Genomic DNA, 72,089 nt, shown 5'->3' with positions numbered 1-72,089 from the left:
GGAATGCGTGAGTGGTCGCTTCATAACTCACTTAAGTGAGACATAGAATCACCTTTGGTAGTAGTATATTATGTCTATATGTTTTAATGTAAGCTTGATGCTATTTATGATTTTTATTACTTAAATGTGGTTCTTATACTTTTGATATAATGTTTTAATTAAAAATATCATATTTGTCATAAATGTTCGTTTTTCATGATTTTATGTATTATTCCATACTTAGTACAAGTGTTTTTACTAATTCCATACATTTTAGTATATGGAAAAGTGTAGGTGGAAGGGGAGAAGCATCTCGAAGGAAATCTTGGAATCTAGTTATCCTTCAAATAATGTTGAAGTGTGTTTTCACTTGACTCGAGGCCATAATTGTCTTTAGAAGTCTTTTATTTCAAAAAAAATGAAATAGACTATGTATTTTCATATTCGTATTGTATGGGCCATGTCCCAAGTATTGTTGAGTCTAAGAATGGCATATGTTGCGATTTCGTGTTTTCTATGATTTATAATATGAAATATGTTTTAAGATATTTTATTTGAAAAATTTTAATTCCACACTACTTTTCATACATGTATACAATGAATGATGTCAAAGAGCTTGTACAAGACCTCCGAGAAGTCAAGTACACCAAGAGAAGATTGTGAATGCCCAAACTACAAGAGGGAGTTGTGACATAACCATAACCTCACTCTAACATTAACCCTAAACCATTAACCCAAAAGCCCAAGCAAAAAATACTATAACCCAAACATTAATCTAATCCATAGGTTATAAACGAAAAATCCTAAACCCCCAAACCTAAAACCTAAAAAAAGCCTAACCCTATACGTATCACGAACCCTAACCCTAACAGTATCTTTAACCCTAACCTAAACCCTAAACTGAAATCCCAAATTATCAAAACCCTAACATCAAACACTAAACTATAGAAATTACAACTCAAATCCTTAGCCCTAAACCTTAAAACCTAAAAAAACACCTAAATCCTAGCCCTAAACCTAACATTAAACCTAACCCAAACCCTACCTTAAACCTTAAACCAAAGCCCAAAATACCAACACCCAAATGTTAAACACTAAAAAATTGATATTAAAACTCAAAACAAAAATCATAAACCCAAAAACCATAAAAAAAAAAAGAGAAACACTAATCCTAATTCTAACCCTAAACCCTAAACCCAAAAACCCCAATCCCGTAATACAAAACTCAAAAATTAAATACGAAACCATATATTTTCACCTCAAATGCTAAAACCTAACCCATAAAACATAAAAAACAAGCCTTCACTCTAACCCTAATCCTAATCCTAATCGTAATGCAAACCCCAGACCCTATGTCCGAAAAAACCGCAAAATCGAAAATACAAAAATTAAAATATTAAACACTAAACCACATATTTTAAACTTCAAATCCTAAAACCACGAACCCTAAAACCTAAAAAACACATAAACCCTAACCCTAGCACTAAATCATAGATTTAAATCCAAATATATTAAACCACAAAATATAATACCTACAAAAGCCCTAAATCCTAACCCTAACCCAATCCCTAACATGAACCCTAACTATAACCTTATCTTTAACCTTAACCCTAAGCCCTAAACCTAAAAACCAAAGACCAAAATACCTAAACCGTAACATTAAACCCTAAACCATATATATTACAACTCAATCCTTAACTTCAAACCCTAAAACCTAAAAAACAACCTAAAACCTCATCCTAACACTAAACACTAAACCCTAAAACCTAAAAAACAACCTAAACCCTAACCTTAACCCTACCATAAACTCTAGACCCGAAGCCCAAAATACCAAAACCAAAATATTGAACACTAAAATATTGAAATAAACCTCAAATCTTAAATCCTTAACTCAAAACCCCAACAAAAACAATAACCCTAACCCTAAACCTAACCCTAAGCTTAACACTAATTCTAACCATAAACCATAAACCTAATACCCTAAGGCCAAATATAAAAATCCGTTCATTAAATACTAAACAATGGATTTTAAACATCAAATACTAAATCCTGAACCATAAAACCTAAAAAAGAACATACACCCAAAAAATAATCCTAACTTTATTTCTAACCGTGAACCCCAACCCCTAAACTCTATGTCCAAAAAAAAGTCCAAAGAAAAATCATCCTATGTCAAAAATAAAAAAATCAAATATTAAAAACTAAATTTTAGATTTTAAACCACAAACCCTAAAACCTAAAAAAAGACTTAAACCCTAAACCTAACCCAAATACTAGCCTAAACTCTATCTCTTACCCTAACCCATTATATTGAAACCCCAAGCCAAAATACAAAAACCCAAACATTATAATCTAAACCATAGATTTTAAACAAAAAAACCCAAACACCAAAATACAAAACCTTAAAAAAAAACTAAACACTAACCCTAATAGTATCCCTAATATGATCTCTAACCCTGACCCTATCCTTAACCCTAATCCTAACCCTAAAATTTAAACAAAAAAACCCAAGTAACATAAACAATAAAATTTAACACCAAATCATAGATATTACAACACAAATCTTTAACCCGAAACAATAAATCCTAAGATACAACCTTAACCCTAACTTTAACCCTAACATTAATCCTAACCCTAACCATACCATAAAACATAAACCCCAAGCCCAAAATACCAAAACCCAAACATTAAACTCTAAATAATTGATATTTCGTTTTCAATCCTAACCCTAAACCCAAATACTAAAATAAATCCAAAAATCTAACCCTTACCCTAACCATAATCTCAATCCTAACTCTAAACCATATACCTGAAACTCTAAGCCAAAATACCAAAACCCAAACATTAAATACTAAACCATAGATTTTAAACCTGAAATGCTAAACCTTAAATTTTTAAACCATAAAAAAACAAACACCCTAAACATAACCCAACTTTATCCCTAACCATAAATCGTAAACAATAAACGAAAAGCACAAAAAAATCCAAAAAAAACACAAGTCTAAAATGTGAAAACTAAAACATCAAACACTAAACATAAATTTTAAACCTCAAATCCTAAACCAAAACCTCTAAAACCTTAAGCAAACATAACCGTTAATCTAACCCTAAACCATTAACCTGAAACCCCAAGACCAAAATACCAAAACTCAAACATTAAACACTAAACCATCGATTTTAAGCCTAAAATCCTAAACTTTAAAACCTAAATCATAAGAAAACCCTAAACCTATCCCAAGCGTGAACCCTAACCCAAACCCTATCCTTAACCCTAACCCTAAACTCTAAATTAAAATCCAAAAATACCAAAACTCTAACATTAAATAGTAAACCATAGATATTACAACTCCAATCTTAACCCCTAACCCTAAAATCAAACAAACAACCTGAACCCTAACCCTGACCCTAACATTAAGCCAAACCCTAACCCTACCACAAACCCTAAATTCAAACCCCAAAATACTAAGTCAACAAAATCAACAGTAAACCATTGATAGTAAACCTTAAATACTAAACTGTAAAACAAAAAATTAGAAAAATCATAAATCCCTAACCCTAATCCTTACCCTGAACCATAATCCAAAACCCCAAGCCAAAAATACAATCCAAACTCTCGTCAAGAAAATTCTCTCTCTAAAATTTTCCAGATTACTGTCACAAATTACCATTTCGATAATAATTCGTGTGATTTGAGTGAATAATGGAGAAGGATAATCAATTCAAGCCGCTGAATATAAGGCAATTGAATTGCACTTTTAATCAGCAACCATTACATTTAGAATGGGGCTCTGAATCAACCTACTTTCTGTCTCCAACGGGGGACAAAGATGTATATGTGGATTCGGTATAATATTCTGGTTAAAAGGCCAATATTAATCGGGATCGTGAGGATGTTTATCTTAATCAAGGTTAAAAACCTACCTCTTCACTGCATCGCAATGAAACCTATGTTAATCACGATCTTCAACTTACTGATTCAGCGTATGAAGCTCAAAATCAAGGGAAGGGATAAATTCGCCAATAAATTTTGGTCCAAAAGCTTCATATTCAGTTGCGCAATGTTCAAAATCAATGTAAAGTATACATTTGCCAAAAAGTATAGAGGAAAATTGTTGTGTCTTGGATAAGAATCAATCTAAAAAATGTGGGTGGGGTTTATTCCCCATTTCTTGAGGATCAATCTGCAAAAAAAAAAACAAATGGAAACTAACAATACAGGAAAATTTTTTGACCAAGAGCAATTAAGGGAAGGATGTCAAGCTCATACAAGTTTCAACAAGTCAATTCATCCCAACAAATATCTTGGTGAATAAACAAAAGGTCACAAAGTAGGTCATCTTGTTGGTCAAGAAACATTCTATCAGTCAAAAACACAAGGACTAACTACTTCTCCTTAACGTTGATATACTCTATCTACATTTACTACTAACGTCTACCGTGAATTGAATATTAATGCTAGAAATCAAAAAGAATTTGATGTGCATGATAACTGGTTGAATGAAACTAATTATCAAACACACTTTCCTTAAATTTCTATAAATTTTTTATTGAAATGTGACTAAAGATGCTACTGATAGTATGGACTAGAATCATATTAGTGTTGCTAACTTTCCAAAGAATTTTCAAACTCTAGAACTTGCGCCTTTTACTGTTGTACAAACGTATAGTGATAGGCTTAGATTCAATCAGTAAAAAAAATTAATTTGTATTAATCTAATTAAGCCTTAAATCACTACTAAACAAGGACTTCAAGTTCTTCTCTATGTGAAGGATGAAAATGTGAATGATTTGGCTCCTTATTGTAAGTTCACTTTAATTGGTAAATTCGTAAACACAATTCCTAGAGTGAAACTGATTAGGAAGAAGTTTATCCATCAATCTCAATTATTATGGGGAGTTAAAATTGCTCGTTAAAATTCAAGACATGTTTATATTGATCTTGATAATGATCTAGATTACAATATGGTGTGGACCAAAGAAAATATAACTATAGATAGACAATTTATAAAGATACGGGCTTGGATACACAATTTTTATCCATCTAAAAAAATCCTCTTGTTCAAATGTGGATTTCTTTTCACGAGTTACCATGGAATTTCTATAATAAAGAATTCATCACTAGGTTGCTATATCCTATATAAAGAGTCGTTTATTTATATTCAACTTCTATTAATAAAACTAGGGGTAGTCAAGCTCATGTTAATGTTCAAGTAGATCTTATCGAAGAAAACCCCCCTCACATTTGGATGGGATATATCAGGGAGGATATAACTAATGGGAGTTGGCAGACAACTGAATATGACAACATTCCTTATTATTTCTTTTATTGTAATTATCAAGGACATAAGGAAATTAATTGTATAACTAAACAAAGGTATAAACATAACAAAAGAAGGAAAGAGATGGAAAAAAGTAAAACAAAAAAATCAATGTTACTAAAGAATTGTAGATACTTGAATATAATCCAACAGGAAGAATAGAGGATGATAGTAATGATCATACTCTCTAAAGATAACAACAAGAAAGAAATGTTCATCAAGAAGAACCATGGTAGATGCGATGGAGGAAAAATTCTAATCAACAACAACTGAAAAATACACAAAACTGTATAAAAATTATTCCTACATAAAATACATATATAGATTTGGAAGTGCAGGAACACCCATTAGTTCATGAAGAATTGGAGAGACATACTTTTCAGATTCAAGTTAATCTGAAAAACAACACAAACAGCAGAGACATGGAGTGATGGAAAGAGGGAATACTATCAGGGAACAGCTTGCAGAACAACAGCTGGGGGAAACTCTGGCTATCAGAAGGGATATTGAACTTACAACTGATAAAAACATAGTACAAGCAGTTGATACAATTTATTAAGGTATTGATTAAATGAGTCAACCCCCTACATCTATTACATAATGTACTATTGAAAATATTGGTGTAACTCATAGGGGTGAGGTTTGAACTTGTTAGGAGAAAAGTTACAGTGAGGTCAAGTTATCCAAAGGGAAAGGGAAGATGGATCAGGTGGATAAGATTGTTTGACTACACACTAATATCAAAGATAATGAACCTCCTGATAAAACTAATATTAATAAATAACAATTGATGTTAAATAAATAGAGAAGACAGGCAACTAAGAAAAAATAACATAAAGAAAAAGGTCATGATTTTGTAGTAATTGAAAAGGATGATGACTTTGATTAGTATGGGGCACACAATTAAGAGGAAGAGTATGATGAAGATACTCAATCCATAGAGAGGTGATGAGTCAATCCAAGAAAATAAAACACATCAACAACCTCAAAGTGTACCTATATTACACAGTAACAATCCTGAAGAGGTTCAGGAAGTTTTTTTAAAGTATGGCTTGTATCCTAGGGGTAGAAAAGAAACTAGGAAAAAGGAAAATGAGACTGTTAAAAGACCATACACTAGGGCTAGGAGTAGAAGTATTTAATTATTAGAGCAATATGTTTGAATTATAGCAGTATAAATAGTCTAGGTGCTATAGAAAAGCTACAAAACCTTTAAAAACATTACGTAACGACCTGTTTAGTCGTTTTGAGCAGTAGATTTTATTTCTTGAAAAACTGGCTGAGACGACGGATACCACGACAGACCGTCATGGGCACGACGGACCATTGAGGGTGTCTCGTTCCAAAAAACATAGAATTCTGAAATTTGGGTACTGAGATCAACTCTCTGAAATTCGCAACGAAATGATAGGACGGAGCGTCGTAGGCACGACGGACCGTCACAGGGTCTTAACTAAAAATTGAATCTCTTAACTCTGTGACGACTCAGCAAGACGGACCGTCGTAGGTACGACGGCCCGTCACAGACTGCGTGACCCTGACTGGGTCGGATTCCTATTAAATATTTTAAGGGGCGTTTTGAACTATTCCTGCTTATAATTATAAAGTTAGTGGTTTAATGTTAATAATTTAATTACTTGGGGGTTAAAAGAGAGAACCTTGAAACAAGTGGTGGGGTATTTTATCATCTTTTATACTTAATTATATGATAATTAGGGTAAGAGAAAAAGATTTTGAATAAGAAAAAGAAAATCAACAGAGAGAGAGGGAGAAACGATCGATTGAGAGAGAGGAAGAACGCAGCTTTGGGAGAGTAGATTGCTTGATCACAATTCTTTGGTGGAGGTAGGTTATGATTTATGCTATTCATAGTAAACTCTTAATAGCGAATGATATGTGTTGTTTAGTGTTGTAAACCCTTCTATATCCTTAATTGAATACTTGCATGAATGTGATTATAGAATTGTGATAAAGTAAGCATGATGAAGTTATTGAATCCTAAATCTTGAAAATAAACCCTAATATATATTCTTAACGATGATGCCTTGGTAAATGAGAAGGCTTAATGAACGAAAGTAGTGAGATTAGGGGATCGGGTGTCACGTTCCGACACCAGGATTGTATATGGATCGGAGTGCCACGTTCTGGCACAAGGATAGAATATGGATCGGGTGTCACGTTCTGACTCTAGGAGAGTATGATGAGGATCAGAGTGTCACGTTCCGACACTAGGGTAGTATATGGATCGGAGTGTCATGTTCTGACACAAGGATAGTATATGGATCGGAGTGCCACGTTCCGGTAGTAGGATAGAATATGGATCGGGTGTCACATTCCGACACCAGCATAGTATGATGAGGATCGGAGTGTCACGTGCCGACACCAGGATAGTATATGGAGCGGAGTGTCACGTACCGACACGAGAGAAATAAAGATAATGAATATTGAAAGATGTTAATATACTCAATTTAATGAACCTAATTCCCAAATGAGTATGAAGGGGAGGCACGAGTCCTCATTGATGTGCTTGGTGTTGTGACCAAGGGTTATGGTAATGGTAAATGCCGCATGTTGAGTATTGTAGTTGATTTTATGATATTATCTGATATATACTGTTTTCTATTTTGAGTTGGCCGATTATATCTACTCAGTACTTATGTTGTACTGACCCCTACTTCTATGTGTCTTTCTTTGTTATTTGTGGAGTACAGCAAACATACCGTCGTCTTCAACCGCAACTGTAGCCAGTCTTCATTACACTGGATTTCAAGGTGAGCTAACGCTTCTAGCTTGGACTGGATCTTCTTCTTCATGTCTTGATGCCTTGAAGTTCTGGCATGGACTAGCTCTTTATTTATTCTAGCTTTCTAGATACTCTTAGATTTGGTAATTTTAGGATAGATGTTCTTGCGTTGAGGACTTCCAGATTTTGGGAATAATAAGTATTGAGTTTTAGAAGTTATTTATTGATTTCGTTAATGAGTTTTAAGTCTTCCGCATTGTATTCTTTTTATTATGGTTAAAATGTTGGGGTTTAGATTGGTTGGTTCGCTCACATAGGAGGATAAATATGGGTGCCACTCACGACACGTTTTAGGTCGTGACAAACTTGGTATCAGAGCCTTAGGTTTGTTTGTCTCATCACACAAGAACGAGTCTACTAGAGTCTTAAGGAACGGTAGGGGGTCGCCTTTACTTTTCTTTGAGAGGCTATAAGACTTTAGGAAAATTCCATTATTTCTTTCTTTCATGCTATTACTTGGATCCAATTGGTATCTGGGTAATACAAATTGGTATCTTACCATCTTCACTCTATTTCGCAGATGGTTAGAACTAGAGCAACAACCGCGCCAACACAAGCACCGGAAGGACAGGGTGTGTTTGAGCAAGTCACTGGGGCTGTAGCTCGAAGAGGAGCAATGACAAGGGGTCATGGATGAGGTCATGGGAAGACGTCCTATAGTGGAAGAGGACAAGCACACAGCCCATCTGGTACTAGGGCGGTGACTCCTCCACCGACTAAGGAAGTAGTAAGAGTGGGTGAGGAAGGGGAAAATGAGGAAGTGCAGAATGCGGAATTGCCACCCCAACCTACCCTAGAGATGATTAATCAGGTTCATGCTTACCTTAGTGGGTTATCTGATCAGGTCCAGACACCTCCAGTGTTTTCTACACCAGCACCTCAGGTTCCGGAAGTACGACAGGCCGCTGCTGAGGCTCCCCGCATGGATGCCTCATTGGGAATAGGCACGTTTTCTCGGTTGACTACAACACCTATAATGACAAGTGATCAGCATGAACTTTTCAGTGAGTTCTTGAAATTGAAACCCCCAGTCTTCAAGGGTGCTGAATCTGAGGATGCTTATGATTTTCTGGTTTATTGTCATGAGCTACTACACAAGATGCGTATAGTAGAATGATTTGGCGTTGAGTTTCTGACTTATCAGTTTCAAGGGAACGCAAAAATGTGGTGGCGGTCACATGTTGAGTGTCAACCAACAGAGGCCCCACCTATGACTTGGGCATCATTCTCTAGCTTGTTTATGGAGAAGTGTATACCCCGTACTTTGAGGGATAGGAGGAGAGATGAGTTTCTAAGCCTAGAGCAAGGCAGGATGTCGGTTACTGCTTATGAGGCTAGGTTTCGTGCACTATCAAGATATGCCACCCAGCTTTGCTTCAGTCCACAAGAGTGGATTCGCTGTTTTGTGAAGGGGTTGAGGTCAGAGATGTGGATTTCAGCCTTACAGGTAGCGGCTACAGCCAAATCTTTTCAGGAAGTGGTAGACTCCGTGATAGAGGTGGAGGGAGTGAAGCCAGATGACATCACCATGGCATCGACATCAAAATTGTTTCATAAGGGAGGTGAGTTTAATGTTTCTTACTCCAGAGGACAGGGTTCAGGAGGTTACCCAGTCCGACCTATTCAGTCTTCACTACAGACTGTAGTTGGAGGTCCACCGCAGACCGGCCAATATTTCTCTGAGTTTGGAGGTTATTCCGATACTTCTTCATTCTCACAGAGGTCGATTCTTGAATCCAGAGAGTGTTATGGATGTGGAGAGACTGGACATATTAAGAGGTATTGTACAAAACAAAGTTACAGACCTCCAATAGTCAGAGGTAGAGGTGGTCATGGAAGAGGCAGTCATTCTGTAGGACGTAGTGGTCAATGTAATGGTGGTCACCAAAAAAGCCTGGGTGATGGGCAAACTGGAGCCACTACAGCACAACATGGTAGGGGCAACGGACAGACCGATGATAGGGCCCATTGTTATGCTTTCCCTTGGAGATCTGAAGCGGAGACATCTGATGCTGTCATCACAGGTAATCTTTTGATTTGTATTTGCATGGCTTCTGTATTGTTTGATCCTGGATCCACAATCTCATATGTATCTTCTTCATTTTCTACTGGTCTTAATTTAGATTTTGAAATGCTTGACATGCCTATTCGAGTTTCTACTCCGGTGGATGAGTCTGTGATAGTTGAAAAGGTGTATAGGTCTTGTCTTGTAATGTTTGTGGGGAGCAATACTCATGTAGACTTGGTTATCTTAGAAATGGTTGATTTCGATGTAATTCTGGGTATGACTTAGCTTTCTCCATATTTTGCAATCTTGAATTGTAATGCTAAAACTGTGACGTTAGCCAAACCTGGGATAGATCCGTTAGTGTGGGAGGGTGACTACACTTCCAATCCGGTTCATATCATCTCCTCTCTTCGTGCTAAGAGAATGGTTAGTAAGGGTTGTTTAGCTTTCTTGGCACACCTCACGGATGATACTACCCAAGTACCTTCAATTGAGTAGGTTTCGGTAGTCTGTGGGTTTTTGGATGTGTTTCCTGCAGACCTTCCAGGTATGCCACCGGATAGAGATATTGACTTCTACATCGATCTTGAACCGGGTACTCTCCCCATTTCTATACCCCCTTATAGAATGGCTCCCGCAGAGTTAAGGGAGTTAAAGGCCCAATTGCAAGTGTTGTTGAGCAAAGGCTTCATTTGACCAAGTGCATCCCCTTGGGGTGCTCCGGGTTTGTTTGTGAAGAAGAAGGATGGAAGTTTTAGGTTGTGCATAGACTACCGGCAGTTGATCAAGGTAACTATTAAGAATAAGTATCCCATTCCACGCATTGATGACTTGTTCTATCAGTTACAAGGTGCTTGTGTCTTCTCTAAGATTGACTTGAGATCCGGTTATCATCAATTGAAAATACAGGCAACGGATGTGCCAAAGACTGCTTTTCGAACCAGGTATGAGCATTAAAAATTTGTAGTAATGTCTTTTGGTCTTACAAATGCCCCTACTGCTTTTATGATCTTGATGAATGGGATTTTTAAGCCATATCTGGATCTCTTTGTGATCGTATTTATTGATGATATACTGATATACTCCAAGAGTAAGAAGAAACATGAGGAGCATTTGAGAATTGTGTTGGAAGTGTTAAGGGAGAAAAGGCTTTATGCCAAATTCTCCAAGTGTGAGTTCTGGCTAGATTCAATATCCTTTTTTGGGGCACGTGGTTTCTAAGGATGGAGTGATGGTTGATCCTTCTAAGATTGAAACAGTGAGAAATTGGGTAAGACCTACAAATGTGTCAGAAATAAGGAGCTTTTTTGGTTTAGCCAGCTACTACCGTCGATTTGTCAAGGGATTCTCTTCTACTGCTTCCCAATTGACGAACTTGACTAAGCAGAATGTTCCATTTGTATGGTCAGATGAATGTGAAGAAAGCTTTCAGAAACTCAAGACCTTGCTGACTACTGCACCTATCATTACCTTGCCAGTAGATGGTAAGAACTTCATTGCTTATTGTGATGCATCCTATTCTTGTTTGGGTGCAGTGCTAATGCAAGAGAAGAATGTAATTTCTTATGCTTCGAGGCAATTAAACGTGCATGAACGTAACTATCCCACCCACGATTTGGAATTGGCCACAGTTGTGTTTGCATTAAAACAATGGAGACATTATCTATATGGGGTCAAGTGTGAAGTCTTACGGATCATCGTAGCCAACAATATGTCTTTACTCGGAGGGATTTGAATTTGAGACAGAGGAGGTGGATGGAACTATTGAAGGATTATGATGTTACCATCTTGTATCACCCACGAAAGGCTAATGTTGTGGCAGACGCCTTAAGTAGAAAAGCAGGGAGCATGGGTAGTTTAGCCCACTTACAAGTTTCTAGACGCCCGTTGGCTAGAGAGGTTCAGACTCTGGCTAATGACTTTATGAGGTTAGAAGTAAATGAGAAGGGAGGATTTTTTGCCTGTGTGGAGGCGAGATCTTCTCTTCTTGAGAAGATCAAGGGAAAACAGTTTGATGATGAGAAACTAAGCCGAATTCTGGATATGGTGTTGCGAGGAGAGGCTAAAGAAGCAATAATGGATGAGGAAGGCATTTTGATAATTAAGGGAAGGGTATGTGTGCCCCGTGTTGATGATTTGATCCACACTATTCTTACGGAGGCTCATTGTTCCGGATATCCATGTGCAACCAAGATGTACCGTGACCTAAAGCAACACTTTTGGTGGAGTCGAATGAAGTGCGACATTGTTGATTTTTTTGCCAAATGTCCAAATTGTCTGCAAGTAAAGTATGAACACCAGAGGACAGGAAGAACACTTCAGAGAATGCCCATTCATGAATGGAAGTGGGAGAGAATTGCAATGGACTTCGTGGTTGGTCTTCCAAAGGCATTGGGGAAGTTTGATTCTATTTGGGTAATTGTGGACAGAATAACTAAGTCTGCTCACTTCATCCCGGTCAAGGTGACCTACAATGCAGAGAAGTTAGCCAGACTCTACATCTCAGAAATTGTTCGATTGCATGGAATTTCACATTCAATCATATCAGATAACGGTACGCAGTTTACTTCTAAGTTTTGAAGAATATTGCATGATGAAGTAGGTACAAGGTTGGACCTTAATACTGCATTTCACCCTCAGACCGATGGTCAGTCTGAGCGAACAATTCAGGTGTTGGAGTATATGCTTCGTGCATGTGTGATAGAATCTGGTGGTCATTGGGATAACTTCTTACCCTTAGTGGAGTTTTCAAACAATAATATCTATCACTCAAGTATTGATATGGCTCCTTTCAAAGCATTGTATGGGAGGAGATGTAGGTCTCCCATTAATTGGTTTGATGCATTTGAGGTTAGACCTTGGGGTACTAATATTTTGAGGGATTCATTAGAGAAGGTGAAATCTATTCAAGAAAAGCTTTTAGCGGCTCAAAGCAGGCAAAAGGAATATGCAGATCAAAAGGTTAGAGACTTGGAGTTCATGGAGGGTGAGTAGGTCTTGCTGAAGGTTTCTCACATGAAAGGGGTGATGAGGTTTGGAAAAAGAGGTAAGCTAAGCCCGAGGTATATTGGACCATTTTAAGTACTTAAGCGAGAAGGGGAGGTGGCTTATGAATTAGCTTTTCCCCCACGACTGTCCGGAGTGCACCTGGTATTTCATGTGTCTATGCTGAAAAGATACCATGATGATGGAAACTACATCATTCGTTGGGATTCAGTTCTGCTTGATGAGAATTTGTCTTATGAGGAGGATCCTGTTGCTATTCTAGATAGAGAAGTCCGCAAGTTGAGGTCAAGAGAGATTGCATCCATCAAGGTTCAATGGAAGAATCGACCAGTTGAAGAATCCACTTTGGAGAAGGAGGCTGATATGCAAGAAAGATACCCACACTTGTTTACAGATTCACGTACTTCTTTTCGCCCTTTTTTCTTTTCTTGTGATCGTTCGAGGACGAACGATGGGTAAATTGGTATCTATTGTAACGACCTATTTAGTCATTTTGAGCAGCAGATTTTATTTCTGGAAAAACTGGCTGAGACGACGGATCCCACGACGGACCTTCATAGGCACGATGGACCATCGAGGGTGTCTCGTTCCAAAACACTTAAAATTCTGAAATTTGGGTACTGAGATCGACTCTCTGAACTTAGCGATGAAATGACAGGACGGACCGTCGTAGGCACCACAGACCGTCACAGGGTCTTAACTAAAAATTGAGTCTGTGAACTTTGTGGCGACTAAGCAGGACGGACCATTGCAGGCACTACACCCCGTCACAGACTGCGTGACCCTGACTGGGTCGGATTCCTGTTAAATATTTGAAGGGGCGTTTTGAAATTTACCTGCTTATAAATATAAAGTTATTGGTATAATGTTAATAATTTAATTACTTGGGGGTTAAAAGAGAGAAAATTGAAACAAGTAGTGAGGTATGTTATCATCTTTTATACTTAATTATATGCTAATTAGGGTATGAGAAAATGAGTTTGAATAAGAAAAAGATAAAGAACAAAGAGAGAGGGAGAAACGATAGATTGAGAGAGAGGAAGAACGCAACTTTGGGAGAGTAGATTGTTTGATCACAATTCTTCGGTGGAGGTAGGTTATGGTTTATGCTATACCTAGTAAACTCTTAATAGCGAATGATATGTATTGTTTAGTGTTGTCAACCCTTCTATATGCTTAATTGTATACTTGCATGAATGTGATTATATAATTGTGATAAAGTAAGCATGATGAAGTTATTGAATCCTAAATCTTGAAAAGAAACCCTAATCTACTTTGTTAACGATGATGCCTTGGTAAACGAGAAGGCTTAATGAACGAAAGTAGTGAGATTAGGGGATCGGGTGTCACGTTCCGACACCAGGATAGTATATCGATCGGAGTGTCACGTTCCGGCACCAGGATAGAATATGGATCGGGTGTCACGTTCCGACACCAGGATAGTATAATGAGGATAGGAGTGTCACGTTCCTACACCAGGGTAGTATATGGATCGGAGTGTCATGTTCAGACACCAGGATAGTATATGGATCGGAGTGCCACGTTCCGGCACCATGAGAGAATATGGATCGGGTGTCACGTTCTGACACCAGGATAGTATGATGAGGATCAGAGTGTCGCGTTCCAACACCAGGATAGTATATTCAGTGGAGTGTCACGAACCGACACTATATAAATAAAGATAATGAATCTTGAAAGATGTTAATATACTCAATTTAATGAACCTAATTCCCAAATGATTATGATGGGGAGGCGTGAGTCCTCATTGATGTGCTTGGTGTTATCACCAAGGGTTATGGTAATGGTAAATGTCGCATGTTGAGTATTGTAGTTGATTTTATGATATTATCTGATATATACTGTTTTCTATTTTGAGTTGGCCGATGATATCTACTCAGTACTTGTGTTGTACTGACCCCTACTTGTATGTTTCTTTCTTTGTTATTTGCGGAGTACAGCAAATGTACCGTCGTCTTCAACTTAACCGCAACTCTAGCCAGTCTTCATTACACCGGATTTCAGGGTGAGCTAATGCTTCTAGCTTGGACTGGATCTTCTTCTTCATGTCTTAATGCCTTGAAGTTCCGGCATGGACTAGCTCTTTATTTATTCTACCTTTCTAGATACTCTTAGATTTAGTAATTTGAGGATAGATGTTCTTGTGATGATGACTTCCAAATTTTGGGAATAATAAGTATTGAGTTTTAGAAGTTATTTATTGATTTCATTAATGAGTTTTAACTCTTCCGCATTGTATTCTATTTATTATGGTTAAAATGTTGGGGTTTAGATTTATTGGTTCACTCACATAGGAGGATAAATGTGGGTGCCACTCACGACACGTTTTGGGTCGTGACACATTATAATTTGACTATGATTGTTGTGTTGAACCCTTTGTCAACCAGTAACATATTAGGTTCTTTATGAATCAATTACATATGGATCATTCTCATTGCAATGTTCATAGTAAAATTTGGTTGTTTTGGACTTGTGACGTAACTTGTAAAGTGGTGGAAGTACATGATCAACACATTACTTGTGAATTCAATCATTTAGATTGTACATATATGTTTCTTGTCACTTATGTTTATGCTAAATGTAAAGACTACTTTAGGAGACCTTTATGGGATAAATTATTATTGTATTATGATTCCAATTTACCTTGGTGTGTGCTTTGTGATTTTAATGCTATTTCATCTAATAATTAAAAATGAGGTTGTAGGGAATATAGCATAAACAAGATTTTTGAATTTATTACTATTATTGAAGCATGTGGATTAGCGGATATAGGATACCATGACCAGCCTTTTAGTTTGTGTTATCAAAGAGAGGAGGGCGATAGAATTTGGAAAAGATTAGATAGAGCAATGGTAAATGATAAGTGGTTCCATGAAATTCCTGAAACTACTATCAATCATTTATCATTAATGGGTTGTAATCACTGTCCTTTACTTCGAGAAATGAGTATTTGATTAGAACATTTAATAAAATACTTTAAATTTGTTAATTTTTCAACTGAAAATTCGTCCGTTTATCCATTGAGGAAATTTGCTTATAAATAAAAGCAACTGGCAATCCAAAGTGGATTTTCCATACTAAAATGATAAGACTATCTTATACCTTAAGTCTTTGATCAAAGAAATAATTTGGAGATATTTTTGCAAAAATAAAAGATTATGAGGAATTAGTAAAAAAATGTTTAAGATAACCTGCTTAATACTAAAACTAAAGACAATAGGGCTAAATTGCATAGTGTTAATGTATAATATATAAGGTATCAAAAAATTGAACATTCCCTCTTACAACCAAAAAGGCGGATTCATTGGTTAAAACAGGGTGACAAAAACAGTAAGTACATTCTTGTTGTTTTAAGAGGGAAAAAGAGAAGAATGCTTATGAAATTTTTTTAATAGATTTGGGGGATTGAATACAATGAGATGAAGAAATTGCAAGAGAAAAATGTAATTATTTTCAACACATATACAGTGGAAATAAAAAATATAATCAATGAGGAGAGTTAACAATGCATTCCAAAACTGATTACTCATGAACAAAATTTAATCTTGGAAAGCATGCCTAAAATTTAATAATTAAGAAAAGTTGTGTTTGAAATGAATCCTAATTCAACCCCTGGTTCGCATGTTATAGCAGGAAAATTTTGTCAAACCTATTTTAAAATAATTAAGTTTTATTTACTTGTTGTAGGTCAATCTTTCATTAGTGGTCAAGAAATTACTAAAAACATGACTCACTCTTCCTTGATTTTTCTTCCTAAAACAGAAAATCGTAATAAACTTAAAGACAATAGACATATTCGTCTTAGAAATTTTCTCTAATAAAATTATCTTTAAAATTATGAGTACAAGGTTAGCTTCTATATTACACAATCTTATTTCCCTTAATCAATATTTTTTGTAAGAGGTAGGAGTATTTATGATAAAATAGTGTTGGCTCAAGAGATCATTTATGGCAATAAACAACCTATTGAAGGTGCTAATCTGGTCATTATGTTTGATATGGTAAAAGCATATGATAGAGAGTCTTGGTCTTATACTTGTCTTGTTTTTTAGAAGAATGGGTTTTGTGGAGATATTCATAGATAGAGTTTGGACAATCATGTGTAATAATCTGTATTCTATAGGAATAAATGCTAAAAGACATGGTTTTTTCCATTCTACTAGAGGACTTAAGCAGGGTGATCCTTTATCTCAACCCTTATTCATTTTCGTTGCTGAAGATTTATCTAGACAACTCAATATTTTCAATAAGAATGTGCTATACAAAGGTTTCATATGGATGTTAAGGGGCCTCAAATTAATCATTTAAGGTTAGCGGATGATATCAGCATTTTTACTTCTACTTTTATAATATCTTTACAACTTATAATGAAGACAAAATATAATTACGAAAATATTTCTGATCAATTGCTTAGTAAAAATTAACGTTTTTTTCATGGTGACTAAATATACTGATGATGATACAGTTGCTATTATTAAAGAGGAGAGTGTTTTAAGTAGGAAAGATAGTCTTATTAAGTATTTAGGAGGTCCTTTATACATAGGGATACAAAGGATTATTTACTATTCAGAACTAGTGGATAAAGTTACTACGAGAATCACTAGTTGGCAATCTAAGATTTTATGTAATAATCTTAGTTAAACATGTCTTAAAATCTATGTCTATTGATACTAAGGCTGCAATATCACCTGCTAAGACAACATGGAAATACATAAAAAATGTAATTGTTGACATGTTTTGGGGGATTGTTAGGGAAAAGAAAAAGTATAATTGGATATCATGGGAAACTCTAGTATACCCTACTAATGAAGGCGGTATTGGGATAAGATTATTGGAAGATATTTGTATGTCTTTCCAATATAAACAATGGTGGAAATTAAGAACAAATCACTCTCTGTGGGGTATATTTTCGTAGTCCAAATACATTCAAACAACTAACATAGATTAAAAAATATTGAAAATCGTCAATCACTTGCTTAGAGGTATCTTACTGAAAATAGGGAAGCTGTAGAATCTCATATTAGTTTGATTATCGATTCCGGGACTTGTAGTATTTGGTGGCATAATTGGGATGAGTCTTTATCTAAATATTGCTACAATAACTTTAGTTTTAATAACAACAAGGTCTCTTAGTTTTTAGAATTTCGTCATTGGAAAGAAAGGGAGATTAAATAGGATTTTCCTCCCTTATTAATTCGTATAATACTTAGTACCAATATATAGTACCAGGAAGGCAGGACTGACACTACTAACTGGATACCAGCTTAAAATAGTTACTTCTCTATATCTTGCGCCTGGGAAAGCATAAGGAAAAAACTGATTAAATATCCAATTAGTAAAATATATTGGCATAAAAAGTTACCCTTCAAAATCATCTTCTTTATTTGGAGAGATTTAAGGGGAAAATTACCTACTAATGAAAAAATGACTTCTTTTGGAAAGGATGCTGCAGATTGTTATTTTTTCGTAGATTAGAGAACGATGAAATCAACAAAATTTTAGTGAATGGACAATTTGTTAAATATGTTTGGCATAAACATTACACATTCGTGGGCACAAAGCACAACAGTACTGATTTGAGGAGTTTGCTGATGCAGTGGTGAAGCCGTCGACATTAGAATGAGGTACAATAAATTGTTTTTGAGGTGTTACCCAATATTATTTGTTGGCAGTTGTCGAAAATGAGGTGTGCAATGAAGTATGGAGGTAAAAAGTCAAGTATACATAGATTATATTTTGTAATATCAAGAGAAATCAAACAGAAATTAGTAGTATCCTATCCTAATATCTAATGGCCTCAAAATTGGGAAGTATTGATCAACTTTATTGAAAAATGCAAGCAACAAAACAAGATCATAATTGTACAATGGCAAAAACCACCAATTGGTACATACAAGCTGAATATGGATGGTATTGCTATTCACAATCAAGGTAGAATTTTAGGGGGAGGTACTCTAACGGAACATCAAGGTAAACTAGTCTATGCATTTTCCATTGCTTTGGGTTTTGGTACGAAATAATAGTGCCGAGATTAAGCAAGAATTGCAAGGCATTTATTGTTGTGAACAACATGGATATAAACCTGTTATTATAGGGTTATTGTAATTATTAAGCAAATGGATCATTAATACAATTACCATTCTTAGGAGAAGTAGGCAGGATGTAAATACAATACAACAAATTGCAGGTAAACTTGATTTTTTCAAATGCAGTCATATATATCGAGAGGACAACGTAACAGCAGATCCACTATCAAAATGGAGTCATAGACATGATATTATAGAACAATTTTACACTCAAAATCAACTTGTGGGATTAATCAAAAGAATCTACATTTTTTTAAAAGCATGGTATGAAATATTTTAGATGAAAGAAGCATAAAAATATTAAAGAGCTCCTAGAAGAACTCACTGGTAGATTGTTTGTAATAGTTTAAATTCAAATGTATGTTATAAAATTTATGTATTCTAATTCTATATATAAAAATAGTTTACGATAGTTAGATATTACATATCCGATTGTAAGGGGAGAGTCTCCATTGTTTGTTGTATTCTAGAATTTGTTTAGAATATACACATATTGTAAGGGTAAATGAAATAACCTTAGTAAGTTTGAACATTTTGACCCATCAATGATATGAAGGTACGGTCAATCCCCCATTCGTGTACAATTTTATTTTTGAACTGATAAGGCCTGTGGTGTTGCTCAACCCCTAAACTACCACAAGGGTTATTGGATTTTTTGAAAAAACACAAAAATAATAAAACTCTAACATTAAAATACTAAACCATAGATTTTAAACCTCAAATGCTAAATCTAAACAATAAAACCTAAAAAACAAACTTACACCCTAACCCTAATCCTAATCCTAATCATAACACTTAATACTAAGTAAAAAAAACACCTAACTATAAAAAACAAAAACCCAAACATTTAACACCAAGCCATAGATTTAAAACCTCAAATCCTAAATTAGAACCCTAACTCTAACCTTAACCCAAATCCGAACCCTAACCTTAAACCTAACCCTAACTAAATACTATTAACCCTAAACCCCAGGACCAACATACCAAAACCCAAAAATTGAAAACTAGACCTTGGATTTTAAACTAACAATCCTAAACCCCAGACTCTAAAACCAAAAAAAAATAACCCTAAACCCAAACCCTAACTCTATCTATAGACTAAGTTTTAACCCTAACCCTAACGCTATTTTTAATCCTAACCCTAAACCCTAAAACAAAATCCCAAAATAAAATTACCCTAACATTATTCAAAAACCATATATATTATAACTCAAAGCCTTAACCCCAAACCCTAAAATAAAAAAAAACTTAAACCCTAACCCTAACATTAATTCTAATCCTAACCCACCCTTAACCCTAAACCCCAAACCTAAAGTACCAAAAGCAACACATTAAACACTAAACCATTGATATGAAACCTCAATCAAAATCCCTAAACACTAAAACCTAAAAACCCCAAAACCCTAATACTAACCATAACCCTCAATTAAAAACCCAAAATGCATAACTCAAAGACCAAAACCCAAACACTAAATACTAAACAATATATTTGAAACCTCAAAAGCTAACCCTAAACTACAAAACCTAAAAAAAACCTACACCCTTACCCTAATCCTAACTCTAACCCTAACACTAAACCCAAAATCCTATGTCCAAAAAAATCCCCAAATACAAAATACCAAAACCAAAACAATTAACACTATGTCATTGATTTTAAACCTAAAATTCTAATCCACAAACCCTAAAACCTATATAAAAAACCTAAACCCTTACCCTTACCCTAACCCTATACTTTACCCTAACCCTAACCCTTAACCATTATCCCGAAACATCAAAATCCAAACATTCAACACTAAACCATAAATGTTAAGCAAAAAATCCTAAAGTTCAAAACATAAAACTAAACCTAATAATAATAAACCTCAAGTCCTAAACCCTAAACCAAAAAACCAAAAAACAAAAAAAAATAAACCTAACCAAGACCTTAACCCTAAAACATAAATCCCAATGTCTATGCCATGTTCAAATAAAAAAAATGTCTAAGCCATTAATATGAAAACTCAAATATCAAAAACTAAACAACAGATTTTAAACCTCAAAATGGAAAACCCTGACGATAAAACCTCAAAAGTACCTACACCTTAACCCTAATCCTAACCCTAACCCTAACCCTAACCCTAACCCTAACCCTAAACCCTAAACTCTAAACCATAAGCTCAAAAAACCCCTAACATCAAAATATGAAAACCCAAACATTTAACACTAAACCATGATTATGAACCTCAAATCCTAAAATAAAAACCCTAAAACCTAAAAAACCTAAAATCTAACCCTAACCTTATCCATAACGCTAACCTAAAGCATTAACCCAAAATTCCAAAACAAATATACCAAAACCCAAACATTAAACACTATACCATAGATTTTAAATCAAAAATTCTAAACCCCAAAACCTAAAACCAGAATATACCCTAAACCCTAACCATAACCTTATCCCTAAAATCAACTGTAACCCTAAACCCAAACAATAAACCTAAATCTCAAAATACCATCGCTTTCTCATTTCCCAAATTTTTTCTCTCTCTGTAAATTCTCTCGAGCGTTCTGCATGAATTAGCCATCTCAGCTAATTTTAAAGAAATTTTTTAACTTTGTGATGACCGGAGCATCGGAATATGGGTGATTGATGCCACTGAATCAAAATGGAATGCTGCTAAATCCTAATATTCAAGTCACAAGTCATGAATGAACTGAAGAATCATCTTACACTTCCTAGAAGTTGAGGGAAGAAGAAATCAATACTGCCACAACGGAGGAGGATTTGGATGAATCACAATACATTTACGAAGCGACTCAAAAAAGTGGAGGCAAAGAGAGTTAAATCGCATCGATTGATTTGCAGGTGAATAAAATAAATGACTGGGTCGAAGTAGCACAATACATAGAATAATGAGGCGAAAGACTTGTCTCAAGATAGAGATCCAAATCAATCACAATCAGAGGGTATTCGATAAGGAATTGGTACTGGGTAATCATCCCTATTTTTTCATCTGCATAATACACAAAATTTGGGGGAACTGAGAAAAAAAATATCGAATACAAAAATGCGAGGAAAATTGATGAATCACACACAAGAAACCTTGAGAACAAGAAAATCAACTAGGCCAACAACAAAGAATTGTAAAGAAAATGTTAGAATAAAATCGCATTTAAAAAACAACCAAAAGGGGTTCAAACAAAGAAAAAGATGGAAATATGGATCATCAACGAACGGTCATTCCCCCCCTCCCCCCCCTCTTTTCAAGTCCTTAGAGGGAGGCAACACAGGATCTCAATCGAGCTAAGGATGTACAAAATAAAGGTTGAAAAGATTCAATACATTCTACATTGAATAGACATGTTGTGAGTCTTATTCTATGCATCATAATAGAACAGAGAATATTCAAGGTAATATCAATCTTACTACAATTACTGATAGAAGGATGAAGAAAAATAATAGGAATGGTAATTAATCTAGTATGCAACAAGAAGTAGATTATCGATCGAATTTTCCTAAAATTTTTAGTAACTTTGATAGACCTACTTCTAAGTTTCCTACTAGAAAAACTAATAAAACTTCAAGAAATCATAATAATTTTCCTAAGAAAGATCATGTTCAAGAATCGGCTCCATACACAGTAATACAAATCTATGCTGATAGATTGAGATGTACACAGTCAAAAAGAGGAGTTAGAATTAAGTTGACTGATCCAGAAATTACCACTAAACATGGTTTACCTGCTGTGTTGTATGTGAAAGATGAAGTAATTAATTAATTTGCTTATGCTTGTAAATTCACTCTAATGGGAATGTTTTTTATACTATTCCTAGAGTTTAATTAATTAAGAAGAATTTCAATCTTCAAACACAATTATTGTGTGGTGTAAACATAGCACATTTTAAATCTCATCATGTGTTTATTGATCTTGATAATGAACTTGATTACAACATGATTTGGACAAAACAACGTATGACTATAGAGGGTCAAGTTATGAGGATTCAAGCATGGACTCCTACTTTTTAACTGGATGAAGAAACTCCTTTAGTACCATTCTAGATTTCTCTTCCCAAATTGCCTTGGCATTGTTATAATAAGGAGTTTATCACTAGCCATTTATCTCCCATGGTTAGAGTGTTGTATTTAGATTTAGATTCAATGAACAAAGTCATGGGAAGTCAAGCTCGTGTTAAGGTCAAAGCAAATCTTACTAAAGATAGACCTCCCCATATTTGGATGGGTTATATTGGGGAGTATATTACTGATGCCAGATGGCAAAAGATGGTGAATTATGATATCCCTGACTATTGTTTTTACTGCAAAAACAACAAGGTCAAAATAAAGTGAATAAATTTTTAAACTAAGTGATAAAGATAGTTAAAAAGAATGATTTGGATAAAAATAAAACCAAAACAGACACTACTCACAATGTTCAAAAATAGTTGCAGGTTTATGGAAACAGGTAAACAGGCATAAGGGAAGAAGATATACATCAACATGGGTATCAAGGTGAGAAAATTTTTAAAATATGAAACAAAAAGAATGGCACACTTAGAGGAGAAGGAATAATAATAAACAACAAGTAGGCCACAATATAGAAAGAGCAGTTATTAAACAACAACAAGAACAAACCGGTTTAACTTCCATACCTATAAAAAACACATATATTGACATGGAAGTGCAGGAAATGTAAAAGATGTAGAGAAAAGGGAGAGTTACACAGATCAAAGAAAAGAGCGAAGACATAAGGTTACTTTAGCTGGAAAAAAACAAGGATACAAAAATAAAGAATAGACACAAGTTGAAGAAACAAGGATTAATTGGGATCAAAGAACCATACAACAAAAGAATGACAAACAGGTAAAGAGTTACCAATAAGATACTAAAATTAGACAAGGTATTGATTCAATGCTCCCCATACCTACACCCATAAATACTGGAAATGTAATATGTGTTTGTGTAATTGTTGGCAATATGGAAGCGGAAGAACAGGAGATACCCACAAATATACAGGAAGGAACTTCCAAAGGGTGGGGGGAAAGGACTGATAATAGACATAAAGATATCCCTATCTGAGATCGCAAACATTCTGTAAAACAAATTGAACCAGATACAGGGCAACAGAATGAAATGTTTAATAACAAATCTTGAAGTAGGTTAAGTAAAAAGAAAACATGTCATATTAAAAAGAAACAACAACAACAAAGTGGAGCAAAAAAAGGTAAAGAAACTACTGAACATGATGATTTTGAGGCTAATAATTTTGAGGATGAATAGGATCTTCATAATCAATCTATGGATGAGTCCGAGGAAGAAGAAATACAAATCAGGAATCCACACGAAATTAAATTTGGTTCTAATTTAGAGAATATATGGCTAGAAGAAGTTTAGGAAATTACAAAAAAGTAAGGATTGTCCCCTAGAGATAGGAAGCAAGATTAAAAAGCATCGCAACATCTTCCAAGTACTTGAGAAACCTCTAGAAGGACCATAACTAGATCTTAATCCAAAGGTTTTAATTGTTAAAGATATATTGCTGGAATTCCAAGAGTATTAATACCAAATACTTTTTGAAAAGACATCAAACATAAAAAAAAAATGCATCAACTATCTTAGATTGTTATTTTAGAAACTTTTGCAAACAAATCTCAGCTTATCACTGTGAGGATTCAACTACAAATCAATCATGGAATCAACAACTCTAATGGTAAAATATGGGTGTTTTGGTCTAATGTACTAACTGTCAACATTTTTGAGATCAATGAACAACATATCACTGGGGAAGTTAGTATGGCAGATTTCACTAAGAAGTTCTTATTGTCTTTTATATATGCTAAATGTAAAGACCATTTGAGAAGACCTTTATGCGAAAAGTTACTTCACTTATCTAATATGGATATCCCATGGTGTACAATTGGTGATTTCAATGTCATAAATTCTATAGAAGAAAAAATAAGGAGAATTCCTTATAACATAAACAAGAGCTTTGAGTTGATTGGTGTGATAGAATCTTGTGGTTTAACTAATTTAAGTTATAAAGGGATTCCTTTATGTTGGTGTAATCAAATGGAAGAACATGCAAGAGTTTGGAAGATATTATATAGGGCTTTTGTTAATGATAAATGGCTAGAAAACATGACTCAAGCTACTATTTAACATCTATGTACGGTTGGTTCAGATCACTTCCCTCTTTTGTTGCAAGTAGATCAGAAAGATGTGCAACATACTAAATATTTAAAATTCTTAAATTGTTGGGTAGATAATCAATGTTTTGTGGATATTGGAAAAGGTGCTGGGATATTAGGGTCACTGTTAGTCCTTTCTGGCAATTGCATCAGAAATTGAAGAGGTTAAGAGAAACCCTTAACACATTGTCAAAGAAAGAGTATGGTGATATTTTTGCTAAAGTCAATGAATTCAAAGAATCCATTAAGAAGGCTGAAGAGGAATTTCTAAGTCATAAAACATATACAGATAAAAAAGAATTACAGAGATTGAATGCAAATTATATTAGATACTTGACATTGGAAGATTTTATTCTAATATAGAAGATTCAAATATAATGGTTTAACGAAGGAGATACTAATTCAAAATATTTTAATGAATTAATGAGGGGAAGGAGAAGAAGATTATTACTTCATAAAATTTCCAATAGTAATGATAGCTGGATTCAGGGGGATGAACTGATTGCACAGGAAGCTTGTGAATACTATCATAATATATTTACCGGTAAGAATAACAAAAATAATGAAAGGATTTTACAACACATACCTTCATTAATTACTCTAGAACGGAATCAGAGGCTTCAGGATATGCCTAATATGGAAGAACTAAAACGATTAGTTTTTGCAATGTATCAAAATTCAGCTCCTCGTCCGGATGGTATGAGGGGTAAATTTTATCAAGCTTCTTGAAATATCATTAAAAATTATCTATTAGCTGTAGTTCAGTATTTCTTTTGTAGTCAGGTGATGCCTAAATTCATGTCACATGATTGTGTGGTTTTAATTCCAAAAATAGAACAACTTAACAGGTTTACTGATCTTAGACCTATAAGCTTAAGCAATTTTATTAATAAAATTATTTCCAAATTACTAAGCATGACATTCGCTAATATTCTTGCTCTAATAATATTTGACCACTAGTCAGGTTTTTTAAAAAAAAAAGTATTGCAGATCATATTATGCTAGCACAGGAAATTATTCATGATATAAAGAAAACTCATGTAGGTCACAATGTTGTTATTATATTGGATATGAAAAAGGCTTATGACAAAGTGTCTTGTCCATTTATTGTTTAGTTTTAAGGAGATTTGGATTTGGTGAAATATTCATTTTTTTAGTTTGGAGAATTATGAGTAACAATTTGTATTCAGTTATTGTTAATGGTCATAGACAGGGCTTCTTTCTCTCAACAAGAGGACTTAAGCAAGGTGATTCATTATCCCCGCTTTAGTTATTTTAGGAGCTGATGTTCTAACTAGAATGCTTATTAATATATATAATAATCCTTGTTAGAAAGGATTTCATATGGAACCTAAAGGTCCTCAGATTAACCATTTCAGCTTTGCAGATGATGTGATTATATTTACCTCCACTAATAGAGAATCTATGTAATTTGTTAGGGATACTCTAGGGGAGTATGAACATTCTTCTCAACAGCTTATTAATATGAAGAAGAGTTATTTTATTGTTCTAGATAAAACTTCTCAAGATATTATACATATTATTCATGAAGTCACTAGTTTCTCTCAGAAAGATATTCCTATTACATATCTTGGTAACCCCCTTTATGTTAGGAGAGTAAAGATTATCTACTACACCCATCTAGAGGAACAAATTTCCAAAAAGATCTCCGGTTGAAAGACAAAAATTCTCATTTTTGGGGGAAAAATCACCTTGATCAAACATGTTCAGCACTTTATCTCCATTCTTACTATGGCTGCAATATCTCCTCCGAGTACTATTATTAAATATATTTAGTCTATTATTTCAATATTATTCTGGAGAAGAGATCATGATAAAAAGAAGTACCATTGGGCATCAATGGATACATTAAGTTTCCCATATAAAGAAGGGGGAGTAGGGATTAAAGTCTTAAATATGTATGTACTTCCCCTCAATAAAAACAATGGTGGCTATTCAGATCTAAATCATCTATATGGAGTCAATTTCATCAATCCAAATATTGTAAAAGAGCCAACCCAGTTTCAAAGAAGTTTGACACTGGTCAATCCTTGGTCTAGAAATACATGATAAATAATTAACACAAAATGAAAAAAATATTCGTTGGAAAATAAAGTCTGGAAGTTGTTCATTTTGGTGGGATTATTAGTTATGAGTTGGAGCTCTGGCTAAGTATACTAATACTATTTCAAGTCTCAATAATGATACTATTGATAACTTTCTTGTGAATGGTAAATGCAATGAAATGAAATTGAAACAACAAGTTCCAGCTTTAATGATTCCAGTGATTTTGTACAGTAAGTTTCAATACCAATATGTAATTAAGGATATAGCAATCTGGAAATCATTTGATTCTTGCAAATTCACATGTACTGCAGCCTGAGATGTTTATATATAGAGGTTATATAAATGATTAACTCTCTTATTTGGCATAAAAATGTGCCTTTTAAAATGACATTTCTACGATGGAGAGCACTAATGTGTAAATTACCAACCAATGAAAATTTGGCAAATTTTGAAGTTTAAGCTTTGAGGTGTTACTGTTGTAGAAAACAAGCCTTGGATGATATAGATAATATATTCTGGCAAGAGCACTGTGCAACACATATATGAATTTTTTTCCCAGTTCTTTGGGAATCACAACACAACAGTCCTCTTTGAGTAATTATTTAGTACAATGGTGCGATAATAAAGGGAAAAATGATGCTCATAAAACTATTATCAATATTTTACCTATTGTGGTATGTTGGAATTTGTGGAAGAATAGGTGTGTAGCTAAATATGGTGGAAAGACTTTCAGCACTTCAAAAGTCAACTATCTCATTCTTAACGATATCTTACTTATCCTTTACACTATATTTCCTCATATAAATGGCCTGTTAAATGGACCGAATTGGTGGAAATTATGGAAACATCCAAACATGAGGTAAAGGTTAATGTAGTAATTTGGAAAACACCTCCTACAACTAAATGTTAGGTTAACATAGATGGTAGTGCTCTAACTAATGTCGGAAAAATTATAGTGGGTGGAATTCTTAGAAAAGAATATAGTGACATCGTATATGCATTTGTTATACCTCTTTGGTAAGGTACCAACAATCATGAAGAGATACAAGCTGCTTCATATGGATTACAATGGTGTAGTCAGAATGGGTAAAAGAATAACATTCTTGAGGTTGATTTAGAATTATTAAACAAGTGGCCATTATATAGAGATCAGCCTCATTGGAAAATACAAAGGTTTGTACAAGAACTACAAAACCTTACTAACCAGTGTATTTTCTTTTCAATTGTGCATATTTTCATGGAAGCTAAATGTACAACAGACACATTATTCAAACATAGTCATAGCGAAGATATCATACAATATTATTATACCTATAATAAATTACAACATGCTGCAAAAGGTTGTTATATTTTGGAGAAAGTAGTACAAAAATTCAGAAGCAGGAGGTTGAGAAGGACTTAAAAACTTACTTGACTGATTTACAATATATTATTTACCTTCTATCATATATTATGTTATATATAGATATAGATATGCGTAATACCTAGAATAGGATTACTTTTAAAATCTGTATCTTGTATGGTATAATTGTAGTTGAAGGTACAAGATAGAAGGAATTAATCAAGAACAAATCAACACCAAGTAATAGTTATATAGTTCTACAACTACAAAGGTAGCAAATCAAGGTGAAAAGATAGCATAGTCGAGGAAAATCTGTACTAAAAAAGTCACATACCCAAGAGGACAAATGGAATTAAAGCTTGTTCATGGACTATGTCTAGAATAGTTATTTGAGTAGGTTTATTATTTTTCATATTACTTGTAAAGGGAGAGTCTCCTAATTTATGTTTTCTTAGAAAATTTGTATTAGGAGAGGATTCCTCTCTAGATGCTTTGTTTTTCTATAGATTACATATAAATATATGAGGTTGAGTTGACTTACCTTAGTAGGTAAGTCAACTCTATACCAACCATAGGATAGCAGGTAAGGTTTATTCCCCCATCCATGTAATTCTTTGTTATTATAAATGATAAGTCCTGGGGGTATTTCTAAACCCCTGACCTACCACAATGGTCCTTTATATATATATAAAAAAGCCCAAAATACAAAAAGCTTAACATTAAGTACTAAACCATAGATATTACAACTCAAATCCTTAACCCTAAGCCCTTAAACCTAAATAACATTCTAAACCCTAACCCAAACGCAAACCCTAAGATTAAACACTAAACATTATAACCTAAAAATAACTAAACCCTAACCCTAGCCGTATAATAAACCCTATACCCCAATCCCAAAATACAAAACATTAAGCACTAAAACATAGATACTAATCATTAAATCCTAAATCCTAAACCCAACAAAGTAAAAAAAAATCTAACCCTAAACCTTACCCTAACCTTAAGCTTAACCCTAACCCTAACATTTTACCATAAACCCAAAATTCTAAGCCAAAATTACGAAAATCCAAACATAAAATCCTAAACCATATGTTTTAAACCTCAAATGATAAATCCTGAACCATAAAACTAAAAACACCTACACCTTAACCCTAATCCTAACCCTAACCATAACCCTAAACCTTATACTCAAAACCCTATGTCCAAATAAAAACCTGGGGATAAGAGATCCAAATTACATAAAGTACAATATGGCATATTTAGATATATGATAGAGTTGCTAACAATAGTTATTCCTAATTAAATAGCCACCTAACTTGGATAGGCTGATTAGTTTAATTAATCATTGACAGCACTAGTTTAAGGTGATTAAGGTATGTTGGAAAAATTCGGCAATAGATAAGTGAAAACTAAATACTGATTGTTGTCCTATGAATAATCCAGGGAAAATAAGGGGGAGTGGAATTTTATGGGATCATCATGGTAAATTGATTTATGTTTTTTCTACTCCTATTTGTTTTGGTTCTAATTTTTTTAAGAGATTAAGGTAGCATTGTATGGCATCAGCTGGTGTGAGCAACATGGATACAAACATCTTATTTTGGAGGTATGTTCAAAGCTATTGTGTAAGTGGATTAACAACATAAGTTGCACCCCATAGAGAAGTATATAAGCTATCCAAGAAATAATACTAATAGGCACCAAACTGGAAGATTTCACTGAAGATATGTTTATAGGAAGCTAATGTTGCTACTGAATTTGTATCCACATGGAGTCATAAACATGATACAATATAAAATTTCTAAATTACACAGCAACTTCTTGAAGTCAGAGGAGGCAATTTTTTTTAAAAAAAATTAGAATGCAGAATTTCAGGAGAAGAAAACTCAGAGACTTTGAGATCAATGTTTTTATATGATTAAAATGTTCATGTGTGTAATTATTTCATTACTTTGAAACTTGTGCAAACATACTATGAATTATATTTGTTTGTCGTGTACAGGTATAGAAGGTTTAGTATAAGGCTAGTTTTTTTAGATTTCTCTTTGTTAGAGGAGAGTCTCCCTTATTTATTGTATTTTATAAATTATTGAAGAGTACAAACACAATGTAAAGGGTTAATTGACTAACCTTATTAGGTAGGTAATATTTACCCATCATAGGTTAGAGGTAAGGTATAGCCCCCCTCTTTCTACATTTTACTTGTCAAACGATAAGGCCTAGGGTGTTGCTCAGCCCCTGACCCACCATAAGGGTCGTTCAAACTAAAAAAATCTAATACGAAAATATGAAAACCTAAACATTAAACAAAAACAATAGATTTTAAACCTCAAACCCTAAAACCTTAAAAAAATAAACCCTAACTATAACCCTAAGCCAAACTATAATTCTAACCCTAACCTTATATCATTAACATGAGACACCAAGCCCAAAATACAAAAAACCAAACATTAAACACTAAACCATAGATTTGTAACAAAAAATCCTAAACCCTAAAACGAAAAACCAAAGAAACCCAAAGCCATCGTAATAAGCAGCAAGGAAGTGGGAATGGTACATATGTAAATATCAATACTGTTAAATAACTATGGCTTTTTAGATATAGTTATTTGAAGAGGTTATTCTCTTTTAAACTTTCCATATAAAGGGAGAGTTTACCTAATTCATTTATTCTTAAACACTTTGTATTATGAGAAGAGTCCTGTTTAGGTGCTTTGTTTTACATAAATTATAACCCAATGTATGAGGTTGAACTGACTAACCCTAGTAGGTAACTCAACTATATACCCAACATAGGACGGGAGGTAAGTTTTATGCCCTCCTCCATGTAACTCTTTGATTATAACAAATGATAAGGCTTGGGGGTGTTGCTCAGTCCCTAACCCACCACAAGGGTTGTTTCCATTACAAAAAAAAACGTAAACCCTAACCTTACCCCTTTCCCAAACACGAACCCTAACAATAACCCTATCCTTGATCCTTATCTTAAATCCTTAGTTCTAAAACCAAAGCCCAAAATAAATCCTAACACTACACACTAAACCATAGAAATTAAAAGCCAAATCCATAACCCCAAACCCTAAAACCTAAAAACAACCTAAACCCTTACCCTAACCCTAACATTAACCCTAACCCTATCTCTACCATACACCCTAATCCCCAATACCAAAATACATAAACCCAAACAATAAAAACTAAACAATTGATATTAAACCCCAAATCCTAAACCCTAAAGCTGAAAACCGAAAAAAAACAAAAACTCTAACCGTAATAGAAACCCTGACACTAACCCTAAACTATAAACCTTAAACCATAAGTCCCAAATGTAAAACTTCAAACATTAAATACTAAACCATAGATTTTAAAACTCAAATACTAAACCTGAACCATAAAACCTAAAAAGAAACCTACACTCTTACCCTAATCTAACCCTAAATACTAATCCCTAACCCCTATGTCAAAACAAAAGTACAAAGAAAAAACCCCTCAGTCAAAAATACAAAAACCCAAAATTTAAATACTAAATCGTAGATTTTAAACCTCAAATCAATACCAAAAACCGTAAAAACTACAAAAAAAACTACACCATAAATCTAACCCTAATACTAGCCTTGACCCTAACCCTAACCCTAAACAATTAACCTGAAACCCCAAGCCCAAAATACTACAACTCAAACACTAAACACTAAACCATATATTTTAAAGCAACAATACTAAACCCTGAAACCGGACAAAATGGCAGTCAAAAGAACAATGTTACAAGCAAAGCATATGACACGAATAACACTAAGCAAGGAAGGACTTACACGAACACCTCTACTGGTACAACTTATAGAGTTAAGCAGAAGGATAATTGTTAACAAGTGAACAAGGAAAAGAACATTGATGACGAAAAAATCTGAGAGGAATCTACGGAAGCAAGCTTACCCTCTAAGCTGCCACACAACAAGGCCTTAGTTCGTGAACATGATACTATTGAAGTGGAGCATTCAACAAACTCTTAATTTTCATTTAATCCTAATGCTAAAGATGTTCAAGGGTATGGCCATCAACAAACCTTAAAGGAACAAGCAAGGGAGGCAAATCAAGCAAGTAACTATACTAACTACAACAATAATCCAATTATGTTAGTTTTAATGTTCACAAGATCCATGAGCATGAAAATGCCATGAGAAAATCAGATGGTAGGTATAGTGTCTAGGAGAAGGGAGGAGGTAAGCACCCAAAATGTGTACCAACAGGAAAATGATAACTATGAGAAGGACAATACAAAAGAAAACATGGAGGGTAGAACTAGTAGCCAAGGTAAGGGGGCAAAAAGGTTAAGGTGACAAGAAATAATGGGGTTAAAACAAGAACAATGAGGAAAGGTATCACAAACAGAATTAGTAGGAAAATAAGTAGGACAATAGTAGGCAAAACCTCTACCATAGAGAGTTCCCTAAGATCTCTAGTAACATCGAGAAAAGAGGTCCTTATGTTGAAAATGCGAACAAAAATGTTTCTAACGTCAATACCGATTTTTCCAACAATAATAAGAGTATCCCAGCATTCAAATAGGATCAGGCTCAGGAACCTGCTCCTTATACTGTGGTCCAATCTTTTGCATCAAGACTAAGGCATATACATGTTGCTCAAGCTCCAATTGTTGTGCAGAGAACTACTCCTAGACAAATTATAAAGCAGGGGTAGCCTACTGTGATCTTAAATATATTACTATATGCATAAATTGACTGTATATTGCAACTATACTTTAGTTTGGAAGTTTAGTACTACCATGCCTGGGGTGGAGCTTCTAAAGAAGAGTTAATACAAAAAACTCAATTAAGTTGGGTGGTAAACATAGCACACAACAATGCAAAACATATGCTTATTGATTTATAAAATGAGTTAGATTATAACACAATTTGGAGTAAGCAAAGAATGTCTATTGCAGGAAAATTGATGAGGATACAAGCTTGGACACCTTTTTAAACACCTGAAGAGGAAACCCCTATTGTGCCAGTCTATTTTTCTACCTTGATTACAATGGCGTTTCTAGAAAAAACCTTTCCTTACTCCCTTGTTGGAATCAGTTTGAAAGGATTTATATCTAGACACTACTTCTATTAAAAGGTCAAGGCCTGGAATGGACAAAGATAAGAAGAAAATAGACTTGACAAAGACTAGACCTAGACATGTTCCGGTAGGATTAGATCCTGAGGATGACACCATTGCAATCTGGCAGTTTGGAATATGAGAATGTTCCCCTATACTCTTAGTATTGTAGACATCAGGGGATGGATATTAACGAATGTAAATCAAAAATGAGGGATGAGGAGTATTGATAGAGAAAGTAAAAAGAAAGTGAGAAGAAAACTAAAACAAAAGATACCACCTTAGAAAAAGAACAAGAAGATAGACAGACCAAAATCAAGGAGACTAGATAACAACAACAACAACAATGTTAAGGCAATCACAAACAGAGGAAAATTGAATAAAAAAAGAGGCAGAATGGCAAACTCAATGAAGGAAAAATATAAGGCAACAGGAACATGCAACTCAATAGATTATGGAAACATATTTCTACAAAAAATAAAACAAAAGACAACCAATAGACAGGTATAGCTACAAACTCTCAACAATTATCGTGTACTAATTTGAAATTGCAGGCAGATCACAATATATAGGGAGATGACTTAGGCAGCAAAGATCAAATGAAGGTAGAAGAAACAAACAAGAATATAAAGGAAAACACTGCAGGTAAGCAAGGCATGCCAAGGAAAAAAAAGTCAATAACAGAAATGTAGACTCCCCATGTATCATTGCTTTAAAACCTACCTCTAGTAAGGATTATGTAATTGATGGATTATCTGGAGATGGTGAAGGAGGGATTGATGAAGTATGTCAGGAGAGATAAATAAACATGCAGTAAGGGGTTACCAAAGGGGGGAATTTGCCTCTTACTTTGCATGAGGGGGTACACATTGACCACAATAGACACTTTTGAGCCTCAACCATTCCTAAAAGCAAGCAGCAACAGGTGAAACAAAAGCTACCTCAACAATAGACTTCCAAACAGCAGCAAGAAAAGTATACTGTAAGCAAGGAGAATCAACATAGATATAAGGATCACATAGGAAATCATAATTCAGTCTCAAAGTCAAAGTAAAAGGACACCAATCCAAATACAGATAAGTAGGAAAATACCTCTAAAATTAAGAATAAACCAAGTAAATAGAAAAGGGATTCTGGCAAAAAAAGGATAAATAAAGAGTAGAAGACTGAGGGTAATAAGGAACAGGAAAGAGGGGAGGAAGTAGAACCCCCAGATAAGAAACAGTTAGAATGCAAACTTAAAACTGCTCCTGATATTGATTATTATGAGGTTTGTAATTGGAGGATGAGGTGTATGGAGATAATAAATCAATGGATGATCAAGAAGATGATGACCAGACAAGTGAGGCACTCATTAAAGCCTTTAGTCCTCGGAACTATCAATATATTGAGCATGAAATTCAACAAGCTACTCAGACTCAAGAATTATCACCGAGGGGATTACAACATAGTAAATTTAATTTCAAAAATAAAGACATCACAATTCTCACTGCAGGCAGACCAAATACTTGGTTATTTTCCTCAAGAACATCCCAATGATTAGTAAAATTATATGGAATTTGAGAACTAACACTCAAGGGGTTGTGGAATAACTTAGGAATCTAAGGAAAATTTACCAATTTTCTATCATAGCAGCTCTGGATCATTTTTAAGATAGTATGAATAGCAAAAAACTTTAAAATTCAATTGGCTATGGAAAGTGTTTTTACCAATTTCAATGGCCAAATTTGGATTTTCTAGAATAAGAAAATTTAAGGTGTTATTACAGATGAGGATGAAAAGCAAATCACTTGTGATTTCAAGCATAATATCGTTCATAATGAGTTCACAATCACCTTTATTTATGCCAAATATAAGGTTCACCTTAGAAGACCTCTATGGGAAGAATTTATTCAACATGACAATGGTAATGATAAACCATGGTGCACTTTTGGTGATTTTAATGTTATCACAGCAAGGGATGAAAAAATTGGAGGAAAGTCATATAACATGATGAAAATCTTTTAATTCATCTCTTTAATTGAAGCTTGTGGACTTATAGACCTAAACTTCAGTGTACAGAGATTTATGTTGTGTAATCAGAGAGGCATTGACTAGTGAATCTTGAAGAGGTTGGGAAAGGGCCTTAGTTAATGACAATTGTCTTGAACACATTCCTCAAACTACCATCACTCACCTACAATCTATATGTTCAGATCATTTTCCTTTGCTCATAGAACTTACTTCAAAAGATAAGGATTATACCAAGTTCTTTAAGTTTTAAAATTGTTGGGTATATAACCCTAACTTTATGAAGACTATGAAATCATGTTGGGTAAAGGAAATGGAAGATAATGTAATGTAAAAATTTCATCACAAACTCAAAAGGCTGGCAAAAACTTTAATCAAATGGTCGAAGAAAGAATTTGGAGATATTTTTTCACAAGTCAAGGAGTATAAAGAATAGGTAAGAAAGGCTGAAGAAAAAATTATCATGAATCCTTCAAAATGAAACAGAACTATCCTCCATGAACTCAATGCCAAGTATATTAAGTTTCTAAAGCTTGAGGATTCAACCATTAGGCAAAAAAACTAGCTTCAATGGTTCAGAGAAGGCGATACAAACTCCAAATATTTCCATTTCATGATAAGAGGAAGATGATGAAAACACTTTATTTAAGGAATCATTAATGAAGATCGAGAGTCGTTGCAAGGAAATGATACACTTGGGTATGCAACATGTGATTATTTATAGAAAATCGTCATTGGTGAGGATAAAACCATAAAGGAGAATATGTTAGGATGTATTGCATGAATGTTAAGTCAGCATCAATGTGAAAAGATTATTAATATGCAAACTATGCAGTAATTTAAAGAGGTTGATTTTTCAATGAGTCCCACATCTGCTGCTGATCAAGATGGTATGAATGGCACATTATTTCAAAAGTGTTGGAGCATCATCAAGCATGACCTTCATGAAGTCATTAATTCCTTCTTCACTTGTCATCCAAATACTTCTCCCATTCCTGCATTGTTTTATTACCTAAGCAGAATAACCCTAAAAAGTTGTCAGAATATAGGTCTATAAGTCTGAGCAACTTAACCAGTAAGGTTTTTTCTTAATTGGTGAGTAAAAGACTAAGTTCTCTGCTGCCAAGCTTTATTTCTCTCAACAAATAAGGATTTGTTAATGTGAAAAATAAATTTGAGAATATTATGCAAGGACAAGAGATTATACATCATATTAGGAAACCTATCATAGGAAGTAATGTCATTATGAAATTGGATATGGCTAAAGCCTATGATAGTGTTTCTTGGGCTTATATTTATCTAGTCATAAGGTAGATGGGATTTGATGAAAAGTTCATAGACACGGTGTGGAGAATTACGGATAATAACTGTTATTCCATTATCATTAATGGTGCGAGATATGGTTTCTGTCACTTCACAAAAGTGCTCAAGCAAGGAGACCCTTTATCACCTGCCCTATTTATTTTAGGTGTAGAGGTATTGTCAAGAACTCTCAATCAACTCAACAACAATCCATAATTTCATGGTTTGTATATGGAAAATAACAGGCCAATAGTGAACCACTTATGTTTTACTGATGATATCATTTTATTCTCTTCAGGAAGGGATAAAACTCTGAAACTAATTACGCAAACCTTGAAAGATTATGAATACATGTCTGGTAAGATGGTTATTGGAGACAATTGCCAATTCATAGTCCATCATAATGCATTTGACAACACAAGATATAGAAACAAAAGAATAACATGATTCAAACAGAAGCAAGGACCTCTTACCTATGGAGGATTACCATTCTTTGTGGGTTGACCTAGAAGCAAGGACCTCCCCATTCACATTCTCTCTACAACAACACCACCCTCTGCACTTCTTAAACAGATCCAAATGCTTATGGAAAAGTTCTTTGCGGGAAGGAGGAATGACACTAACAAGTATCATTGGGCCTCATGGAAAAATATGAGTTTTCCATATGATGAAGGACGGTTCGGTATGAGGAACATTCAAGATGTTTCTACGGATTTCCAATACAAATAATGGTGGAGATTTTGGACCAAACACAACATGTAGGGGGAATTAATGAAAGCAAGATACTGCCAAAGATAAAATTCAAATTGCAAAAAAGGGGACAGGAGAACGAATTGTCTGGAAATACATGCTACAAATAAGGGACAAGTTCGAGAAACACATACAATGGAAGCATAATTTTTGATCCTGCTCCTTTTTCTGGGATAATTGGCAATGTATTGGCCACCTAGGTCAGCTTTTCACCAACACTAATAGATTCAATAATAGTACAGTGGCAGAATTTTAGTGTAATGGAAGGTAGAATGGAGCAAACTCATGCAACAAGCCCCTAGAAGCCATGTAGCTAGTATTCTTGCTGTTGAGATGCCCGCTCAAATACATCTATCGTATTACGCAATATGGACACTCAATAATGATGGAATATTCACATGTTCATAAACATGGAATGAAATGAGGGAGAAAAGAGCAAAAACTCTTATCAATTCTTTTCTTTGGCATAAGAACAATCCTTTCAAAGCTTCATTCCTTGTTTGGAGATATTTTAAAGGAAAACTCCCCACATATGAAAAGTTCACTATTTTTAGAAAATAATTTTTGAACTGTTTTTGTGGTTCTAAAAGAAAAGGCAGCGATACAATCGAGCACATCTTTAACAAAGGACATTTTGCAGCTTATGTCTACAAAAGCTTGGCTGCAATAGTCATAATTACTCTAAATCAAATATCCCTTCAACATCTTCTCATACAATGGTGGAACACAAAGCACAAGAATGTGACAGACAAATTACTCTTACAGGCCACTCCTATCATAATTTGTTGGAACTTATTGAAGAGAAGATATGCAAACAAATATGGAGGAAAAATCCCTAACATGAGTAGAGTCAAGCATGCAATTTACATGGATACTTACAGTATACTGAATCTAACCTTTCCTCAAATAAGTTGGCCTGCATCATGCAAAGGTCTCTTTTAGAAATAGGGAGCTTGTATTCATGAAACAAAAGTAAGGATGATAGCATGACACATACCTCTAGACCAATCGATTGAAATCAATACAGAAAGAAGTGCAATTGACAATTAAGGAAAGATAGGAGCATGGGGTATCATATATAATCAACAAGTACAGATGATAATGGCATTTTCAATCCCACTTGGAGTTGGTACAAATAATCAAGCAAAATAGGAGCTGCAATTTTTGGCCTGACTTGGGGGCTAGAGATGGACTCCTACTTTTAAACCGGATGAAGAAACTTTTTTAGTACCAATTTGGATTTCTCTTCCAGAAATTACTTTGTCATTGCAATAATAATGAGTTTATTGCCATTTTACTATTGCGATTGGTAGAGTTTTGTATTTAGATTTACTTTCAACAAACAAAAGTAGGGGAACTCAAGCTCATGTTAAGGTCAAAGTAGGTCTTACAAAAGATAGACCTCCCCATATTTGGATGGGTTATATTGGGAGTATATTACGGATGACAGATGGCAAAAAATTGTGCATGATAACATCCATAATTATTTTTTTACTATAAACATCAAGGTCACAAAGAAAGTCATTGTATATTTAAAAAAAAGAGACGAAGATGGTAAAAAAGAAATATTTTGATTAAAAAAAACGAAAAAAAAACACTTCTCACAATGTTCAAAAATATTTGCAGGCTTATTGAGACAGGGAAATAGGCATAAGGGAAGAACATATGCATCATTATGGGTATCAAGGTGAGAAAAATTTATAAAATATGAAACAACAACAATGTCAGACTCAGAGGACAAGGACTAATAATTAACAACAAGCAGGCCACAATATATCAAGTAGCTTGTGAACGCATTAAAGATATCTTTACTGGTGAAGAAAATCTTATCAATGAAAATACTTTGGAATGTATCCCAAGGATGATTAGTCAAGACCAAAATACTAAGCTTACCAATATTCCTAGTATAGATGAACTTAAAGAGGTGGTCTTTTCTATGAATCCTAATTATGTAGATATACATGATGGTATGAATAGGTATTTCCTTCAAAAGTTTTGGCATATTATCAAGAATGATCTAATGGGGGTTGAACAGGTCTTTTTAAGTGGACATATGATTCCTAAATACTTCTCCTATTCTTGATTTTTGCTTCTCCCTAAAGTTCACAATCCAAAAAAGATGACTCAGTATAGTCCAATAAGTTTGAGCAACCTCACTAGCAAGATCATATCTAAGCTAATGACCAATACACTTAGTCCTATCCTCCCTGCTTAATCTCTCGTAACCAATCCGGGTTTTTAAGGGTAAAAGTATTTCAGAGAACATCATGTTACCAAAAAAATCATTCACCAAATCAAAAAAACCCAATATTGATAGCAATTCCTTGATTAAACTAGACATGGCTAAAAGTTATGACAGGGTTTCTTGGTCATATATTTGCCTAGTTCTAAGAAAGATGGGGTTTTGTTGAGGTTTTTATTTATATGGTGTGGAGAATCATGGATAAGTACTGGTACTCATTCGTTGTTTATGGTAAGAGGTATGGTTTCATTTACTAAAGTAGAGGTCTTAAGAAAGGTAATCTTCTTTCCCCTGCCCTATTAATGTTAGGAGCAGAGGTACTTTCAAGATCTCTAAACAGGCTTCACAACCATCCCGATTATCATGGTTTCTACATGGAAATAAGAGGGCCTCTACTTAATCATTTGAGTTTTGCTGATGACATAATTTTATTCAAATCTGGAAAATGCAAGACTCTAAAACTCCTAATGGATACTTTAAAGGAGTATGAAGATACTTTTGGACAACTCATCAATGGGGACAAAATACACGTTATGCTACACTCTAATGATTTCAATAGCACTAGAGATAGAATTATGAGGCTGACAGATTTCAAACAAAAGAAAGGCCCTATTAATTAGCTAGGTTGCCCTTTATTTTTTAGCAGACCTAGGAATATATATTTCATTGAATTTTTTAACAAGGTGGTTTGCAGAAATAGAGGTTGGAAAACCAAACAACTAACTTATGGAGGCAAGACAATTCTTAAAAAACATGTTCTATAGGCTCTCCCTATCAACCTTCTATCTGTCGAGAAACCTCCAGCCACAAAAATCAAGAAAATTCAAGGACATATAGCTGACTTTTTCTGGGGATGGAAGAGTGATAGAAAGAAGTATCAGTGGGCTTCATGGAAAAATCTATGTTACCCTATGTTTAAGGGGGGGATAAGAAAGTGACACTGACAAGATATTTGCAAATCCTTTAAATTAAAACAGTGGTGGATCTTTAGAACAGAACAAACTCTGTGGGGAGGTTTTTTGAGACAAAAATATTGTGAACAATCAAATCATGTAATATAAAAAGGGATATTGGAGATTCATTGTCTTGGAAACATGTGCTAATGAATAGACAGCACGTTGAGCAGCACATCCATAGGAAACTTCAAGCTGGAAATCGTTCCTTTTTGTGAGATAAGTGGGTGAATTCAAGAAAGATGGGAAGTGGAGTTGGAGCACACTGATAGAGAAGGACCCTACCAGCCAGTTCCCCAACAATTTGGCTGTAGAGTTCTCTCCACAACATCATCTTCCTGACTAAGGTGTTTGGAATCTCAATAACCATGGCTGCTTCAGTTTCTCTTCAGCATGGGAGGAAATAAGATAAAAAAGAGCTAAGAATTTATTTCATCCAATGATATGGAATAAAAACATACCCATTAAATCTTGTTTTCTTGAATGGAGAATCCCAAGAGGAAAACTCCCTACTAATGAAACATTGACTACTTTTGGCATTGAGCCATCACATTGTTTTTGTTGTCTTCATAGAGCCGGTATGAACAACATAAAACACACATTCAATTAAGGAAATTTTGCACTCAAAGTTTTGAATTTTTTTTACAGGCAAGGCAGGCGTACAGGTGCACCACTCTCCACTGCAGCACCTGCTACAACAATAGTGGACTATCAACTTCAAAAATGCAGCCCACAAGCCGCTGCTACAAGCTGCTCCAGTTTTTCATCTGCTTGAATCTGCGGAAGAACAGTTGTTCCAACAATAATGGAGGTAAAACATCCAACATCAGCATGGTGAAGTATGCAGTCTACAAAGAAAACTTCAAATGCTGAACAGCGCATTTTCACATCTCCAAAGGCCTGCAAAGTGTACTTATTTACTACAAAAGAGTGAGAGGTGCATTCACGGCACCAAAGTGAGCATGCTATCATGGAATAAATCACAAGACAAGTGGATTAAGATAAATACAGATGAATGTGCACTCACCGACCCGGGAAAACATGGGGCTGGAGGTATTCTGAGGGACAAAGAAGTAAAGATGCTAATGGCCTTCACAACACCTCTTGGAGAGGCAACAAACAATAGAGCTAAATTTAAGCTTCTATATTTGGTTTTACTTTCAACTTGATCTTGGCTACAGGATCATTTTATAGGAAATTGATTCTCACTTAATGATCCATTGGATCTTAAAGAAAGCAGCCCCACAATAGAGTATCATCACTCGAATTGGAAGGTTGAAACATGTTATCACTCTAACTAACAATTTAAAATGCATTCATGTATATAGAGGAGCAAACTGTGTAGCACATGCATTGTAAAAATTGAGTCACAAAACACCCACTCCTCAGGTACATTTCAAAAGTCATCAAGTACCAAAAGAAGCAAAGGCCTTCTATCAACTTGAATTATTGGAGATGCCTAACATTTGAAGGAAGAACAGAAAGTAGATATTTTAGCCTCCTTGAAATTAGTTCATCTTTTCAAATTACCTATAATTCAAAATTATAGATGCTTTGAATAGATTAGTTTTAGTCTTCCTTTGATTATGTAAAGGGAGAGTCTCACTTATTTATGCTTCCTATATACTATATAATCAGAGAAGTCCTCTCCTTAGGTTATTAGTATTTTGGTTTCATCTTCTATTGTAAGGGGAGGAGTTCACTTTCTTTTAGAAAGATCACTGTAAACCATTGTAGGTTAAAGGTTAGGTTGTTGCCCCCCACCTTGTATTTTTTTATAACTGATAAGGCCTGGGCTGCTCAGCCCATACCCCTCCAAGGGTAATTCAACCAAAAAAATAGCAAAAAATACCAAAACACAAAGATTAAACACTAAACAATAGATTTTAAACAAAAAATCCTTAAAAAAACTTAAACCCTAACCTTAACCTTATCCCTAACCCAAACCCTAACCCTAACCCTATAGTTAACCCTAAGCCTAAACTCTAACCCCAACCCTATCCTTAACACTCACACTAACCCTATCCCTAAAACCTAAACCCAATGACCAAATAACAGAACCCTAACACTAAACACTAAGCTGTAGATATTACAATTCAAATCCTTAACCCCAAACCCTAAAAGAAAAAAACTAAACCCTAACCCTAACTTTATCCCTACAATAAAATCTAAATCCCAAGCCCAAAATACTAAATCACAAAAGTTAAACATTAAAACATTGATATTAAATCGCAAATCTAAAAATCTAAACACAAAAATCTAAAAAAAATTAAAAATGTAACCCTAAACCTAACCTTAATACTAAACAATAAACATGAAATCCTAATCCAAAAATACATAAACACAAATATTAAATGCTAAACGATAGATTTTTAAACACAAATGTTAATCCTTGAACTATAAAAAAATTAAAAATCACCTACACCCTAACCCTAATCCTAACCCTAACCTTAACCCTAAATCCTAAACCCTAAACCCGAAGTCCAAAAAAACTCTAAATTAAATATACGAAAACCGATAAATTAAACACTAAAATATACATTTTGAACCTCAAATTCTAAACCACAAACCCTAAAACATAATAAAAAACTAAACCCTAACCCTAAACCTAACAATAACCATAACCGTAACCCTAATCCTAACAGTAAAAAATTAACTCAAAACCCCAACCCAAAAATACCACAACCTAAACAATATAACTAAACCATAGATTTTAAACTAAAAATCCTAAACCTTAAAACCTAAAACCTAAAAGAAACCGTAAACCCTAACCCTAACCCTATCCCTAATACGAACCCTATACTTAACCCTAAACCTAAACCCTAAACCCTAAACACAAAGATAAAAATATAAAAACGCTAACATTAAACACTTAACCATAGATATTACAACTCAAATCCTTAACCCCAAAGCCTAAAACTAAGAAACAAACTAAAACCTAACCTAACCCTAACCTTAACCCAAACCATACCATAAACCCTCAACCCTAAGCCTAAAATACAAAAACCCTAACATTAAACATTAAACCGTTATTATTAGACCTCAAATCCAATATCCTAAACCCAAAAAATATAAGAAGCACAAAACCCTAACCCTAACCCTAACTTTAACCCTAACCCTAACCCTAAACCCTACAACCTAAGCCAATATTACCATACAGGCCTGACACAAAATATTTTCTCTCTAACTCATGATCTCTCATCTGTCTACAACGGCTAGAGAACATTCAGACATGCACACCACTACAAAGCCTTGACAAGGGCAACAAATCCCACGGTAATACGCGCCAAGATTGACCTCCAAACTCTTTGAAATCAAGAATAAAGGATTATGGCAATGAATATTTCGCATCAACATACATCATATATACAAAAATCAACTAATTCTACCATCGTAATCAGTAAAAATTGAGAGGCAGCTCTTGAAGAATCTGCGAGTGCATCGGTTGAGTTGCACACTTAAATTCAATCACCTTTAAGACACCTTCGGTAGGATTCCAGCATTGGTGTTTTTTCGCCCAGTGATGGCGACCATCTTACTGGATTTTTAGGTGAAAGGGACGGTGGAATCGCTAGCGAGGATAAATCCAGCGAAAATAGAAGTCAAAACATCCGAATCCATGGAAGCTTGTCGGACAACACTTTTTCTCAAGCTAAAAACACTCGTCTAACAGGACTCTATTATCATCTCTAAGGAGTAATCAACATTAATAATACTTCTATAACTGCCAAAGATTCTACAGTCAAACCTCTGAAGGAAAAACATGATAATAATGAAGAACACTCTGTTTTAAATCGTAATAATTTAAAAAGCATCCCCTAGTTGATTCTCAACCAAACGGGGCAACAACAATATGGGAAGGGAGAAAATTCCAAGCCAGCGAGAAGTCGATTGCACAACAGGATACTAAAATGAATATTAGGAGGCCACACACAAAAACTTTATCAAATGACACACAACCTTTGAGTTTTTCTTTTTGTATGGCAGGTAGCTCATCACATCTAACTCCTAATACTGTGTCAGGTTATTCACATGACACAAAAGAATGAATAACAATGTTAAGGAACCTGACAATGGGCATCTACAACACCAACAACAGCCAAGTCACAAATTTGAGCAAGTAGGCATCGAAATGCAGAATGGGAAGAATGGACAACACAATGTCAAATGAGACAAGCAAGCTACTAAACAGATTGAAGGGGGAGAAGGAATGCAAAATGAAAAGATTAAGAACCACTAAATTCAAGCTAGAGATAATCCACAAATCCAACAAACATATGACATAAGAACATACCAAACAATTTCCCCAAGATATCTAACAACTTCAAAAGGTATGAGCCTAATTCCCAGACTGACAAAATTATGAAGCAAGACAATAATGATGGTCAAGACACTGCTAGAAATACGTAGCTGCAGGGTCAAAATTCTAGCAATAATTCTAAGCTGGATAAAATCTCTGAGCCTTCTCTTTATACAATTGTTCAATCATTTGCTTCTAGATTAAGATATAATAAATCTACGGATGAAATCCCTGTAGTTTTGAACGATCCTATACAATCAACTAGGCAAGGATTTTTTGTTGTGCTTCTCGATGAGGATTATTATTATGTGAGGTAGGTTGAGGTGTGTAAGTACACACTTGTGGGAAAATTCACCAATACTATGATTAAAATGTAGTTAGTTCGCAAAAGCTTCATCATCCAAACTCAACTCACAGGGAGTGTGAAGATCACACAATCAAATGCTAGGAATGTTTATATCGACCTTGACAATGAGTTTCATTACCAAACTATTTGGACTAAGCTTAGGATGAACATTGAAGGCCAAGTGATGAGGATATAGACATGGACCCCATAATTCACCACTGAAGAGGACAGTCCGATTGTCCCAATCTGGGTGGCTATTCCTGGTTCGCCTTGGCATTGCTATAACATAGTAATGTTAACAACTATTCTAGGTTAAATTTGGAAGGAGTTATTCTTAGACTCACCTTGCTCTTAAAGAACTTCAGCAGTCTTAGAGTCAATGTTCAGGAGGATCTTACTGAAACTAGAACTTCCTATGTTTGGTTGGGTTTCAAAAATGCTTACCCCAATAAAGGAAGATTGTTGAAAGTTTAATATGAGGGAATCCCCAACTACAACAAGTACTGCAAGCATCAGGGGCATATGGAAGATGAGTTCACAAAAAAAAGGAGGGATGAAGATATCAAGAAAAGGAAGGAATGGGAAAATAGAAGAAAATCCAAGGACGATCAGGAACAGGGGGGCCAGTAACAGACTCAAGGAAAGGACAAAGGTAACCCTAATTTCATTAAAAGAACTCAGAATCAACAAAACAAAAGTCAGAAGGAAGAGCTCAAAAAGGCTGTTATACACAGTTACTCCCATAATAAGAAAGTAAACCAAAAAACAAAGAAGAAATATTCCTAATTCAAAGGACCAAGATCACCAAGAAGAAATTTAGGAGGAATAGTGGCACAAAAAGAAAAAGAGGAAACAAAAAAATCAAGGTCAAACCACCTCCAAGAGAGTTTGGAGACCATCTCACCTCCAAAGCAAAGAAGTAGTAACAGCCACCAAGAGGAGCACGATACAATAGGTATAACTAAATTTCAAAATCAAAATATTTTCTCTAACCATGAACTGCAGGAAAATCTAGAGAGAAACCAAAAAGGAGAACGAAACACCAGGAAGGCTGCTGATCAGGTTGACTAACCAAAAAATGGTACTGCTAAGGACCCAGCTGTAAGGAACAACCTCACCACTAATAACTTACAGAACAAACAAGTTGATACATCCAAAAAAAATAAAAGCACAGGTATTGACGCAATGCTCCCAAGTACCAATTCCACAAATTTATTAATGTTTATGATGGTTTTACTAAAGGATTTGTTGGAGGCATTGATGGGGGATGTTAGGAGAAAACCTCTAACCTACAGGATGGGGTTACTAAAGGGGGGAGTTTGCCTCATGTTCTACATGAGGGGTTGGTTGACGTTAGGTCTTACTTTAGAGCCTATGAAATTTCTCAGAACAGGCAGGAACAAGGAGAGAAAAAGCAGGTCAAAGAGCATTTTGCAAATAATAAAGAAAAACAACAAACTGAAAAAGAGGAAGAGAAAGATAAAGGGAAAGATGCTGCTTCTTGTACTCCGGAAACCACTCCGAAGAGCAATGACAAGCCCACCAAAAATAAATGGGATGCTTCTACAAGGAGACAGAATATGCTTCAGACCAATGAGAGTTATCAAGTACAAGAAAAGAGGGAGGAATCATGCAACAAATTTGTTATGGTTGATGATATGTTGTGGATAATTCTGAGGATGAAATAGATGAAGATAATCACTTGTTAAAAGAGGTTGATGAGACTACTGAGGCCCTTATTAAGGCCTTTAGTCCTCATAATGATCAAATCTTTGAGGATCATATCCAACAGGTAGCACAAAACAATGTTTATCTCCAAGGGGTTTCCATCAAGAAGCAAGATGTCAATACTGTCATAGCTGGCATACCTAATACTAGTCTTTTTTCCTCTATATCTTCCAAATAATATTTACAATCGTATGTAATGTGAGAGGAATCAGCACTCAAGGGGTGTTGGAGAGACATAAAATACTCATAAATCTTCAACAATTATTTGTTATCACTATTTTGGAGACTTTCTCTAATAGTGTTCATTATCAAAGCTTTAAGGTCCATTTAAACATGGATAATTTTGTTAGTAATTGTAACGGTAAAATTTGGGTTTTTTGGAGCAGTGATATTGAATGTACTATTCTTGACCTAGGCAGTGAACAACAAATCACTTGCAACATGAAACACAACGAATTACAATATCAATTAACTAGTACCTTTGTCTATGCTAAATGCAAACATCACCTCAAGAGATTTCATTGGGACAAAATGATTCAACAAGCGTCTTTGAATGAGAACCCTTGGTGTACCATTGGAGATTTCAATGTTATAACTTCTGTGGAGGAAGAACTTGGAGAGGAGCATTACAATATGGGGAAGAGTATGGACTTTATTGAAGTCATTGAAGCCTGTGGCCTTTTGGACTTTTGTTTTATTGGTCATAAATTCACATGGTCTAACAAGAGGGGTATCAATCATAGAATTTGGAAGAGGCTTGACAGGGCTATGGCAAATTATTCTTGGTTTGTAAAGATACCTCAAACCACTATGAATCACTTGCCATCTACTGGATCTGATCGTTGTCCTTTACTCATGGAAATGGTTTCCACAACAACTGATCACACCAGGTACTTCAGATTTCTCAACTGTTGGGTGGATAGCCCTCATTTTCTGGAAATGTTAAAACATGTTCGTAGAAAGAAGTAGCAGGTACTGGCATGTCGAGATTTCACCAAAAAATGAAAAGGCTGTCAAATAGTCCTAGTGTTTGGTCTAATAAATACATTGGTGATATTTTCCAAAAGGTTAGGATATTTGAGGAACAAGTGCATAAAGCTGAAGAAAACTGAATAACTAACCAAAGTGACTAAAATAGAAGCATTCTTCATAAAATTAATACAAAGTACATCAAATTTCTTAAACTGGAAGATGATATAATAAACAAAAAACCCAACTCCAATGGTTTAAATAAGATGAAATTAATTCTAAATACTCCTGTAGACAATAAAATACGCGTTGAGAAAATAATAATCAAGAACGGAAAATTATAGCAACAATCGATTTTATTATTTCAAATGCGAGTGTTACATCTCTATAATTCCTCTGAAGTAACCTTTTCAAATATAAGTTTTAGGGCTTTAAAGCTTGTTCTTTAATCTATGATTAACTTGAAATTGAACTTTATCTTGATCTTGACTTTTATTTGAACTCAAGGGCTTTGAGCTTGTACTTGAATTCAATGGTCTTGATCTTGATCGTTCTTGAACTTAAATGCTTGAGTTCTTAAACTTGTAGCTTTGTAGAGAATTAAATGGTGTTTATACCACAAAGTTTCTCTAGCTTCTTGTTAAGAATTTTCTCTCCCTTTTCTGAATTATGAGGAACCCTATTTATAGTTTAGAATAGAGGATTTGCAATTGGAATAGGATTGCATTCAGCCAATCAGATTAAAGTTACATGGCATTTGGGCTTTATGGAGGGGGCTTGTCATCTTTGACACATGTCATGATTCTATTGGTTTTATTATTTGACTTGGCATGCCCCATCATCTGCACACGTGGCGCCAAGATGGGCTCTAGAATGAGATGAGATTGGCTTTAACAAATTTGGTTCATCCAATGTAGCCCAAATCAATTAATTTGGAGTTCAATTAATTAAATATTTATTGGACTTAAATTTTTAACTCAATTATATCAATCCACAAAATTTATTTGGATTAATATATTAATTAATTCAATATAATCCGAATCATTTTATAAATTTATATTTAATAAATTTTAAATGATTACAAATGCCCCCTGCATCAAGTCTTGTCGAGATATTTTATCTTTTAGAGACTAGGCTTGAAGTATTAACTGGTTACTAAATTCACCTTAGTTAAAAAATGAATTATAATTGAATTAATAATTGTAATCCTACTCAATTTCATATTCATATATATATGTTTTATTGCCCAAGCGAAAAAGAAATTGTAATTGAACTAGGAATTGTAATCCTACTCAATTTCGTATTCATATTGTGTTTTATTGCCTAAGCCTAAAAGAAATTGTAATTGAACTAGGAATTGTAATCCTACTCAATTTCATATTCATATTATGTTTTAGTTCCCAAGACAAAAAGAAATTGTAATTGAACTAGGAATTGTAATCCTACTCAATTTCATATTCATATTTTTTTTTATTGTCCAAGCCAAAAAGAAATTGTAATTGAACTAGGAGAAGGATTCTATCCCACCACATGACATAAATAAAATAGATACATTGTCTCCATAATTTTATCTTCAATTACAGATTTTTAGCCTACGACGAAAAGGGCATACTCAAGGTAATTTTCCTTCTTTTTTATTTATTTTCGTCTCTTTTTTACAGCTTGACATATTTGTCGTAGAAAATTCATATCTCATTGTAGAAAAAGAATCCATGAACCGTTTGTTTTTTCAGAAACTAGACTTTTAGATTGCCAACATACCCGAAATTAAAAATTTAATACCTTCAGAATCTTTTTAGATTATTTTTTGAAGTTAGCTCTAGATTTTGTCATGCTAAAAATTCGTCACTTTTTTTTACAGCCTGACATGTTCGACGTAGAAAATTCATATCTTATTGTAGAAATGATTTTTCAGAAACTAGAATTTTTGATCTCTAACATATCCAAAATTCAAAATTTAATACCTTCAGAATCTATCTAGATGATTTTTTGAAGTTAGCTATAGATTCTGCCATGCTAAAAATTTTATGATTTGTGTGACTTACTAAAAATCTCGTGTATTGATGTTGGAACAGCGAAATAACAACACACTTGGTGATTCCTTATCTAGACATAAAGTTCTACAACACATCCAAGATTAAAGATTTAATACCTTTCGAGTCTCAAACATCTTGACGGGTAACAATCTCTCCTTCTCATGTATTTCCTTTTTCCTTTCTTCTTTTTTTTTGTAGATCAGCAAAAGGAATATTATATTTTATTGAGGATACATAATGGAAGGATTTATCACATAAAAATGTGCTTAACGACAATGCCTTAAAAAATAAATATATAAAACTCTCAATGTGTTCCATGGCCCCGAATGCTTAACCAACTTGATGCCTTACTAGAAAACCGTGTAACGCTCCCGGCTTGAAGATAACCTCAAGGTTTTACAATGTCCCTAATGCTTAACCATTAATCTTTACTAAAATACCGTGTAACGCTCCCGCCTTGAAGATAACCTCAAGGTGTTACAAGGTCCTGAATGGTTTACCATGAAGCTTTACTAGAAACCGTGTAACGCTCCCGTCTTGAAGAAAACCTCAAGGTGTTACAAGGTCCCGAATGGTTAACCACCGTGTAACGCTCCCGCCTTGAAGATAACCTCAAGGTGTTACAAGGTCCCAAATGCTTAACCATGAAGCTTTACTAAAATACCGTATAACACTCCCGCCTTGAAGATAACCTCAAGGTGTTACAAGGTCCTGAACGCCTGACCAACTTGAATCTTTAATAGGATACCATGTAACGCTCCCACCTTGAAGATAACCTCAAGGTTTTACAAGGTCCTGAATGTTTTACCATGCAGCTTTACTAATATATTGTGTAACGCTCCCGCCTTGAAGATAACCTCAAGGTGTTACAAGGTCCAGAACGCTTGACCAACTTGAAGCTTTAATAGGATACAATGTAATGTTCCCGCTTTGAAGATAACCTCAAGCTGTTACAAGGTCCTGAATGTTTGACCATGAATCTTTACTAGAATAACGTGTAACACTCCCGCCTTGAAGATCACCTCAAGGTGTTACAAGGTCCCGAATGCTTGACCAACTTGAAGCTTTAATAGGATACCATGTAACGCTCCCAGACTTGTGCGAAGTAAAGATTGGTCTTCTTACCGTAAGAACTTGATCTCTAACTTGACAGCACCTCAAGGGAACCTTCTTATTAAAAGCACGAGATCGACGAGCTTGATAAAATTCGAGGTTTTGTTGGGCTACTAACATCTTTTCATCAAGTGCTTCTAACTCAGCAAGACGCAGTCGAGCATTTTCTTCCTCAGTGAGCCCTTCTTGAATTGTAAGTCTTAAGGAGGGTATTTGACGCTCGAGTGGCAGGACTTCTTCAACTCCAAAATCAAGTGAATATGGTGTTGCTTGAGTTGGTGTGCGATATGTTGTCCTATATGCCAACAAAGCTTCTTCCATTCTTTCATGCCAATCCCGTTTGTATTTGGAGACAACTTTCTTGAGCATGTTGCATATATTTTTATTGAATGCTTCAGCAAGACCATTTGCGGCAATATGGTACATAGAAGATTTACGCTGCTTAAAGTCGAAAAGATCACAAATCTTGTTCATTAACTTGTTATCAAATTGTTTGCCACTGTATATTATTATATTGCGAGGGATCCCAAAGCGATAGATAATATATACTCGGATAAAATTTGCAACATTCTCTTTCTTCACCTCTTTATGAGCGACAGCTTCAGCCCATTTTGAAAAGTAATCAGTTGCAGCCAAGATGTACAAGTGTCCACCAGAAGACATTGGTAATGGTCCTACAATATCACATCCCCAAGCGTCAAATGGCCAAGATGCGATGGTTGGGTGCAATACTTCTGCTGGCTGATTTAAAAATTCGCATGAAATTGACAAGCATCGCATTTCCTGGCATAATATAAGCAATCTTTCACCATGGTTGGCAAGTAATAACCAATCCTCTTTAAGTGAAAATGAAGTTTTGGTCCTGATTGATGTGATCCACATACTCCTGAGTGTGCTTTTTGCAGGGCTTGAATCGTTTCTTCCTCTCCCAAACATCGTATTAACATACCCTCAGATGATCTTATATATACTGTATCCTTTTAGTAAAGGAATTGAGGTGCACGACGACGTATATCAGTTCTTCTTCTTGGATTTTCTTGAAGTATCCCATAACATAGGTAGTCCGTGATGGGTTGTCTCCAATCTTCCTTCGCAGCTTCAACAATGGTGACGATATGATCAAGCTTATTTTCAATATATTCTTCCTCATTTGATGGTGGTAATATCCTTTTTTGATAGACAGTTACTTGCGTTTGATCAGGAAGGGTTAGCGTTGATGCTAGAGTATCCAATTCATCAGCTTTCTTATTCTCTGTTCGACGCACATGTTGAAGGGTTACATCCCTAAGCCATCTTATCAACTTCTGAGCATAATCATGATAAGGTCGCAATTCAAGCTTTTTTACCTCATAACTTTCTAAGAGTTGATTAATCACCAATTGAGAGTCACCAAAGACCTATAAATGTAATTGTTTCATGTCAACAACCATTTCAAGTCCAAGTATCAGTGCTTGATATTCAGTGACATTATTGGAGAAAAATTGTTTTAGAGTAAAAGAGAATGGTAGAATCTCTTCTTGTGAAATGATGAACACCACGCCAGCACCAGCTCCGCCGCGATGTGCAGCCCTGTCAAATTAAATTTTCCAAGGAGGTTGAACTTCAATTAACATGGCATCTTCATCAGGAAACTCATCAGTTAACTCCTAATCATATGGTATAGGATAGTCTGCTATGAAATCCGCTAGTGCTTGTCCCTTCACGGATTTTTGAGGGATGTACACAATCTCAAATTGCTGGAATTGGAGGTACTATCTTGCTAGTTGGTCACTAAGGACAGGTTTTGACATAACAAACTTGATGGGATTTGCTCTAGATATAAGGCGGACAACATGAGCTTGAAAATAATGCTTCATCTTTTGAATTGAGATGACTAGTGTCAAGCATAACTTTTCAATTGGCGAATAATTTAGCTCATTTTCCGTCATCGTTCTACTTAAGTAATAAAGAACATTTTCTTTGCCTTCACTATTCTCTTTAGCTAATAGGGCTCCTACAGACCTTTCTTGTGCTGCAATGTAGAGTATCAATGGTTTTCCAGGTATAGGGGCTACCAAAACCGGAGGTTTTTATAGATATGATCTGATATTTTTAAAGGCTTCGCTACATGTTTGGTCCAAATTAAAAGGAGCACCTTTCTTCATGAGATGACTGAATGGTTGACATCTCCCTGCTAGAATTGAGATAAACCTTCTCAAGTAGGCTAACTTTCCTTCGAGTCTTTTTAACTCCTTGATATCTCGAGGTTCAGGCATCTTTGTTATTGCATCGACTTTGGCTTGATCAATTTCAATACCTCGATGTCTCACAATAAAGCCAAGGAACTTGCCAGAAGTAACTCCGAATGTACATTTCAATGGATTCATCCGTAATTGATATCTTCGGAGTAACTCAAACACCATCCTTAAGTCTTTCAAATGATCACCCCTTTTCCTCGACTTCACTACCAAATCATCAACATAACATTCAACATTTTTATGGAGCAAGTAGTCAAAGATATTTTGCATAGCCCTTTGATATGTGGCGCCAACATTCTTTAAACCAAATGGCATAACTTTGTAGCAATAAATACCTTTTTGCATGCGAAATACAGTGAGTTCTTCATCTTTTTGTGACATGCGGATTTGATTATATCCAAAAGAACCATCCTTGAACGACATTGCCTCATAAGCAGTGGTGACATCAATCATCAACTCTTGAATGGGAAGAGGAAACTCATCTTTAGGACATGCATTATTAAGATCTCTAAAGTCAATGCAAACTCGAATTTGACCATTCTTCTTCCTCACAGAAACAATACTTGAAATCCATGTAGGATATTTGACCTCACGAATGAAGTCTGCCTCAATGAGTTTGTTAACTTCATTTTCAATCAATGGAATCATGTCTGGTCTAAAACGTTTTTGAGGTTGTTTAACTGGACGAGAACCATTTTTGATTGCCAATTGATGGACCGCTACTCTAGGATTAAATCCAGGAATTTCTTTGTAACTCCAAGCGAATATATCTCTATAATCTATGATTATATTCATGTAAGTGACTTCTTCATCAGTTTCTACAAACGCACTCAAGTAAGTTGGCTTCAGATCTTCATCATTTCCAAGGTTAATTTCCTTCAAAGGATCTATTGTGATCTTTACTCCTTATTCATGTTCTGGAGGAGCATCTTTAGCATCTTCCTCTTCCACTGGATCATTGTCATTGACTGATATATGACAACACGAGACAATATCTTCTACCTCTTCCACAATCTTCTTTTGAGGCAAAGAATCGTACTCATTTTGGATTGTAACATGGTTTGAGGAACCTACACTTTCTTCATCTTTCTCGCGCACTTTGGTGTAAACCACAGTATGAAACTTTGCCTTGAGTTCCTCTTTACAGTAAACCATAAGTTCCAGTAGTCGCCTCATCTTAGAAGGAATCAAACTTGTGAAATCTTTTCGAATCAAATGTGAAGCAGGCGTTGTAACATTTAAATAACTTCTTAGGTTCTTGTTATTCTTCTTTAGAGAACCTAACCTCTCAAACACAGAATTTCTTGTTGTCACTTCGCCAAGTCGATCAAAAACAGAAGGCCTTTTATTGGGAGTAGTGACATCATCTTCAAAAGTAATATGATTATTACTGGCCCTTCTTATAGAAATGAGAATTGGCGGTGGTTGGCTATAACCTAGGCCTTCACGTGCTTTCCTAGTTGTATCTTCTAATGGGGGTTTCCCTAGTTCTGATGGATCTCTAGGGTTGTATCCTGCCTGCACAAATAACTTGTAGGCATTGGGATCTAAACCTTCTCTTGTGCGCTTTGTAAGAAGATGATTCATAAGTTTAATCACACTTCTCCCTTGTGGTAGAGTTCTTGGAACCAGATTGCTCAAGTTGAACCAATGTCTTCTTTATCTTGTCAGCAACACTACTTCTTTCTTCAAGAGCATTTGTGGAGGAACTTGCTCCTTTTAGAGTCGAAGACCTAAAAACAGGAGTTGAAGTGTTTGTTGTCCTAATGTAGCAGCCTTGCTTATCGTGACAACTCCAAAACTTCCAAAGGTAACACCAAGGATGTCTTCAACTTCAGTAGAGAACTTGGAGCTAGTGACCTTAGAGGCGGTTGATTGAGAGTTTTTTTTCATGGAAGTCATCTTGATATTCTTTGACTTTTGGAAAGTTGAGATGAGAGGTAAAGATTGTCCCACTGGGCGTGGCAGAATTTGTAGACAATAAAATTCTCGTCGAGAAAACAATAATCAAGAACGGAAAATTATAGCAATAATCGATTTTATTATTTCAAATGCGAGTGTTACAATCTCTATAATTCCTCTGAATTTGCCTTTTCAAATATAAATTCGAGGTCTTTAAAGCTTGTTCTTGAATCTATTATTAACTTGAGCTTTAACTTTATCTTGATGTTGACTTTTATTTGCACTCAAGGACTTCGAGCTTGTTCTTGAATTCGGTGGTCTTGATCTTGATCGTTCTTGAACTTGAATGCTTGAATTCTTAAACTTGTAGCTTAATAGAGAATTAAATGGCGTTTATACCACAGAGTTTCTCCAGCTTTTTGTTTAGAACATTCTCTCCCTTTTCTGAATTATGAGGAACCCTATTTATAGATTTAGAATAGAGGAGTTGCGATTGAAATAGGATTCCATTCAGCCAATCAGATTAAAGTTACATGGCATTTGGGATTATGGAGCTGGCTTGTCATCTTTGACACATGTCATGATTCTGTTGGTTTTCTTATTTGACCTTGCATGACACATCATCTGCACACATGGCGCCAAGATGCCCTCTAGAATGAGATGAGATTGGGTTTAACAAATTGGGTTCATCCAATGTAGCCCAAATCAATTAATTTAGACTTTAATTAAATCCATATTTATTGGACTTAAATATTTAACTCAATTATATCAACCCAAAATATTTATTTGGATTAACATATTAATGAATTCAATATAATCCGAATCATTTTATAAATATATATTTAATAAATTTTAAATGATTACAACTTCTACTAAGTAATAAGGGGAAGAAAAAGGAAACTTTTACTTCACAAAGTTGCCAATGAAAATGGATATGGATACAAGGCGATGACAACATTGCTCAGGTAGCTTGTGAACACTTCAAAGGAATATTTACTGGTGAATAAAAGATTATCAATGAGCATACCTTCAAATTCATTCGAAAGATTATTAATCAAGAAAAAATGCTCAGCTTACCATTGTTCTTAGTATTGATGAACTTTAATAGGGTTTTTACTCTTTGAATCCTAATTCAGCAGATCATGCCTTCTTTAGTTGACAAATGATTCCTAAGTACTTCTCTCGTTCTTGTATTGTGCTGCTCCCTAAAGTGAATAATCCAAACATGCTAATTGATTTTAGTCCTATAAGTTTAAGTAAATTCACTTGCAATACAATTTCTAAGATAATGAGCAACAAACTTAGGCCTATCCACACTTACATAATCTCTACTAATCAATCAGTGTTTGTTAAAAGTAGAAGTATTTATAAGAACATCATGCTTTCTCAAGAAATCATTCACCAAATTAAAAAACACAATATTGGTAGCAATGTCAACATTAAATTAGACATGGCAAAAGCATATGACAGGGTCTGTTGGTCTTATATTTTCCAAGTGCTGAGGAAAATGGGATTTGATGAGGTGTTTATTTGTATGGTGTAAAGAATAATGGCTAATAATTGGTACTCAATCATCGTCAGTGGTAAGAGATATGGTTTCTTTCAATCCACTAGAGATCTCAAGCAAGGTGATCCACTTTCTCCAGACCTATTTATTTTTGGTGCTGAGTTACTATGAAGATCTCTATATAGGCTGCACAACAATTCAGATTATCATGGTTTCTTCATGGAAAGGAGATGGCCTTAGGTGAATCATTTGAGATTTGATGATGACATAATTTTATTCACATCTGGAAGATGCAAGACTCTAATACTCCTAATGGAAACTTTAAAGGAGTATGAAGATACTTCTGGGCAACTCACCAATGGATACAAAAGCCACTTTATGCTACACTCTAATGATTTCAATAGAACTAGAGATAGAATAAAGAGGCTGACAAGTTTCAACCAAAAGCAAGGCCCTACTAATTACCTAGGCTGCCCTTTATTTGTTGGTAGGCCTATGAAAATTTATTTCTTTGATCTTGTTAACAAGGTTGTCCGCATGATTACAGGTTGGCAAACCAAACAATTATGCGATGGAGGCAAGGCAATTCTTACCAAACATGTCCTTGAGGCTCTTTCTATCCATCTTCTATCGGTAGTAACACGTCCAATTACAATACTCAGGCAAATCCAAGGGCTTAAAGCTGACTTTTTCTGGGGATGGAAAAAAGTTAGAAAGAAGTAGCACTGGGCTTCATTGAATAAGCTAAGTTACCCTTATGATGAAGGGGGGTAGAAATGAGAAACTTGCAAGATATTGGCAAAACCTTTAAATTCAAATAGTGGTGGATCTTACGAATAAAACAAACACCGTGGGGAGAATTTTTGAGAGCAAAATATTGTCAATGATCAAACCCAGTATGAAAAAAAGGGGATAGTGGAGATTCAGTGACCTTGAAAAAGATGCTTATGAACAGACAACATGTTGAGCAACACATCAATTAGAAGCTTCAAGCTAGTAATTGTTTATTTTAGTGGGATAACTACCTAGGCAGTGGACAACTGGCTCAGTTTACCACCAATAGCAAAAAATTTAATAATTCAACTGTGGCTAAATATTGGTAAGAAGGGAAGTGGAGTTGTAGCAAACTGTTACAGCATGCTCCTGCTAGTAAATTCTTTAACATCCTAGAAGGAGAGATCTCTCCACAGCAGCAGCTACCTAATAAACCAGTGTGGAAGCTCAATAACCATGTCAGTCTAGATGTTCTTAAAGATGGTCATAAATAAGAAATAATAGAGCCATGAATCAATTTAACAGGATACTTTGACATAAAAACATTTTCTTTAAATCTTCTTTTGTTTTATGGAGAACCCTAAGGGGTAAACTCCCTACAAATGAAAGATTGACTAACTTTGGGATTTAGCCATCACATTGATTTTGTTGTCTTGATAGAGCAGGTATGGAAATCATAGAACATACATTCAATTCAAGGAAATTTGCAGCGAAGGTATGGAGCTCTTTTGCAGTTAGTGAAGGCCTACAGCCAGACCACTCTTCACTATAGCACCTTCTACATCAATGGTGGACATCCAAGATTAGATATGCACCCCACAAACTGCTGCTTCAAGCTACACCAATATTCATCTGCTAGAATCTATGGAAGAACAGGTGTCCCTGCAAGTATGGAGGTAAAGCAACAAACATCAGTAGAGTTAAATATGCAATCTACACGGACAACTATCAGATGTTGAATTCTACATTTCCTCAAGTTAATTTTCCGGCCAAGTGGACAAATTTAATGCAAAATAGTTAAAAGTTTGTGAAAGACATCAAAGTGAGCATGGTGAAGTGAATTAAACCTGCAGACCAGTGGATCAAAGTGAACACTGATGGCAGTGCAGTCACAAACCCTGGAAGGCTGGGGGCTAGTGGAATCTTGGGAGACAAACAAGGCAAAGTGGTGATGGCTTTCGAAACACAACTTGGAGAAGGAACTAACAACAAAGATGAAATAGAGGCAGCAAACTTTGGTTTAACTGTGGCACTTGAGCTTGGATGCAACAACATTCTTTTTGAACTTGATTCTCAAGTAGTAGTGCAATGGGTCGTAAAGAAGAAAGTCCCTCAATGAAGCATCATCACTAAACTTGGAAGACTGCAACATCTTATCAATCAAGTACACAACATCAAATGCATTCATGTATTCAGAGAGGAAAATTGCGTAGTGGATGCATTGTCAAAACATAGTCACAATATTGCCAATCCTTTGGTATATTTCCACATCCACCAACTGCCAAAAGAAGCAAAGACCTAATATCAACTCGACTTATTAGAGATGCCTAGCTTTAGAAGAATGAAGACAAAGAGAATATTTTAACCTCCTTGAGGTTGTTTATCTTTTCAACTTAGCTATAATTAAAATTATACCTACATTTAATAGGTTAGTTTATTTTATAGTCTTTCTTGTACAGCGAGAGTCTCCCTAGTTTATGCTTCCTAGATACATTGTACTGAGAGGACTACTCTTCTTAGGTGCTTAGTATATTGGTTTCATCTTTTGTGTAAGGGGAGGAGTTGACTTCCTTTTGGGAAGTTGACTCTACACCATCTTAGTTGGAGATTAGGTTTATGTCCCCCTCTTTCTATTTTGCTTTTTTTATTAAAAATAAGGCCTGGGGGTGTTGCTCATCCCTTAACCCTCGAAGGGTAATAATTCAACAAAAAAAAGCAAATAATACAAAAATCCCAAAAATAAATACTAAACGATATATTACAAACCTCAAATACTAAACCATAAACCTTAAAACCAAAAAAACCTACATCCTAACCCTAATACTAACCTTAACCCTAACCCTAATAGTAAGAAAAACCAAAAAGTACAAAAAAAACCCTAGTCCATATAATAAATCCCAAAATCAAATCCTCACCAACAAATCCTAAAACCTAAAAAAACCTAATCCTAGACCTCACCATAAGTTAACCCTAACTGTAACCCTAAATCAATAACCCTAAACCTAAAGCACAAAATACAAAAATCGACACTTCAAACACTAAACATCGATTTTAAACCAAAAACCAAAAACCTAAAACCTAAAACCTAAAAACCCCTAAACTCTAACCCTAACCCTATCCCCAATACGAACCCTAACACTGTGCCTATCTTAACCCTAACCATAAACACCTAAATACTATACCAAAAGCAAAATATACTAAAACCCTAACATTAAAGGGTAAACGATTGATGTTACAACTCACATCCTTAACCTGAAATCCTAAAACAAAAAAAACAACCTAAACCCTAACCCATCCCTAACATTGACCCTAACCCTACTCTAAACTATATACCTGAAGATTAAATAACGAAACCCACACATTTAACATTAAACCTTTCACCACATGAGACCACACCCTAGAAGATATAGTACTCTATGAGGGCAACCTGCGTACTTGACTTCTCGGAGGTCTTATACAAGTCTTTTTGTATCGTTCATTAGATATACATAATGAAAAGTGGTGCAGAATAAAACATTTCATAAACATTCTTTGAGTCTTCAAAAATTCATTCATCTCAAACTTATATGAAATACCAAGTTTCATTTCATCAAATCATAGACACAAAAGTACTTTAGATATGATCCATACAATACCAATATAGAAATGCTTAGTCTATTACAATATCTTAATAAGAAAAATCAAAGACATCTATTCCCTCAATTCAAATGAGGACATACCTCACTACACTTGAACAATGCTATGATTAAAGTCTTGCTTCCAAAATCCTCCTCACCTACAAACCACAATAGAGATTGATAAAACAATGGAATTTGTAGAACCACATGTACTAAGTGTATCATAATGCATAAAAATCATGAAAATGTAAATTTAATGCATCTTTTGGTTAAAATATCATAATATAATCATAAGAAGATGAGACAATTCTATTCTCATGTACCCAAGGCCTACCAAGTAATATATTGTATGATGGCTTTGCGTCAATCACATGCATCCATGCGCTTGATCTCAAATCTCCCATGTTGATCTGTAATTTAATAGAGCCTATGGACCTCTGCCCACCTTGATTAAATTCTTGTATCGACAAACGACTTTCACTAAGTTCTCCAGTCGTGATGCCATGTTCCCTCAATGTGTGGAAAGGCAAAATGTTGACTCCATATCCTTCATCTATTAAGATTCTATTTATCTTCTTCTCTAGCACATGACCCACCATATACAAAGGACGAGTGTGTAGTGTTTCACCAAATAGAAGATTGTTATCCGTAAATGTGATTTTAGTATCACAGACATGTGCTTCTTGGGAAGAAAGTTCAATAGATTTTTCAGAAGATGAAAGAGACATCATTTCTGAGATTATCCATGTTTCTTTTTCTTCTTCCCCAGGAGACACTTTTGGTGAGGATTCACTTGTTGTTCCTTCTTTTAAAGTAGAAGGCACATTCATTGTTTGTCCTTTATACACATTGAAACATGATGCCTCAACATTGACTTAAGTAGACTTTGTACCGAATGAGCTTGTCAAGAATTCCTCTAGAGTCACAAGACATCGAGGTTTTTGGTAGTGATGCACTTCAATGTTTGCCCTTTTGGGGCGCTCGATTGATTTTTGCTTCTCTTATTTATTCACCATTTTTCGTCTAACCGGTTTCTTGAATACTTCTTTTCGTAAGCTTGACTTATCGCGTCTTCGACTAGTTACAAGAATCCAACCCTGATCACCATCTATGTCAACGTCATGTTCTACTGGCTTTTCTTCATGCTTTTCAGAGATATACATTTGGATTGGATCCAATGACCCAAACATGATAGAGATCTGGTTAGAACTAGCCTTCTCATCATCAAGGATAATTTTATTTTCGTTTACCAATCGCATCACTCTATCCTTAAAGACAAAACATTTTTCAAGAGGATGACTCACAAGTCTCTGATACTTGCAATAATTTGGGTCATTAGTTTTTGCAGCTTCATCGGGTCGCTTCATATCTTGCAAGTCAATGAGCTTTAACTCAAGTAGTTCATCAAAAATTTCAGAAACGTCATAATCCAAGAAGGGATATTCTTTTTTTTGCATCTCCCTTAGCGTCGACTTTTGATTTGAACGTGCTTGGAAAGTCGTTCACACATTTTGTATTACGCCCTTATTCGTGGTGAACTTTGGGGATGACAAATTTACACTCGTGGATTCTTTGTTGTCATTTTTGGGCAGAAACATGCTCCACCTCTTGGGTTCTTGTTTGTCCCTTCCATTGCGAGGATCATGGACAATAGTCATATCTTTTCTGGCAGATGTCATGCTCAACTCTATATCATGAGCGTGAGTAGCTAAATCCTCTAAAGATTATGGTTTTATTCCTTGCAAGATGTAAACAAGCTCCGAGTTCAAAGTTTAAATACACATTTCGATTGCAGAAGCTTCACTAAGCCCGTCCTTGCTATTAAGGCTCGCGTTTCTCCACCGATTTATGAAATCTATGACCGGTTCATCCTTCCTTTGGTGAGTATTCATGAGTTGTACCATGCTCACTGTTCCCCATGTGCTATAGAAGCGATTAAGAAACTCATGTTCTAGTTGCTCCCAACTATCAATAGAGTTAGGTTCGAGATCCGTGTACCAATCAAAGGAATTTTCTTTTAGAGAGCGAACAAACTGTTTGACAAGATAGTCTCTATATGTTCAAGCATTGTTACATGTCTCCACGAAGTGCGCGGCATGTTGTTTTGGATTTCCATTTCCCTTAAATTGTTGAAATTTGGGAGGTTGATAACCAGCAAGCATTTTAAAGTTATCAATCCTAGCAGTGTATGGCTTAGCATACATATGAGAAGACTTGGTGGAGACTTCATACTTATCTTTGATAGTGCCTTCAATAAACTCCTTCAAGCGATCGAGTGGGATCATTCCTTTAGAAGAAACTGGTATCTCGTTAAAAAACGGGGCTTTCTTAGCAGTATCTTCGATTTCTTTAACTTCAATGCCCCTTCCAGGTGCATGGCTCGCATCTCCATCTAAAAGTCCTTCTATCCTTTCCATCAACTTGTCAATTCGAGATTCTTGATGTTGTAAGTACTTCATCGATCCTTCTACCAACTTCGTTAGATTTGCGAGTTGTTCCTCAGGAGAGGAAACAACAGTCACCATCGTTTGCATGATCATCAGAGATGCAGGAGAGTAACATGGATTGTCGCGTAAGTTAATTTTTCAGTGGACTCACGTTACGCGATATACGTTGAGATGATTCATAAGTTTAATCACACTTCTCCCTTGTGGTAGAGTTCTTGGAACCAGATTGCTCAAGTTGAACCAATGTCTTCTTTATCTTGTCAGCAACACTACTTCTTTCTTCAAGAGCATTTGTGGAGGAACTTGCTCCTTTTAGAGTCGAAGACCTAAAAACAGGAGTTGAAGTGTTTGTTGTCCTAATGTAGCAGCCTTGCTTATCGTGACAACTCCAAAACTTCCAAAGGTAACACCAAGGATGTCTTCAACTTCAGTAGAGAACTTGGAGCTAGTGACCTTAGAGGCGGTTGATTGAGAGTTTTTTTTCATGGAAGTCATCTTGATATTCTTTGACTTTTGAAAAGTTGAGATGAGAGGTAAAGATTGTCCCACTGGGCGTGGCAGAATTTGTAGACAATAAAATTCTCGTCGAGAAAATAATAATCAAGAACGGAAAATTATAGCAACAATCGATTTTATTATTTCAAATGCGAGTGTTACAATCTCTATAATTCCTCTGAATTGGCCTTTTCAAATATAAATTCGAGGTCTTTAAAGCTTGTTCTTGAATCTATGATTAACTTGAACTTTAACTTTATCTTGATGTTGACTTTTATTTGCACTCAAGGACTTCGAGCTTGTTCTTGAATTCGGTGGTCTTGATCTTGATCGTTCTTGAACTTGAATGCTTGAATTCTTAAACTTGTAGCTTAATAGAGAATTAAATGGCGTTTATACCACAGAGTTTCTCTAGCTTTTTGTTTAGAACTTTCTCTCCCTTTTCTGAATTATGAGGAACCCTATTTATAGATTTAGAATAGAGGAGTTGCGATTTAAATAGGATTCCATTCAGCCAATCAGATTAAAGTTACATGGCATTTGGGATTATGGAGCTGGCTTGTCATCTTTGACACATGTCATGATTCTGTTGGTTTTCTTATTTGACCTTGCATGACACATCATCTGCACACATGGCGCCAAGATGGGCTCTAGAATGAGATGAGATTGGGTTTAACAAATTGGGTTCATCCAATGTAGCCCAAATCAATTAATTTAGACTTTAATTAAATCCATATTTATTGGACTTAAATATTTAACTCAATTATATCAACCCAAAATATTTATTTGGATTAACATATTAATGAATTCAATATAATCCGAATAGTTTTATAAATATATATTTAATAAATTTTAAATGATTACAACTTCTACTAAGTAATAAGGGGAAGAAAAAGGAAACTTTTACTTCACAAAGTTGCCAATGAAAAAGGATATGGATACAAGGCGATGACAACATTGCTCAGGTAGCTTGTGAACACTTCAAAGGAATATTTACTGGTGAATAAAAGATTATCAATGAGCATACCTTCAAATTCATTCGAAAGATTATTAATCAAGAAAAAAATGCTCCACTTACCATTGTTCTTAGTATTGATGAACTTTAATAGGTTTTTTACTCTTTGAATCCTAATTCTGCAGATAATGCCTTCTTTAGTGGACAAGTGATTCCTAAGTACTTCTCTCGTTCTTGTATTGTGCTGCTCCCTAAAGTGAATAATCCAAACATGCTAATTGATTTTAGTCCTATAAGTTTAAGTAAATTCACTTGCAATATAATTTCTAAGATAATGAGAAAAAAACTTAGGCCTATCCACACTTACTTAATCTCTACTAATCAATCAGTGTTTGTTAAAAGTAGAAGTATTTATAAGAACATCGTGCTTTCTCAAGAAATCATTCACCAAATTAAAAAACACAATATTGGTAGCAATGTCAACATTAAATTAGACATGGCAAAAGCATATGACAGGGTCTGTTGGTCTTATATATTCCAAGTGCTGAGGAAAATGGGATTTGATGAGGTGTTTATTTATATGGTGTAAAGAATAATGGCTAATAATTGGTACTCAATCATTGTCAGTGGTAAGAGATATGGTTTCTTTCAATACACTAGAGATCTCAAGCAAGGTGATCCACTTTCTCCAGACCTATTTATTTTTGGTGCTGAGTTACTATGAAGATCTCTATATAGGCTGCACAACAATTCAGATTATCATGGTTTCTTCATGGAAAGGAGATAGCCTTAGGTGAATCATTTGAGATTTGATGATGACATAATTTTATTCACATCTGGAAGATGCAAGACTCTAATACTCCTAATGGAAACTTTAAAGGAGTATGAAGATACTTCTGGGCAACTCACCAATGGATACAAAATCCAAGTGGACAAATTTAATGCAAAATAGTTAAAAGTTTGTGAAAGACATCAAAGTGAGCATGGTGAAGTGAATTAAACCTGCAGACCAGTGGATCAAAGTTAACACTGATGGCAGTGCAGTCACGAACCCTGGAAGGCTAGGGGCTAGTGGAATCTTGGGAGACAAACAAGGCAAAGTGGTGATGGCTTTTGAAACACAACTTGGAGAAGGAACTAACAACAAAGATGAAATAGAGGCAGCAAACTTTGGTTTAACTGTGGCACTTGAGCTTTGATGCAGCAACATTCTTTTTGAACTTGATTCTCAAGTAGTAGTGCAATGGGTCGTAAAGAAGAAAGTCCCTCAATGAAGCATCATCACTAAACTTGGAAGACTGCAACATCTTATCAATCAAGTACACAACATAAAATGCATTCATGTATTCAGAGAGGAAAATTGCGTAGCGGATGCATTGTCAAAACATAGTCACAATATTGCCAATCCTTTGGTATATTTCCACATCCACCAACTACCAAAAGAAGCAAAGACCTAATATCAACTCGACTTATTAGAGATGCCTAGCTTTAGAAGAATGAAGACAAAGAGAATATTTTAACCTCCTTGAGGTTGTTTATCTTTTCAACTTAGCTATAATTAAAATTATACCTACATTGAATAGGTTAGTTTATTTTGTAGTCTCTCTTGTACAGCGAGAGTCTCCCTAGTTTATGCTTCCTAGATACATTGTACTGAGAGGACTACTCTTCTTAGGTGCTTAGTATATTGGTTTCATCTTTTGTGTAAGGGGAGGAGTTGATTTCCTTTTGGGAAGTTGACTCTACACCATCTTAGTTGGAGATTAGGTTTATGTCCCCCTCTTTCTATTTTGCTTTTTTTATTAAAAATAAGGCCTGGGGGTGTTTCTCATCCCTTAACCCTCGAAGGGTAATAATTCAACAAAAAAAAGCAAATAATACAAAAATCCCAAAAATAAATACTAAACGATATATTACAAACCTCAAATACTAAACCATAAACCTTAAAACCAAAAAAACCTACATCCTAACCCTAATACTAACCTTAACCCTAACCCTTATAGTAAGAAAAACCAAAAAGTACAAAAAAAAACCCTAGTCCATATAATAAATCCCAAAATCAAATCCTCACCATCAAATCCTAAAACCTAAAAAAACCTAATCCTAGACCTCACCATAAGTTAACCCTAAGTGTAACCCTAAATCAATAACCCTAAACCTAAAGCACAAAATACAAAAATCGACACTTCAAACACTAAACATCGATTTTAAACCAAAAACCAAAAACCTAAAACCTAAAACCTAAAAACCCCTAAACTCTAACCCTAACCCTATCCCCAATACGAACCCTAACACTGTGCCTATCTTAACCCTAACCATAAACCCCTAAATACTATACCCAAAGCAAAATATACTAAAACCCTAACATTAAAGGGTAAACGATTGATGTTACAACTCATATCCTTAACCTGAAATCCTAAAACAAAAAAAATAACCTAAACCCTAACCCATCCCTAACATTGACCCAAACCCTACTCTAAACTATATACCTGAAGATTAAATACCGAAACCCACACATTTAACATTAAACCTTTCACCACATGAGACCACACCCTAGAAGATATAGTACTCTATGAGGGCAACCTGCGTACTTGACTTCTCGGAGGTCTTATACAAGTCTTTTTGTATCGTTCATTAGATATACATAATGAAAAGTGGTGCAGAATAAAACATTTCATAAACATTCTTTGAGTCTTCAAAAATTCATTCATCTCAAACTTATATGAAATACCAAGTTTCATTTCATCAAATCATAGACACAAAAGTACTTTAGATATGATCCATACAATACCAATATAGAAATGCTTAGTCTATTACAATGTCTTAATAAGAAAAATAAAAGACATCTATTCCCTCAATTCCAATGAGGACATACCTCACTACACTTGAACAATGCTATGATTAAAGTCTTGGTTCCAAAATCCTCCTCACCTACAAACCACAATAGAGATTGATAAAACAATGGAATTTGTAGAACCACATGTACTAAGTGTATCATAATGCATAAAAATCATGAAAATGTAGATTTAATGCATCTTTTGGTTAAAATATCATAATATAATCATAAGAATAGGATTTAACAACTTAGAAACACAAAAAAATTACTTAGACCATTTATCATATTTTTAGGAGCAACATTACAGTAACATACACCACCTTCAGGCATAGCTAAATGATTCTAAAGACCACCTATAATAAGATATACACCAAGCACATAAATATGAAATCCTGCTACCAAGAGTGATTCAACTAATGATCTTGGACAAGACCTAGGGACTCCAACTAACATCTTCAAAACCTATTGTGCATTCTCTAGATAGCATCCTATACCAACACCTAAACCTCGTACAACTTGTCTAACGCTAGAAGGTATCCCATATAAATAGACTAGGCAATAACTGACATTGAACATGATTGCAAGACACAGAATCCAGAGTGGAAACTTACTCCGATAGAGGGTGCTTTATTTACCAATATTAAAACATTGACACACATGGTTAAGGAATATGAACGGTGTGTTTTGTACTGTAGTCTCATTTTTTAACAAGAACTACTTTCCTTACCATACTCACTGTGAGCTAGCCTTTGTTCTCATAGTGTAATTTACATTAAAGGTTTATATAATGGGGTTCCATATAAGGTCATAACCCAATAACATTTACCCTACCAAAGATGTCCACTAGGGATACCTTACAATGGCGACAATAAGCTCATAATAAATTTCCTACGGATTCATATGATTTTGTTCCATTCAAATAACCTTAAGTCCATCATTCATTAAAAGAAGGATACTATTATGATTTTCGACTTCAAGAATCATAACTTTACCAATAGGTTCAAGGTTTCACATGAAGGACCTTGTTAACATCATTCAAGGTCTAATGTCATTCATACATACAAGATTAAAATACTATAGCATCCTAAGTCTAGAAATCTCATATTCACATTCATATATGCATCAAGAATGGGACATAATTCTTCCACCAAGACACACTAGGACTTCACTTTATCACATATTGCATATCATATTCAAGAAGCACATAGCACAACCTTTATCATCTTTAGATCACCCTATACACTACTACAACATAATCAATATAACCATAATATACTCATTTAGTCAAATACGAACAATGATGCATTAACTCTAAGACTAAACACATTAACACATAGTCATAGTCTACCATGATCACCTAAAAACATCAATAGAAAAACACATACTTTAACATTACTAACATGTAAATAGATATGATAATACTTCACAAAATAAACTATACAAATCATCATAATTGTTAAAATAGTGTTGACAAGGCCATGATTATCATAATCCATAAAGTAACGCCGATAAGGCCACATCAATTGCAAATAAATCACACAGCAACGCCAACATAAGGAACCATAAAAATCACAACATAATTGAAGTTAAATTAACATAAACTAATTAGAATTTAGGGCATCGTACCACCAATACATTCTCAACACTTCAATCCAATGTTAAATCAACCAATTCAATATCATAAGGCCCTTACAAATGGCCATAACCAATAACTCAAGAGATATAATATGATATTAAATGAAACTAGGTCCATCCTATATAGATCATCAATTTAATACGAACTATACATCAATTGAAAATAATTCTTTCATCATTCAATATCCCATAGGAAACTACACTAGACTTCATAAGCATTAGATAAAAATAACTTAACCCATAATGTAGTCATAAACTAGGTTTCGTCGATTATATGGGTTCATATACTAGTTGAGTTAAAATCAACTGATTAACAACAGTTCAATCAATATACTTTGCTTTAAAACCTTCAATGAAAGAACCCATGGATAGATCATATAAATTGGACGATTCATCTTTGAAAACTTAGACAACTTATTTGAAAGTTAAGCTCCTTGATGCATAGAGTTTCAAGGATAAAAACCCATACCTCAGTACGTCTAATATTCAAATTTCATGAAAAATCACCACTCAAACCTCCAATATAAGACTTTCCTTGAGTTTTGGACGTGGGTTGAGATTACAAATTAACCCCAAACTTAACAGTAAGTTGCACAAGCACAGTCACTATCGATGAATAACCAATTCACGCGGCGTTAGTCGTGTTATGGGCCATCCTGTCCTCAGTCGATTGGGTAAGAGCCTTGGAAATTGGATCTTAGCACTCATGTCTAATTATCCATCGAATCCCTCCACCTATGGGCCATCGACTAGGCCACTGGCTGTCGTTTGCCATCCGTAGATTTGACTGCCTTAGGTAGTTTTTGCCACCAACATTAGTCCTTCCTCAAGAACCCTTGGATGGTCCTTGGGAATGTTTTCCCAAAAGTTTACAAACCAAATATGTTCTTATAATACTTTAGGACCTCTCATAAGAATTTCATCCAAAAAGAACATGTAAAACTTTACAAAATAAGAAAAGACACATAAGGTCGTTCAAAGGAAAACTTTTCGAACGTCATAGGTGTTCATGGACGTTTGACCTCCAATGTTCACTTAAATTGAGACACTACCTATAAATACTATAATAACTCATTTAAGGACCTTCAAACCACATGAACCACACATAAAACACATAAAACACATATGAGGCACATAGGTGACTTAGTGGTCGAACGAATTGGTCGTCCCTTGACGTTTCAATTCCAAATTACCTATAACTCTAGACACTGACTCAATACCACATCTTACATAAATTTAGGACCTTAGAACATCATGAAAACCATTTTATTCTGTAGCTTCACCTAAGTCATTTTCAATATATTACATTCTCCCCACTAGGTCAACATTTGTCCTCAAATGACACATACCACTCTCCGAACACATCCAAAAATAGATATTCAAATTAGAAGCTCATGACCATACCATACAACACATAATTAAACACACATTCAATTATAAAAAACAATTTCACATAATCAAGAGCATCATAATACAATAAGAAACTAGAATATATTCTACAACTCATCATGCTAAAACTCAGACCCTTCATTCCGAATAGTAAAATTTTATTTTATATTCAATATCATGCTCATATAAATCAGTCATAACCATATTTCAACAATTTTAGACCGAATAATGAAATAGTCAAATTTGCAAAAAAAAATTACAGTGAAAAAGCAATGCTACAGTTAATTTAACTATATGAATGTGATGAAATCTAAGAAGAGGCTTTTCTGTGACCTCTAACAGGTTAACAACTCCGGTTGTATTCAAATTCAAGAATTTGGGTGTGAAAATGTGTCTAGCTAAGGTCATATTATCATATAGCATTGTCATACGACCTTCTTCCCTCATTATATCTGTGACACCCAAGTCACAAACCTAATCATCTCATCTCTAGGGTTAGATACTAAGGAAGGTGTATATCGATAAAATATTCCTCAATTCAAAGACTACTCAACAATACTAGTATTTCCATACTTGATATTGATAAACTCCTCTACCTTAACCTCCATCCTCTCACGGGAAAAGTAATTTCTTTGAAAAGCTTCCTCAAATTCTTTCCACTCAATAGGACCTGACTCAACCGACTTATTTTCATTCCACTGAGTGTACCACACTAGAGAAACATCCCTTACTTGATTCAAAACAAAATCCACCTTCTCCCTAGATGTACCCCATAGCACTCAACACCTTGTACACAATATCCAGAAACACTTGGGGATCTTTTCCCTCTTTAGAGCCAACAAATATAGGAGGATTCATCCTCACAAAATCTCTCAATCTAGATGTGATACTAATTTCCACAACATTCACTCTAGGATCCATACTAAATTCACTTGAGTAGTCACTTCTCAGGCTAAGGTAAGCGAAGCGTCTCTAATCTCCCTATTATTAAATTCCGGGGAACCACCGCCACATCATAACCTCCTTCCACATTAGGGACTCTATCACCTTGAGAAGCATGAAAACTTGCTCAAGTTTCTCAACTTTAGGAGGAATATTGTAATTCACATCATTATCCTCCACTATCCTATCTAGTGTCCTCCTCGTATTCATCTTCCTGGAAACACAAGGAAAATCATAAGAAAAGAGTACTTATAAAAAATTTCACTCTACTACACGACACAGGAGTAGAAAAGAAGGGAAACTCTATAATCTTATAATCTCTCGCCCGTAGATGTCTCGCGAATCACACTGACTGTCAAGACTCTATTAGACGCCTGTTGACACCAAATTTTGACAGATCTTTAATAAGTAATGTTATTCATTTAAATGTGTACATTTTAAATTTATATTAAGTTTAAAAATTTATTTTGCATAAACATTCATATTTTAGTATGTTTA

At 34.9% G+C, this 72,089-nt stretch overlaps 3 protein-coding genes across 3 annotated transcripts; 2 read left to right on the top strand and 1 right to left on the bottom strand.

The window, feature by feature from the left end:
* The first annotated feature begins 46,264 nt into the window (after positions 1 to 46,264).
* On the top strand, positions 46,265 to 47,477 carry LOC138347488 (uncharacterized). The gene is made up of 3 exons (XM_069295782.1): positions 46,265 to 46,441; positions 46,795 to 46,851; positions 47,178 to 47,477. The coding sequence occupies exons 1-3, from the start codon at positions 46,265 to 46,267 to the stop codon at positions 47,475 to 47,477; spliced, it is 534 nt and encodes a 177-aa protein (XP_069151883.1).
* Positions 47,478 to 48,048: 571 nt separating this feature from the next.
* Positions 48,049 to 48,486, top strand: LOC138347487 (uncharacterized). Its single transcript, XM_069295781.1, has one exon. It carries the CDS (start codon positions 48,049 to 48,051, stop codon positions 48,484 to 48,486), a length of 438 nt encoding a protein of 145 aa, XP_069151882.1.
* Positions 48,487 to 51,545: 3,059 nt separating this feature from the next.
* On the bottom strand, positions 51,546 to 52,571 carry LOC138347486 (uncharacterized). The gene has a single exon (XM_069295780.1). It carries the CDS (start codon positions 52,569 to 52,571, stop codon positions 51,546 to 51,548), a length of 1,026 nt encoding a protein of 341 aa, XP_069151881.1.
* Positions 52,572 to 72,089: the final 19,518 nt, after the last annotated feature.

This window comes from Solanum lycopersicum, chromosome 3 (assembly GCF_036512215.1).
Source record: "Solanum lycopersicum chromosome 3, SLM_r2.1".
NCBI classification, from domain to species: Eukaryota; Viridiplantae; Streptophyta; class Magnoliopsida; order Solanales; family Solanaceae; genus Solanum; species Solanum lycopersicum.
This window is presented reverse-complemented; position numbering and strand designations above follow the sequence as displayed.

Excerpts from the sequence above, each read along its gene's own strand:
- LOC138347487 (XM_069295781.1), top strand. The coding sequence starts at position 48,049 with ATGATTCAACAAGCGTCTTTGAATGAGAACCCTTGGTGTACCATTGGA.
- LOC138347488 (XM_069295782.1), top strand. The coding sequence starts at position 46,265 with ATGAGGGAATCCCCAACTACAACAAGTACTGCAAGCATCAGGGGCATA. Across the intron at positions 46,442-46,794 it reads GACTCAAGGAAAGGACAAAG|GAAAATCTAGAGAGAAACCA; the intron begins GTAACCCTAATT and ends CATGAACTGCAG. Across the intron at positions 46,852-47,177 it reads CCAGGAAGGCTGCTGATCAG|AACAGGCAGGAACAAGGAGA; the intron begins GTTGACTAACCA and ends GAAATTTCTCAG.
- LOC138347486 (XM_069295780.1), bottom strand. The coding sequence starts at position 52,571 with ATGTTTGGGAGAGGAAGAAACGATTCAAGCCCTGCAAAAAGCACACTC.